Source organism: Sciurus vulgaris (assembly GCF_902686455.1).
Source record: "Sciurus vulgaris genome assembly, chromosome: 16".
Lineage (NCBI taxonomy): Eukaryota > Metazoa > Chordata > Mammalia > Rodentia > Sciuridae > Sciurus > Sciurus vulgaris.
In genome coordinates, this window is record NC_136477.1 from 75,064,587 (window position 1) to 75,136,675 (window position 72,089).

At 35.9% G+C, this 72,089-nt stretch overlaps 1 protein-coding gene across 1 annotated transcript; it reads right to left on the reverse strand.

The window, feature by feature from the left end:
- Nucleotides 1-10,526: 10,526 nt before the first annotated feature.
- On the reverse strand, nucleotides 10,527-49,061 carry LOC306646606 (uncharacterized protein). Its single transcript, XM_079115246.1, has 5 exons — nucleotides 49,043-49,061; nucleotides 25,718-25,844; nucleotides 22,466-22,576; nucleotides 12,675-12,740; nucleotides 10,527-12,284 (listed from the first exon to the last, which is right to left on the reverse strand). The coding sequence occupies exons 2-5, from the start codon at nucleotides 25,749-25,751 to the stop codon at nucleotides 11,398-11,400; spliced, it is 1,098 nt and encodes a 365-aa protein (XP_078971372.1). The 5' UTR covers nucleotides 25,752-25,844; nucleotides 49,043-49,061; the 3' UTR covers nucleotides 10,527-11,397.
- Between the last annotated feature and the right edge of the window lie 23,028 nt (nucleotides 49,062-72,089).

Sequence of the window (72,089 nt, forward strand, 5' to 3'; positions counted from 1 at the left end):
GAGATTAGGAATTATAAAATTTATAAAAATATTTCAGGTGAATTTATATACAAAGATTATCACTTATCAAAATTAAAGTTCTTTATAAGTGTAGTCTTGGAAAATACATTTTTCTTAAAAGAGACTTTTAGGAATACTTGTGCTATGTAAAAAATTCTCTAAAAATTAATTATGTACCTAAATGTAAAACCTAAAAGTATACAACTACTAAAAGAAAAGAGAGGAAACTATCTTTGTGGTCCTGTGTTATACAATGATTTTTTGACTATGATATAAAAAGCACTGTCTTCAAAATCAAAAAGATAAGTGGGGCTTCATCAACATTAATAATTCTTCCTTAATAAAACATGTCAAGCCACAGACTGAAAGATCATTTCTGCATAGAAAAAATGTGGATTTCTACCTAAATATTTAATAACTCTCAAAGTGCAACAAAACCATAATAAAATATGAAAATTATTTTAAAGGACATTATACTTAAAAAGATGTGGACACATTTATTGGAGAAAAGATATTGTCTTCAACAAATGGTGCTGGGAAAACTGGAAATCCATATGTAGCAAACTAAAATTAAATTTGTATATCTCAACCTGCACAGAAATAAACTCAAAGTGGATCAAAGATCTAGAAACTAAAACAGAGATCCTGTGCCTAATAGAAGAAAAAGTAAGCCCAAATCTTCATCATGTCAGCTTAGGACCTGAGTTCCTTAACAAGACTCCTAAAATGCAAAAAGTAAGATCAAGAATCAATAAATAGAATGAATTCAAACTAAAAAGCTTCTCAGCAAAGAAAACAATAAATGAGAAGAGGGAACCCATAGAGAGGAAGAAAATGTTTTTCCCCTGCATCTCATGTACAGAATTAAACTCCAGGATATATAAATAACTCAAAAAAATTAATACCAAAACAAACCAACAAACCAATAATCCAATCACAAATGGTCTAAGGAACTGACCAGACACTTCTCAGAAGAAGAAATATGATCAGTCAACATATTTATATATGTTTTATAAGTATATAAAAATTTTTTCAAAATCTCTAGCAATCAGAAAAATGCAAATCAAAACTACTCTAAGATTCCACCTAACTCCAGTCAGAATTCCAATTATGAATAATCTGACCATCAATAAATGTTGAAGATGTGGGCTAAGAGCTACACTCAGACATTCTTGGTGGAACTGCAGATTGCTGCAACCATTATGAAAAGCAGTATGGAGATTCCTGAGAAAACATGGAATGGAACCACCATTTGACCCATTTATCCTGCTCCTCATTTTATAACCCAAGGATATAAAATCAGCATACTATAGTGATGCAGCCACGTCAATATTTACAGCACCTCAATTCACAAAAGCCAAACTGTGTGGAACCAGATACCTTTTATCTGATGAATGGATAAAGAAAATGTGGTATATATACATAATGAAATGATTCAATCTCAAAGAAAAATTAAATTATGGCACTTGCCAGGAAATTGATGGAGCTGAAGAATATCATGCTAAGGAAAATAAGCCAATCCCCCCCAAATTAAAGGCTGAATATTTTCTCTGATATGTGAATGCTAATTCACAATAATGGAAGAGGGAATAGGGAAGAATAGAGCTCCTTTGGGTCTTTGGATTAGGCAGAAGGGAGTGAACAGTGGGGAGGTGGTATGGGGGAGGAAGGGTAGTAGAATGCACTGGATGTTATTACCCTATGCAGAAATATGATTACACATCTAGTGTGCTTCTATGCTGTGTACAGCCAGAATGAGATATGTATATGTATATTTATGATGTATATGTATAATGTGTCAAATGCTTTATACTGTCATGTATAACTAACTGAAACAAATTTTAAAAAGAAAGAATCTCTTTAAAATACAAAGATATGAGTGGAAAATAAGCACATGAAAAGATGGTCAACATCATTTGATATTAGGTAAATGCAAATAAAAATTACGAGATGCTCATTGATGGGTGAATTGATTAGCATATTTTTATATATGCATACAAGAAAATACTCGATCACTGGCTGGTCACAGTCACAGAGGTAGCAGGTGGGCACCCAACCCACCTGCCTTGTGGAGATAGGCAGTGGGTAGCCAACTTGTCCAACCACCAGGCCAAAGAGAGACACCATTACTGAGCAACCCCGCCTGACCACCATGCTGAGGTCTGTCACTATCATGGAGCAAGGCGGCAGACGAGCCAACCAACCTGCATTATGGAGCTACCCAGAGGATTCTTTATAGGCTGGTGCGGGAATTTCAAATTATTCCTGAGGGTGTGGCCATCATCATTGGAAGAGCAGCTCCCTTCCTGAGACACCTACTGGATGCTAGAGGACCTTTGACAAGACCCAGAAGTCAAGAAGTGGAGGGACTGAGGGACTCAGGACCAACTCAGAGACACCAGGTGAGTCTATCACACTGGTTGGGCTCCCTGATTGGGGTACTAGTCCCAAAATGCAGGGAACTTCATGGAGTAGAGTGGACCAGTGTGACTCCCCTGCTGGAGCAGAGAACCCTGCTGGAGCATTGCAGAGGAGGGTCTTTGATGTAGAGTGAGGGTCCAAGGCCCAGGCAGTAGCTCCAGTTCCCAGGGAACATAGCAGAGGAGGACCACTCAGTGAGGGAGTCCCTCACAGGGCCAGGCTTCCCACCCCAGGAGGGCAGGGACCCTGGGAACAATGCAGAGGAGGGCTTCCCAGTCCAGATGGTAGTTCTAGAGCGAAGGGAACTTCTCACAGAAGAGCTGACCAGTGAAACATACTCACCAAGGGAGTCTTCCCTGCTGAGCATGGCTTTCCCACCAGGGCAGTAGAACCAGAGACACAGGGCCAGATTAGACATGTCCCAGTCTGCAGTCTAGTCCCCCTTTGACTGACCATCAGTCAACAAGTGGAGGCACCTCTGCCCAATGGCAGGGAATATACCTCACCTGAAGGCCACCACACCTAGAGGGCCAGCTTCCTAGTGGAGCACTGCATTATCGCATTCCTCTAGACTTCAGGCTACTGAAAGCTAAGAGACGAGTTCTTGGAAATCTACAGAGAAAACAGTAGTCAAGAGAAGAAAATTCCAATATCTCAGAGTTTCACTACTAGAGAGGTAGATACCTGAGCAATATGAGAAAACAAGGGAAGAAAATGTCCCCAACAAACCTAGATGGTATAGCAATAAAATCCAATGAAAGCATGGCAGAAGAAATGTCAGAAAGGGGGTTCAGGATATATGTAATTAAAACGATCAGAGAAGCAAATGAGGCGATGAAAGGGCAAATGTAGGCATTGAATGATTGTACCAATCGACAGTTAAAAGAGCAAATACAGGAAGCAAAAGATCATTTCAATAAAGTTAGAGATACTGAAAAAAAAGAGAAATCCTTGAAATGAAGAAAACAATAAACCAAATTAAAAATTCCATAGAAAGCATAACCAATAGGATAGAACGCCTGAAAGACAGGACATCAGATATCGAAGAAAAAATATTTAATCTTGAAAACAAAGTTGACCAAACAGAGAAGATGGTAAAAAATCATAAACAGAATCTACAAGAACTATGGGATATCCTGAAAAGGCCGAATTTAAGAATTATTGGGATTGAGGAAGGATTAGAGAAACAAACCAAAGGAATGAACAATCGATTCAATGAAATAATATCAGAAAATTTTCCAAATCTGAAGAATGAAATGGAAAATCAAGTACAAGAGGCTTATATTACTCTGGAAAGTAGTATGGAGATTCCTTGGAAAGCTGGAAATGGAACCACCATTTAACCCAGCTATCCCACTCCTTGGCCTATACCCAAAGGACTTAAAAGCAGCATACTACAGAGATACAGCCACCTCCATGTTCATTGATGCTCAATTCACCATAGCCAGATTGTGGAACCAACCTAGATGTCCTTCAATTGATGAATGGATAAAGAAACTGTGGCATATATATATATATATATATATATATACAATAGAATATTACTCCACCATAAAGAATGATAAAATTATGGCATTTGCAGGCAAACGGATAAAATTGGAGAATATCATGCTAAGTGAGATAAGCCAATCTCAAAAAACCAAATGACAAATGATGTCGCTGATAAGCAGATGATGACATATAATGGAGAGTAGGAGGGGTTAGCATTAGTGTTAGGGTTAGGTTTAGGGTTAGGGTTAAGGAGGGTGGCAAGAATAGAGGAAGGAATGACTGTATAGAGGGAAAAGAGGGGTGAGAGGGGTGGGGGGAAGGAAAAAAATGACAGAATGAATCAAACAACATTACCCTATGTAAATTTATGATTACCCAAATGGTATGCCTTTACTCCATTTACAAACCGAGAAACAAATGTATCTCATTTATTTACAATAAAAAAGGGGCTTATAGGACTCCAAATACACGAAATTACAACAGACCCACAACAAAACACATTATAATAAAAATAACTAACATACAAAAGAGAGACGGAATTTTAAAGGCTGCGAGAGTAAAGAATCAAATTACATTCAGGGAGAAACCAATACGGATATTAGCAGATTTTTCAGTCCAGACCCTAAAAGCTAGAAGGCTCTGGAACAACATTTCACAAGCTGTGAAAGAAAATGGATGCCAACCAAGAATCTTATACCCAACAAAACTAACCTTCAGATATGATGATAAAATAAAATGCTTCCAAGATAAACAAAAGAGAAAAGAGTTTACAAAAAGAAAGTTGGCATTATAGAACATTCTCAGCAAAATATTTCATGAGGAAGAGATGAAAAACAATGATGTAAATCAGCAAAGAAAGGAAGTACCCTAGAGGAACAGCCAAATAAAGGAGAAACCAAGTCGGGTCAAAAAAAAAATGAGCCCAATGACCAGGAATACAAATCATATTTTAATAATAATAACCCTGAATGTTAATGGCCTGAACTTAACAATCAAAAGACATAGACTGGCAGATTGGATTAAAAAGAAAGATCCAACAATTTGCTGCCTGCAAGAGACTCATCTCATAGAAAGAGATACCCACAGACTAAAGCTGAAAGGATGGGAAAAACATACCATGCACATGAACACAGCAAAAAAAAAATCTGGTGTATCCATTCTCATATCAGATAATGTCAACTTCAAGCTAAAGTTAGAAAGGATAAAAAGGACATTTCATACTGCTTAAGAGCAGCATCAATCAGTAAGACATAACAATCATAAATATCTATGCCCCAAATGGCTCATCATATATGTAAAACAAATCCTTCTCAATGCCAGAAATCAAATAGACCAAAACACAATAATACTACATGATTTGAACACACCTCTCTCACCACTGGACACATCCTCCAAACAAAAATTGAAATGAGAAACAATAGATCTCAATAACACAATCAATAATTTAGACTTAATGGACATTTATAGATATACTATCCAACAAAGAGTGAATACAGTTTCTTCACAGCAGCACAGGGATCCTTCTCTAAAATGAACCATATTTTATGCCACAAAGCTAAAGTTAGCAAATACAAGAAGATAGAGATACTACCTTGTATTCTATCAGATCATAATGGTTTGAAGTTAGAAATAAATGACAGAGTAAACAACAGAAGCTACTCAAACACAGGGAGATTAAATAATATGCTATTGTATGATGAATGGATAACAGAAGTTATCAGAAAGGAAATCAAAAAATTCTTAGAGGTAAAAGAGAACAAAGAAACATCATATCAAAATTTCTGGTACACTATGAAAGCAGTACTTCAAGGAAAATTTGTTTCATGGCGTGCATTCAATAAAAGAAAAATCAACAAATAAATGACCTGACACTATGACTCAAAGCCCTAGAAACAGAAGAATAGACAACACCTGAAGTATTGGACAGAAAATAGTTAAAAATCAGAGCTGAAATCTACAAAATTGAAACAAAAGAAACAATGGAAAAATTGACAAAATAAATAGTTGGTTCTTTGAAAAAATAAAGAAATTGATAAAACCTTAGCCACACTAACGAAGAGAAGGAGAAAGTAAATCCAAATTACTAAAATTCAGAAGGAACAAGGAAATATCACAACAAACATGAGTGAAATACAAAACATAATTAGAAGCTATTTTGAAAATCTGTATTCTAACAAAATTGAAAATCTTGAAGACAACAACAGGTTTCTAGAGACATATGAATTACCTAATCTGAACCAGGAAGACATTCATAATTTAAATAGATCAATTTCAAGTAATGAAATAGAAGTCATCGAAAGCCTACCAAAAAAGAAAATTTCTGGACCAGATGTGTTCTCAGCTGATTTCTACAAAACATTTAAAGAACAGCTCATTCCAATACTTCTCAAAGTATTTCATGAAGTAGAAGAGGAAATCCTCCCAAAATCATTCTATGAAACCAATATCACCCTGATGCCTAACTCAGACAGAGACACATTGAAGAATGAAAACTTCAGACCAATATACTTAATGAACATTGGTTCAAAAATTCTCAACAAAATCTTAGCAAATCACATACAAAAATATATTAAAAAGATAGTGCACAATGAACAAGTGGGTTTTATCCCAGGGATGCAAAGTTGGTTCAACATTCGGAAATCAATAAAAGTAATTCACCATATCAACAGACTTAAAGTGAAGAATCACATGATTATTTTAAAAGATGCAGAAAAAGCATTTGATAAAATACAGCATCACTTCATGCTCAAAACACTAGAAAACATAGGGATAGTGGGAACATTCCTTAACATTGTAAAGGCCATCTATGCTAAGCCCATGGCTAATATCAATCTTAATGGTGAAAATTGAAAGCATTCCCCCTAAAAACTAGAACTAGGCAGGGATGCCCTCTTTCACCACTTCTATTCAATATTGTCCTTGAAATTCTAGCCAGAGCTACTAGACAGACCAAGGAAATTATAGGGATACAAATAGGAAAAGAAGAACTCAAACTATCCCTATTTGCTGATTACATGATTATATATTTAAAGCAACCAGGAAATTCCACCAGAAAACTTTTAGAACTCTTACGTGAATTCAGTAAAGTAGCAGGATATAAGATCAATGCTCAAAATCCAATGCATTTTTATACATAAGTGAAGAATCTTCAGAAAGAAGAGTTAGGAAAACTACCCCATTCACAATAACTTCAAAAAAATAAAATACTTGGGGATCAATCTCACAAAAGTGGTGAAAGAACTCTACAATGAGAACTACAGAACACTAAAGAAAGAAATAAAAGAAAACCTTAGAAGATGGAAAGATCTCCCATGTTCTTGGATAGGCAGAACTAATATTGTCTAAAAGGCCATACTACCAAAAGGGCTATATAGATTCAATGCAATTCCAATTAAAATACCAATGATGTACTTAACAGAAATAAAGCAAGCAATCATGAAATACATCTGGAAGAATCACAAACCCAGAATAACTAAAGCAATCCTTAGTGGGAAGGATGAAGCAGGGGGTATCACAATAACAGATCTCCAACTATACTACAAAGGAATAGTAACAAAAACCACATGTTATTGGCACCAAAATAGACAGGTAGAACAATAGTACAGAATAGAGGACATGGACACAAACCCAAATAAATACAATTTTCTCATACTAGACAAAAGGGCCAAAAATATGCAATGGAGAAATGATAGCCTCTTCAACAAATGGTGCTGGGAAAACTGGAAATCCATATGCAACTGAATGAAATTAAATGCCTATCTCTCACCCTGCACAAAAATCAACTCACATTGGATCAAGGACCTTGAAATCAGACCAGAGACCCTGCATCTTATAGAAGAAATAGTAGGTCCAAATCTTCAACATGTTTGCTTAGGATGAGACTTCCTTGACAGGACCCCCATAGCACAAGAAATAAAAGCAAGAATGAATAACTGGGATAGATTCAAACTAAAAAGCTTTCTCTCAGCAAATGAAACTATCAGGAAAGCAAAGGGAGAACCTACAGCGTGAGAGAAAATCTTTGCCACTCATACTTCAGCTAGAGCACTAATTTCCATATTATATTATGAATTCAAAAAACTCTACATGAATACAAATAACCCAATCAACAAGTAGGCTAAGGAAATGAACACACAATTCACAGAATATCTACAAGCAATCAACAGACATATGAAAAAATGTTCACCATCTTTAGTAATAAGAGAAATACAAATCAAAACTACCCTAAAATTCCATCTCACCCCAATTAGAATAGTGATCATCAAGAATCCTAGCAACAATAGGTGTTGGCGAGGATGTGGGGAGAAAGGTACACCCATAAATTGCTTGTGGGGCTGCAAATTAGTGCAGCCAATCTGGAAAGCAGTGTGAAGATTCCTCAGAAATCTTGGAATGGAACCACCATTTGACCCAGCTATACCACTTATTGGCCTACACCCAAGACTTAAAATCAGCCTACTAGAGAGACACAGCCACAACAATGTTCATAGCTGCGCAATTCACAATATCCAGATTGTGGAGCCAACATAGATAGATGCCCTTCAATTGTTGAATGGATAAAGAAACTCTGATATATATATATATATATATATATATATATATATATATATATACACACACACACACACACACACACACACACACACACACACACAATGGAATATTACTCTGCCATAAAGAATAATAAAATTATGGCACTCGCAGGCAAATGTATAAAATTGGAGAATATTATGCTAAGTGAGATAAGCCAATCTCAAAAACCCAAAGGACAAATTATCTCACTGATAAGCAGATAATGACACATATATGGGGAGGGAGGGGGCAAGAATGGAGGAAGGAGGGACTGTATAGAGGGACAAGAGAGGTGGGAGGAGTGGTGGGGAAGAAAAAAATAACAGAATGAATCAAAAACTATTACCCTAGGTAAATTTATGATTAAACAAATTGTATGTTTTTACTTTAGGTACAAACAGAGAAGCAAGATGTATCCCATTTGTTTACAATAAAAATGAATTTTTAAAAAAGAAAATACTCCACAATAAAAAGGAATAAGAAATTGATGCTTTCTAAAGCAAATTAATATGATACTGGCTAAAAATCATCAGAGTAATACATACTACATGATTTTGTATATATAAAATTATAAAAAGTAAGTGAATGCATAGTGATGAATAGAAGATGAATTGTTGCTATGTGGGCAGGAGGTGCAGGATTATATCAAGGTATGTACACTTTACATATGTATAGTTTATTTTTTTGCAAATTGTTCTTCAATGAAACTACTTTTAAATATTCATTCTAGATTTTCCTGTTTTTGAAGTCCTAATTTTTGGCTTACCCACCTCCACGAGTTCTCTTAGTTTCTCCTCATCTTGATGATCCTCTTCTCTTATCTTAACTACAGAATTCAAGAGTCATTTCATGATGAGCAATTCTGCTCTTGCCTGGAAGTCTCAGCTTGTGACATCAGCTCAAATTTGAACACCTGACACTTACCTCTCAGAACTTCAGAAGTTCAAGATCCAAAGCATATGAATTCAGAAACTCTATTTTCCCATTTATTAGCTGGGTGATTCATCAAGTTGCTCATTTTTTCCTACACTCACATTATCTCATTTAAAAAATGGTGAAATTGATAAAAACCCATGTTATACAACTTGATGTAAGGGTTAAATGAATTAAAAATGAAAATATGTACAATATATAGGGCATTTGGTAAGTATTTCATGTTATCTCTTATTACTTCTATGATTAAAAGCATTTTTCCATGCTGTAGCATGTATCAGTGTATTTCTTTTCGTGTAATCCTCTCTTCACTTTTATTCAGTTTTGTCAACTAGGTGTTGATACCTAAAGAATAATTTTCTTTTATCTAATTTAAAAATGGTATAATATACATAAGATCCATTTTCCACATAATAATTTTATTGTATAAATCAATGACATTAATTAAATTTACATTGTTTTGCAAACCATTATCACTATCCATCTCCAGAAGGTTATTACCGCAAACTAAAACCATGCAGGTTTCAGTTTCTAAACACTGACTTTCAATCTTTCTCTTTTTGATAACCAACAGTTATCAAACTGTTTTAATAATGCCCAATTTTCGATAACCAACATTCTATATTCTCTGTACATAAATTTGCCTATTTCCAATATCTCATTTAATTTGGACAGATAGTGTTTGTCCTTTGGTCTCTGATGTGTTTTGCTCAGTTTAATATTTTCAAGAATCAACCATGTTTTAGCTTGTATCAAAATTTTATTACTTATTAGGGTTAATAATATTAAATTTTATGACTGGACCATGAAATGACATGTTGCCACAAAGATAACTACCAAGGGGTACATAACTGTGAGTATAAGCAGTCAGGAGACAGTATCATCAGGGTCCCTGCAGTGACTAGACATGGAAAATCCACACAGAGGTACCACCATGTACACAATGAGAGAGCTCCATTGGAGGGACACACATAGATGTAAGAACATATCTATTCTAGACAAGTATCTAGAATGTAAACAAATGAAAAAGAGGTGAAATGAAGGTAGGGTTTAGTTGCTGATCACGATTTCTCCCTGTCTTTGAGGACGAATAGCATTCTCCCATTTGAATAAAATCTTGAAAACTTTAACTTTTTGGGATTTATGAGCACTATGAGTTCTCTAATGTTCAATAATGTTTGAGCAATGGCTAAGATCTTTGAACAACTTTTTCCACTTGTACTCCCTCTAACCAGGTTGTATTCCCAGGTGCTGAGTAAGGGATGATCAATTGTTGGAGATATTGTCACACTGACACAGTTTTTTCATTTGGATAATTCTCTTTGCTATGATTTTTCTGGCTTGGAATAAATTTTTACTCATACTTACAGGAATGGTACAATGTTCTCATTTGTAGAGCTTCTCTCCAGTATGAATTCTCTGATGTCTAATAAGGTATGATTTTTGATTAAAAGCTTTGTCACATTCTCCACATTTATATGGCTTCTCTCCAGTATGAATTCTACTGTGGTAGGTAAGACTAGTTTTTTGATTAAAAGCTTTGCCACATTCTTTACAATTGTAGGGCTTCTCTCCTGTATGGATTCTCTGGTGGCGAGTAAGACTTGATTTTTTATTAAAAGCTTTGTCACATTCAGTACATTTGCAGGGCTTCTTTCCAGTATGAATTCTGCTGTGGTAAATAAGGCTTGATTTTTCTTTAAAAACTTTGTCACAGTCTTCACATTTGTAGGGCTTCTCTCCAGTATGTGTTCTCTGGTGGCAAATAAGGCTTGATTTTTGATTAAAAGCTTTGCCACATTCTTTACATTTGTAAGATTTCTTCCTGGTATGGATTCTCTGGTGGCGAGTAACACTTAATTTTCTTTTAAAAGCTTTGTCACACTCTGTACATTTGTAGGGCTTCTGTCCTGTATGAATTCTGTTGTGGTGAATAAGGTTTTCTTTTTTATTAAAAGCTTTGTAACATTCTTCACATTTTTAGGGCTTCTCTCCAGTATGTGTTCTCTGGTGGCAAGTAAGGCTTGATTTTTTATTAAAAGCTTTGCCACATTCTTTACATTTGTAGGGCTTCTCCCCAGTATGAATTCTATGGTGGTCAATAAGGTGTTCCTTTTTATTAAAAGCTTTGTAACATTCTTCACATTTGTAGGGCTTCTCTTCAGTATGTGTTCTCTGGTGGCAAGTAAGGCTTGATTTTTGATTAAAAGCTTTGCCACATTCTTTACATTTGTAGGGCTTCTCCCCAGTATGATTTCTATGGTGGTCAATAAGGTGTGATTTTGCATTAAAAGTTTTGCTACATTCTTCACATTTGTAGGTCTTCTCTCCAGTATGAATTCTGCTGTAGAGGATAAGGAGTGCTCCTCTATTAAAAGTTTTATCACATTGTTTACATTTGTAGGGCTTCTCTCCAGTATGAATTTTGCTGTGGTGAATAAAGTTTGATTTTTGATTAAATGTTTTGTCACATTCTCCACATTTGAAGAACTTCTCACAAGTATGAATTATCTGCTGTTGAGTAAGAATTGATCTTCGATAAAAAGCTTTATCATATTTAAATTTGTAGGCCTTCTCTCCAGTATGAATTCTCTGGTGGTCAATAAGGTGTGATTTATCATTAAAAACTTTGTCACATTCTTTACATTTATAGGACTTCTCCCCAGTACAAATTCTGTGGTGGTGAGTAAGGGCTGACTTTTGATAATATGATTTCTGATGTTCATTCTCAGTTGCCATTTTCAATATTTTCCTTTTTTTTAAGTAGTCAAAGTCACAATTTCTGTATTTTCCATTTATCACTTTTTGAAATATATTTTTTATGCCCTGCTCTGGTGAAAATGCTTGGGTATGATGGGAAGTCATTGCTGAAATAATTCAAATTAAAATTATTTTACTTACTAGACTGGGATGAATTTGTTTTGTTCACATTGCATACATAAAATATGAAATCATAGCAGTGTCTGTACATCATCAGGCTAGCAGTTTAGTAAATCCAAGGTCATTATTACTCCAGAAATATATAATTAAATAAAAATGTACAGACAAATTAATATTATAAAAATTACCCAAACTATTATAGAGATCACAGTATCCAAGATGAGTATCTTACTAAAGAGAGTAACATGGTAGAGGGAAGGAAATATGTTACTTTTATCTACCACAGACTTTCCTCCTCTCTAACATTGCATTGTGCAAAAGGAAAACTCTACCAGCTATGTTCACTCTCAGTCAAATAAGGGAACTATGAAACATACACAAACATTTGTGGTTTTCTTGCAGAGCATCTGAAATCTGCTTTCTGTCTATCAAGACACAGGGACCTGAAAATAGCACATACATTTTAGATGATAATGCACAGATATTCAACAAAGTTAAAGAGCCTATGGATTCTTAAGAAGATACACACACAAAATTTTTAATTTAAAAAATGCACTTATATCTGGAAGATTCTCCATGAAAACAAGTTTGAGAGGCAATAAAAACATTGCACAGCCTATGTCCATATTACTTGGATGAAGCCAACACATGGCAATCAAGACTAATTTTTTTTTAATTTTTTGTGTATTATTTGCTGATTTGTTTCATTGAACTTTGTGCATTTACTAAGTTTATCATGATATATATATATATATGATGAAATGACTAAATGAAGTGAATTAACACATGCATATTTCATACAATTATCAGTTTGTGCTTATGAAATATTGCATTCAGTCTTTTAATATTTATCAATAACATAAATCACTATACTCATCATGTGGTACGACAAAACTCTTGACCTTCTTGTATCCATTGAAATAAAAATTTGTAGACTGTGAGTAACAAAATGCCAACAGTCAACAAAACACAGTACCTGGTGACCACAATTTTACTCACTGAATATGACTTCCACATGTGAGTCAAATATTCCTACAACTGATTTTCTGTGTCTGCCTTATTTCACTTAATGCAGTCCTGCATATTCAAATTATGTCAATTTGAATGACATATTACTTTTCTTAGTTAAATATTAAGTGTCTAAATATCACACTTTTACTCATTTGACTACTGATGAGCACACAGTTGAGTCTATATCTTGAATATTGAGAACAATGTTTACACTGAGCACAACAGTGAATTCCTCTCTTTCACATACTTATTACTCTCTTATGGATACATATTTAATAATGGCATTTCTGGATCACAAGGTCATTTTTCTGTGTGGTGCTTGGGATTAAGCCCAATGGTGCTATACCACTAATCTGCAACACAAGTCTTTTAAAAATTGTTTGAGACATGGTGTTTCAAAATTTCTGTGACTTGCCTCCAACTTGAAATCCTTTTTAATGGCCTCCAATTAGCTGGGATTACAAGCACGTAGCAGTGTTCTTGCCAATTTTTTATTTATTAAAAAACTTCCATACTGTTTTCCAGAATAACTATATAATCTACTGTTGACTGGATTTTTAATGGAAAAGTCAATTTAAAATACTACAGCACATAAAGAAAAGCATGGCTTAATCAAAGTAATACAATAAAATATTAAACTGAACATTAGCATAGGGAGTTATGAATTACCCAAAGAACACTAAATAACCATTTGAAGGAAGTTTCAAGAGCTAAAATTGTTAATATAAACAAGCAGAAATTATTTATGTGAAGAATTTCTTAAGAAAAATTTCTAAAAAAGGCATGCATGTTGTGCAAAACTGTCTAGCAACATGGGAGAGGCTGAGCAAAGAGGACTTTAAGTACCTATAGAATATATAAAGAGAAGTGGGAGAGGAATCAAAGATTGCCACTATGAAAAGCAATGAACCACAAGTTAAAACATTAAGCAAAGTAAGAAAAACAATTAAGAAATACAGAAAACAACTTACAAAGTTAGAATAGTGAGTTCACTTTCAAAACTAGTTTGATTATGAATATATTATTACAAAACACAGATCAAACAAAAAGCTTGACTAACAGAATTAAATGTAAAAAATGCAACTACCAAGTCAGTTCCAGCAGAGAGTATGGCCCTCTGGTGCCCTCCAGTCTGAAGCCAGCAGATGACCTGAGAGTCATAGAGAAAGACTTTGGTCTTTGCTGTGTGGACTGCTGGAGCTCCCACTGGGCCTGCCCACTTGTTTGCCCAGGGTGTGAAACATGAAGGACTGGCAAGCTCTCCCCCTGTGCTGATGATCTTATGGCAGCATTGACAAGTTGGACCCCAAACCCTGGACTTCTGGGCTGCCAAGTTTCCTGGCCCAGTCCTGTCCATCCTAACCAGAGTTGGTGCTGAGAAATGGCACCTTTGGATGGCAGGTAATGGCATGGTGAGAAGAATGGCACTGACCAAATACATGGAGGCCAGCTGGGGCTTTGAGGGCCCAAGAAGGCAAGTCAATGCTGTAAAATTTGGCCAATCAGTATAGGCTAGGGGCTTCTAGATTGCTCTGCGCAAGCTCCAGGAGACGTATTGTCCTGAGAAGACAAAGAACCATTCTGGAAAGTGAGTGAAACCCTGAGGCTGGATGGGTGGAAGGGTAAGCACCCTCAAGAAGTTGTTTGGTCTACCAAAGACAGAAACTGTAGGAAAATGACCACCACCTTCAGAAAGATTTACTGCCTGATTATAAAGGCCTGTGTATATAATATGAAAAAGCTGCTCTGGAAGTGACTTTGAAATGGAGTTGTTAAACCACCTCTAGTAGTGAAACTTGTCTATGTTCATTCAGAGGGTTATATTATAGCCATTGTTTTGAGTGTGCTTTTTTCTCCTCACTACTCTACATATAGTTGACAATGCTAAGTACTTTTTCTGAAATATCTGGACTTTCTAGATGTTTATAAAGTGCTTGATATATGTAAAAAGAATAAGTGGCAAATTACAACACATTTTGTAATTATTTCATTTAAATATCTTTAAAATATTTTTCAGGGGGGCAATGGCCAAGCCCCCTATGGAGTAATGTACGCTCTGTCCTGGTTTTCTGGATCACCATATCAGTGTGCATACAATGAGGCAAGAGTAACCATTGTATCTATATCTACGGGTTTATTTTATTTTGCTGTGTATTTAGTGTACATAAAAGACAAATGATTCCTAATCTATATTTAGTTTGTCTACATGTTGAGAGGCTTTCAAGAGGTTGCTGGTTTATGACTAAAATACAAGCTGGTAAACAAAGTTTGTGTTAAAATTCCTAGGAAGGACTGTCTTCTAAAAATTTGAGCATTAGAGCACACTGCATTGATGAAGGGTCAGAATGCTCATATTTTGAAGAAATTTTCAAATTATAACTATTGTTAAATGTGTGCAGTTTATTCAAGACTGTCAGGTATATAGTGGACAAATTGAGTCCTTTATTGAAACAAATAGTCTATCTAGATATTTAGAAATCCTCAGTGTATGCTAAATGTTGAGGTAGTAAAATAGTACTTCAAAAGGTTGAATGTTCTCTCTGATATGTAGATGCAAACACACAATAAGTTGGGGAAGGAAAGAATAGAAGTTCATTGGATTAGACAAAGGAGAATAAAGAAAAGGGAGGAAAAATGGAAATAAGATAGAATGAATCAGACACAAATTTCTTATGTTGATATATGAATACACAACCAGTGTAACTCTACATTGTGTACAACCACAGAATGGGAAATTATATTCCATGTATGTAAAATATGTCAAAATACATTCTGCTGTCACATATATGTAGAAAAGCACAAATAAAAATTTTAAAACAGAAAAATAACAAATCTGAAAGAAATGCAACTCTATGTAATCTACAGGGACCTCCAAATATAAGGAAACAAGTAGAATGAAAACAAAAGAATGTAAGCATATAACATACAAAAATAGCCAAAAGAAAGATAGCGTGGTCAAATTTTGAGATGGAAAACTATAAGGGTAAAGGTGAGCAGATTGAGAGTCAAGCACACAGGACAGCTTACAGCATAATATAGCTCCCATGTGGGAAAGCCAATTTTGTTTTATTAGCTACTGCAGGGTTATATCAGGTTACAGTAGTTCAGTTAGCTTTGCATATGTGTAGATCATATAACTTATTTGCTTCTTAGATCCACTAATACCAAATGTTTTTATAATGACTAGAGTGGGAAGTTGCAGAATGTTCCTAAGCCAGTAAAACAGAAGGTCTTTATTACCCGAGGAGTGTGCTCACTCAAATGTTTTTGCTCCTATGTACTTTTCTGTGGCCTGAAACTCTACAAAACCCATTTTTTGATTTTTATGGCCTTTTGAATAGACATGATTTGTCATTTGTTTAAGGAGAGTGGAGGGAGAAAGTAAGGCAGACAATAGCAAAAATAGGCACAGCAAAATGAGGCAAGTACCAGTAAACATCCTTCAATAAAAAGTTGCTCAATCCATGTAAAATTTGGTAGTAATGAGGATAAGCACTCTAATAAATCTCAGCCTCCATTATCTTGCTGCACCTTCTTTACAATGTCATTAAAATTATCTTATTTTTTCTGAATGGTGCTACCATTATGAGTTAAATTGAAACAGCACATATTATTAAATTCATGGCATTTCTTATGATATAACAATAGCAAATAATCAATAGCAACTCTATTATCAAGAATATCCATTCACAATAGTCTCAAAAAATAATTGGGAATCAATCTCACAAAAGAGGTGAAAGAACTCTACAATGAGAACTACAGAACACTAAAGAAAGAAATTAACGAAAACCTTAGAAGATGGAAAGATTTCCCATGTTTTTGGATAGGCAGAATTAATATTGTCAAAATGGCCATACTACCAAAAGTGCTATACAGATTCCATGCAATTCCAATTAAAATCCCAATGATGCACCTTACAGAAATAGAGCAAGCAATTATGAAATTCATCTGGAAGAATAAGAAACCCAGAATAGCTAAAGCAATCCTTAGCTTTAGAAAGAGCAAAGCAGGGGATATCGCAATACCAGATCTTCAACTCTACTACAAAGCAATAGTAACAAAAACCACATGTTATTGGCACCAAAATAGACAGGTAGATCAATGGTACAGAATAGAGGACATGGACACAAACCCAAATAAATACAATTTTCTCATACTAGACAAAGGAGCCAAAAATATGGAGAAAAAATAACCTCTTAAATGGTGCTGGGAAAACTGGAAATCCATATGCAACAGAATGAAATTAAACACCATCTCTCACCCTGCACAAAACTCAACTCAAAATGGATCAAGGACCTCAGAATCAGGCCAGAGACCCTGCATCTTATAGAAGAAAAAGTAGGTCCAGATCTTCAACTCGTGGGCTTAGGATCAGACTTCCTTAACAGGACTCCCATAGCACAAGAAATAAAAGCAAGAATCAACAACTGGGATAGATTCAAACTAAAAAGCTTTCTCTCAGCAAAGGAAACTATCAATAATGTGATGAGAGAGCCTACAGAGTGGGAGAAAATCTTTGCCAATCATACTTCAGATAGAGCACAATTTCCAGAATATATAAGGAACTCAAAAAACTCAACACGAAGAATACAAATAATCCAATCAGCAAATGGGCTAAGGAAATGAACACACAATTCACAGAAGATGTACAAGCAATCAACAGATATATGAAAAAATGTTCAACATCTCTAGTAATAAGATCAAAACTACACTAAGATTCCATCTCACACCAATTAGAATGGCAATTATCAAGAACACAAGCAACAATAGGTGTTGGCGAGGATGTGAGGAAAAAGGGACACTCATACATTGCTGGTGGGGTTGCAAATTAGTGCAGCCACTCTGGAAAGCAGTGTGGAGATTCCTCATAATGCTTGGAATGGAACCACCATTTGACCCAGCTATCCCACTCCTTGGCCTATACCCAAAGGACTTAAAATCAGCATACTACAGAGATACAGCCACATCAGTGTTCATAGCTGCTCAATTTACAATAGCCAGACTGTGGAACCAATCTAGATGCCCTTCAATAGACAAATGGATAAAGAAACTGTGGAATATATATATATATATATATATATATATATATATATATATATACATTGTATATATATATATATACAATGAAATATTACTCTGCCATAAAGAATGATAAAATTATGTCATTTGCAGGCAAATGGATGAAATTGGACAATATCATGCTAAGTGAGATAAGCCAATCTCAAAAAAACCAAAGGACAAATGATGTTGCTGATAAGCGGATGATGACATGTAATGGGGGTGGGAGGGGTTAGCGTTAAGGTTAGGGTTAGGGTTAAGGAGCGTGGCAAGAATGGAGGAAGGAAAGAATGTATAGAGGGATAAGAGGGTGCGAGGGGTGGGGGGTAAGGAAAAAATAACAGAATGAGTCAAACAATATTTCCCTATGTAAATTTATGATTACACAAATGGTATGCCTTTACTCCATGTACAAACAGAGAAACAACATGTATCCCATTTGTCTAAAATTAAAAATAAAAAAAAGAATAACTTCATGGATACAAATTTTGGAAGAATTAACAATTTACACTAAGCGGACCCAAATATTATAATGAGTACAAGAAGCCAAAGTTAAACAGTTTTCTGTACAGTGTCACCACCAACCAGGATACAACAGAGAAATAACACAATCATAGCCATGATAGTTGTGGAATTTTGGGTAAGTTTTGTAAACATAACTGTAACCAAATTTTCTGGTGTACATTCTAAAGACATATGGGCTAACAATTGTTGGGCAGATGTTTTAAAATTTTATAGTCCCTCAAGTCACAAGATGATTAGAGGTCTGGAGGCTCCTTGGATTTCTTGTTCTTATTGAAGTTTCCTTTTTTGAATCAGGGTCCTCTTCATACAGGATCAAATAAAAATTGAGAATCAGATTGTGAAGTCCTTGATGTCCACTCATGATGATTAACAGGACTCACACACCTGGTATGAATCCACAAAGAATGTGTAGGAATAAGAACAGCAGCATATCCTTTCCCCGATGTAATCAAGGGTACAAGGGGGCAGAACTCAATAGTTTACATATATCTTTGGTATTGATACCTTAGGGGGAAAAATGTCTGTCCAAGGCAGAGGACCAATGATGTGTATTATCTTCATATTGTACATTAAGATCATTCATTTTGAACCAGGTAATATTGAAATAATTTTTAATATGAGTGAGGCTAAACCCCTAATTTTGTTTGTTTTAAAAGACACATTTTAAGCATACAGTGTGTACATTCAACTAAGACCTGTCTGGTAGGATTATGGGGAATTCCATGGGTTGGAATTGTATTCCATTGATAACAAAATGCAGCAAAGGCACTAAAAGTATAATCAGGGGCATTGTCAGATTTTAAATGATGAGATGTACCCATGTTGCAATGCAGAGCAACAAATGAGAAAGACAGGCTGAGGTCTTCTCTGAATGATGTGCACTGGGCCCATATAAGGCCTGAGAAACATGTAAGAAAGAATGAGGTGGAAGGAAGGAAAATGAGTTACATTCATCTGCCAAAGGGCATTAGAATGTAAACCTCAAGTGCTTACAGTTTCCCAAGTTTCCCAAGTAGGTGAACAAAATGGTGTACAATGAGAGCAATTATTAATGATTAAATGGGCCTGTTGAGAGGGAACTGAACAGGTTTTTGTTAAAAAGTGAGCATTTTGATGAAAGAAATTTTGCAATTCCACAGCATGTAAAAAGAGAGAAATAGAAAAATACAGTCTTTTAGATCTGTTACACATAAGGAAAATCCTGAGGGATTAGATTAGAGTGAGGCAATGCACATTGAAATGAACCCCATAGGTTGTGTAATTTCTCTTCAATCTTGTAATAATTTTTATTTTCCTGATTTCTTTCTTTATGATAAAAATGGGCATATTCCATGGACTGGTAGAAGGTTCACTATGTCCCAACTGTACCTACTCTTGAATAAGGGCCTAGGCAGCTGCCACCTTTTCCTTAAACAATGGCCATTGTTTCACCCAAACAGGAGTGGTGACATTTCATTTTAATGGAAAGGTGGTCAGAACTACAGAGGCCCCTACAAAAAAGGAAATTCAACAAACATTTTTAACTTGTGTGAGATGTCTCTACCCCATACAGGACAGGGAACTGCCAAAATGTTCTGTTGTATGTGAGTAATAATGTGCTGTGGGTTGGAAAGGGCAGAACATCACAACCATAGACACCTTTTAGACACCTTTTCATTATTGTCTATTCCCCAACCTGGGGTGGCGCTTTGTAAGGGCCATGCACAAGGTCATACTGAGAGAAGTATAACTGCAACATAAGTACTGGTGTCCAGTAACCCTGTGAATAGTTGCTCATTTAAACACAAGTTTAACTTTTGTCCATTTTCATTAATAGGTAAACATGTTCCAATGATGGTAGAACCAAGTCCTGCATTTTCTCTTTTATTTTGGGGTTGTTGAGCAGTAATATAAGGAATCACAGTTAACTGAGTGATGGAGGATCTTTTGGAGAGATTTAAGGGCATATGAGACCAAACCTGAATGTATAGTATAACAGTATTATCAGAATAAATTAATCCAGTAATTATAAATATTCTTTCTTTAATACTGTGGGGGCAGGGCAAAATTAATCCAAAGGTATCTTTGGGTAGAGGTCCTCAAATTTGGGTAGCAATTTTACAAACTTCCCCAGGGAGACATATTTGAGCATCCTCAGTAGTAATCACATCTATCCCAAAAATCCCTCTAGTGGCATGAAAGGATTTTTGGATGGAGCTTCTGTTTGAATCAGAAACATTTGTGAAGGAGACATATGCATCTGCAGGTGAAAAGTGTTCCCTGTCCTTTCATCCTGGGTTGGGGGAGACCTATAATTAGGTTTCCTGACATATCTGTTTTAGATCTCTATTGATTAGCCCAATAATATCCTTTATGACAGATTAACATTTTTGATTGGACCACTTTTGTGTCCCTTTTTTTCCTTTTATGAATCTTTTGAAGATGACTGTTTTTTACAATTGTAGCAAAGTTTATCATTGGGGATTTTAAAGCAGTTGCCAGTAAAGTCACTTGATAAGCTTCAGTTCCAATATTCTGACATGCCTTTATTAAATCAGAAAGCATAGTAGCCACTTTATGACAGAGATTTCACCACTTCTTTTCAATCTTGGTTGACATTTCTGTAAGTTAATTGTGTAGTCAGAATATTGGCAGACTCCAAATTGTGTATTTGTCTTTTGACAGCTTTAATCAATCATTTAACAAAATTAACAAAAGGCTTCTCTGAGGCTTGCTGAATTACAACAAAGGACTTGGAAGGATCCTGAGTGTCTGGGATACTTTCTTCATGCTTTGCAACTAAGGTTCTAATTTGGGCAATGGTGGCTGCAAGCAATTGAGTTTGTTGTTACACTGTCCCTCTTTGACCCATGCCAAATGAGTCATCATAATAAATACTAACATTTTCCTGAGCATTATCCTAAGCTTGAACATGGGATAAATCAGAGTATTGTAAAAACACTGTATTTTGGGCAGGAGAAGTAATCATCTTCACCAATTTTTCCAATTACTGGGAACGAAGTCACAACCCATTCCCAGTCCCTGTATCATATTGAGCATAAAACTACTATTAATTCCACTCCCCAACACCATCCTCCTTAATTATTTAAACACAGCAAAAAGCAATTGTTCATATTCTGGCTATTTAGCATTATTTAATCTAATGGAACAGACAGTCAATATGAGTTTCTCCCTCAGCAACTGCCTGCCTGAGACATTCAGAAAAATGAGACCAGACTAGGGGAGGAGAAGGAGGAGCAAGAGGAGCAGGAGGGAAATCTTCAGTCATAGAGACTACAAGAGACATTGGCAGCACTGTCAAGGCTATTTTTGAGATAGCATCATGACACAAACACCAAGCTTGTAACACAGGTATAGGAGCCCACAGTGGTGCATGCAACTTTTTACCTACATTTTCCCAATTTTGGGTCTTAAGGATCCACTTTCCAAAAACCATGGACAAGAAGAATCTATTTCAGAGGGCAAAGTGGCAAAATCAGCATCACTTACAGTATGTTCAGCTTTACAAAGCAAATAAGGAAGTTCACTTCAATGATGACATTGAGAGTCAGACAAAGAATTTCCCATAGCTTACCAGTGGGATCTGTACCAGTTGATAAAAGATGCATGTCAAAGCCTATTCCAGGTGGCAAGCTACTCCTTCTCCCATCAACAAGTTCAGAAGGGTTCCTGTTTAGGGCATAAACTACAAGGGTAAAGGTAAGCAAATAAAGAGGCAAGCACGCAGGATGACATAGCATGAAATGGCTCCCACATGGAAGAGTCAGTTTTGTTTTATTAGCTACTCCAGAGTTCTATCAGGTTATATTAGTGCAGTTAGATTTACACATGTGTGGATCATATAACTTTTTTGCTTCTCACAGTCCACTAGTATCAAATATTTTTAAAAAGGCTAAAGGAGAGAGGGATTGCAGAATGTTTCTTAAATCAGAAAAACAGAGGGCATTAGTCACCCAAGGAGTGTGTTCACTTAAAGGCTTATACTCCTCCATACCTTTGCATGGCCTGAACCTCTATAGAAAATAGTTTAAAACATAAAGTTATATGAGTTAAGACATATTTTAAGTTAAAAAAATATTTCAAAAGAGGAAAAGTAGAATATTATAAAAAGATAGAAAGTACCTTGCCTTCAAATAATTCAATAAGAACATATATATATATTCAACTCACATCATACTTCACAGATATAAAAAGGTAAGTTTAAGAAAAGTAAATACATATATAGAAAGTAATGCTATAATAGTAGGAGACAGCAATTCCAACTTACTGTAAAGAAAATGTCAAACAAAATGGTTATCACAAAACAGAAGATTTCAAATTATTTAAGCCAATTTGACTTATATACTAGATGTCCTCAATAGCAAGTGGAATATTAAACTAAATAAACTAACTGGTAAGAAATAAAACAAAGGTTTTTAGGTATAAAATATTTAAATTATTTCATAAAAATTTATAGAATAGAGGTAGAAATCAAAGTAGAAGGGATGCTCAAAAACCCACAAATATTCTTGAACATGGTCTTGTTCCAGAATTCATTTTTTTTTTTTCCGGGGATTAAACTCAGGTCATTGATTCACACCCCAGCCCTATTTATATTTTATTTAGAGACAGGTTCTCACTGAGTTGCTTAGTGACTCACTTTTGATGAGGCTGGCTTTGAAGCCATGATTATCTTGCCTCAGCCTCCTGAGCTGTTGGGCTTACAGGCATGTGCCACCAAAAGATAAAATTAGAAGACCTTTGTACCTTCAAATTTATCAAGGGACTCCACGTAAATATCTATCAAACTCACAATGGTATTTTTTGCAAGAAAAAAGAAAAACATAGTCTAGCAATTTTATGGAATCTCAAAATTGTATGAAAATCTCAAAAATATTCAAATACAAAATTGGGAAAGTATACTTTCATCACTTAAAAACATTAAAAGTCACAATATTCAATAGGTAATACATCAAGATAGAAAGATAGGCATATTGAATTCTGAGTGTAATAAGCCCTTACATACACAGAAAATTAAGATATATTTGCACACCAATATTTGTTACAGTATTATTCAACAGAGCTGAAATGAGGAATCAAACAAACTATTTCTTGAAATGAGTGGATGAGGAAATTTGGAATATAGAATCTACAGAATATACTTCAAGTTTAAAAAGTTATACATTTTTGAAAAATCTATAATCAATATAAATGTACAGTACATTATATTAACTAAAATAAGTCAGTAACAAAAACAAAACCATGGCAGAATTCTCATATAAGATACCTAAACAAAACAAAAACAAATAAACAAAAACACACAGAAAGCTTTCTGAACAGAAATGAGAATGGCATAAGTGATGGGAGCAGAAATAAACCTTTATTTACTTGGGAATTGATTTACTGACTTTTAAGATGTAAACTTTCTACAGGTATGTTACATAACAATTTGAATTAACATTATTGAACACAATATTTGATATGCTAGAGAAAGCACATTTTGTGGTTTTGATCAGAATTAAAAATTTAAAACAACATAACAGAAAAAATAATTTAAAAAGTGTTTGAAAGCTACTTTAAAAGGCTATGGTTTTAATCCTATAAATAAGAACAAACTAATGAATATATAGATAAAGGACAGGCTTGTAATCCAGCTACTAAGATTTCTGAGGCAGAAAGATTGCAATTTCAAGGCCATCCTCAATAATTTAGTGAGAACCTCTCTCCAAACATAAATAGAAAGGGGCTGGGGATGTAGTTCATTATTAGAGTACCCTGGATTCTATCCCCATTACATTAACATATAGAAAATTTACAATACTATGTACATAGGTGGGATGAAAAAACAAACCAGATAAAATATTAAAATCATTTTAAAAGGTGTAATATTTACACAATAAAAACACATATAATTTTGACAATAGAAACAAGGATCATGCATATCTTAATTTCAACTTCATTGTTCTAATTTGTGAAGTAGTGAAAATTGTTATCTAATTATAAAATATGGATAAAAAAACAGAATTAAGTGATGTGAGAAAACTTACTCTACAACATGAAACCTATTCCAAATGAAAAAAAAATTTAATGAACAAAATTATATATAATGACAGATGTATTATTTTACTAACCCTTTAACATTACTACAATTTGCAACTGTGACTATAAAGCCCAAAGAGCATTCATTGTGAATCTTGACTTTTATTTCACAGAAAGTTCATTACAAGTTTTCACAAAGGCTTCTGATAAGGGAATTGTAATGAATAAATACATAAGTAATATTGTAGAAATTGTTTTATGATATTAATTTATTACAATAATTTGACCTAGATTTCTCCAAAAATGTGACCAGATTTCCTAGAGACCCACAAATAATGGAAGATCTTTTATATCATGCTGACATTCTCAAGCAAAGGGGTATTTTGCTGTTCAATTTGAATGAACTGGTACATCACTGGAGAAAAATAGGAGACTCTAAAGAATTAGAAAACATGATAAAAATAGGCCAGTACATGTTCAATGATAATGAGAAATAAACCTAAACTTCTGAAAAATCTTTTCTGCTACATAACTTCTCCACCAACATTTTGAAGTTTGGCTTCCTCCTTTACTTTTGGGCCTCTCAACTGTGTCCATATAGTGAAGGATATATAACACATCAAGAAAGGGAGAGGTTAAAGACTATTAGAATATCATTACATTTTATCTGTACCAAATATGCCCTTTTTCTCTTGAAAACACAAATATGAATCTCATTAGTAAAGAGAAATTCCCAGAAGATACTCTGAAGGGAAAGTAATTAAGTAATAATAATTTATTGAGATTTTGGAAGGAAAGTTATGCTTACCCAGGAAGACAAAGTTTCTGTAGTTCTCTAACATCACATCTCTATGTAAATTTTGCTGCGCAGGCTCCAGACATTTCCACTCCTTTTCAGTGAAATCAACAGTCACATCCCTGAATGCCAATAGTTCCTGAAATAGTAGTAGGTAAATAAATAGCACATTGACCACATGATCATTCACAGTGTTTGAAATGAGTTAGAAAGGCCCTCATGTGGGTAGGGTAAAGGGAAAATAACAGAATGAGACAAACTTCATTATCATATGTACGATTACACAAATGGTGTGACTCTACTTTGCGTACAACCAAAGAAAAAATAGTTGTACCCAATTTGTGTACAATGAATCAAAATAAATTTTAAAACAAGACCCTCATGTAGGTGATGACTTTATTAAGACATTTTTAAACACAGAGATACTATTATCTACCTAAACCATATATAGATCTCATATTAGAAAGTTATGGGGATAAGAATGGGAATTCTCCAATTTTAATTATATAACAATGAATCAGAGATTCATTAAAATGTAAAATCTGGAAGATGGTGGACTAGAGGTTGGCTGCATTTCATGTTGCTCTGTTGTGTCCAGCAGCTCGAGACCCCACAAAGACCACCAGAGACCATGATCAATGCAAGCAAAAAAGAGTCATTTATTACCAAGCTCAAGCCTGGTCCTCCGTGCACTCGGTAACCTGGTGACGCTAAGAGGCTCTGAGCCTTTGTTCAACAGGCCTTTTTATAATGAAAGGCAAAGAGTTTTACAGTGTTGTTTTTAATTGGCTAACATAAAATTGTACACAATGTTATTTTAAGTTCTGGGTCTCCGAGAGGAGGGTTATCATTATCTTTTAAGTTTGCCTTTGCACCGGCAAGGTCAGCCACCTGGCCTTTATGGATAAGAGGTGAAGATTCTTTGCAGCTTTTATGAGGAGTTGAGGGCAATTAGGGAAGAGTTTTGTATTTACACAGGCCGAGGCTTTTATGAGGGGCTGAGGGCAGTTAGGGAAGAGGCTTTTGTTTACACATGTGCAGGCTCTTTCTATCTTTACATTCCCCGCTTTCCAAGAACATTTAGAGAGCCAATCTTGGGTCTCTATAGTTTTTATCTCTTACTGCTTCCCGGGCTGATATTGGGCCCTCAGCACCATTAGTTGTACCGTATTTATTCTATCTTTAACAAAAGCAATTAACCTATTGATTATACAAGGTCCTATAGTTACAGCTAGTAGGAACAATATTAGGGGTCCCACTATAGTGGACACCATAGTACGTTAACCCAGGGGAAAAATTGAACCAGGATTCAAACCAGTTCTGATGAGTTTCTCGTTCTTTCTTTCTGTTTGTGAGTCCTTCTCTGACTTTTGCCATATTACCCTTGATTGTCCCAGAGTGATCTATATAAAAACCACAACATTCTTCTCCTAGGGCAACACATAAGCCTCCTTGTTGTAAAAATATTAAGTCTAAACCTCTTCTATTCTGTAAGACCACTTCGGCTAGGGAAGTTAAAGATTGTTCTAAATGAGAGATTGAATCTTCTAAATGCTCTATGTCCGCATCTATTGCTGCTCTTAGATTAGAATAGTGTTGGCTCTGAGTGACTAAGGAGGCTACTCCAGTTCCTAACCCTCCCAAGCTAGCCTGAAGCAGACTAAAAGGTAGAGAAGTAATAGGCTCCCATTTTTGTCGAATGGGGTTCGGTTTCATGCCCCATCCTTGTTCAATCATAGTCATAAAACTCTGGTGTTCATGGTAAATTAGCCACAGAACCAATGTGACTAGAACACAGTAATCCTTTGACCATTTTAACACACTCCAGTGGACACAAGGGGTGAGTCCAGAGGAGCAAGCCCACCAGGTATCATTGTGGGGTATTATAAAAGAGTTTTCTGCCTGAGGTTGAATTCCCCATGTCGAGTGACAGAGGGATCAGCTGACATGGGCACTTTTCCTAAACAGAGCCCTTGCCCGGACACTTGCTCTAGGGTTAGGGACTGTGTAAATCACCAATGGCAGTCCTGGAGCCTGGTGGAGATAGTAACATGCACTTGTACTGCTACTCCCTCATAATATGGGGGAACAGTATCACAGCAGAGCCAGCAGGACCAGGTCAAATTAGGGTGGGTGGCATTGAGCACCAGGAAGGACCAAGACAAAAGACTCAAAAGGGGATGAACTTCTGTTTGAATTGAATCTACAATCAACTGTTTATGGGGTTGTGTAGTCCTTAAGTAGGGGGCACTTAAGGAGTGGGTGGGTGGTTGTGGGGTAACTGACTTAATAATTTTTGGACCTCGGGTAGGGGATGACTGAAATTCTTTGGGCTGGAGGGCGTAAAATTGGGTTATGCCCTAATGACTGGGTGAACGGCTTTATAATCATCCGAACAGTGAACACAACCCCTAAATCAGGTCCCTCAGCATAGAGGTGTAACCCTCATGATTGGGTTCTTGTCCATTGTTTGTCCTGCCTCCCCTTATCAGTGAAGGTGACTAAGAGGGGGTTACAATTACTGTTACATGAAGCTTTTTCACCTTGCTTGACTTCAATTAAATCACGAGAGGCTTTTATCCAATAAGCCTGCCCTGTGTTTTCACATCCCCATTTAACACAGAAATAAGATTCTTCCCCTCCACATTCTTTCTGGTGAGAATAACCAGGACACATATAGAAGGGGAGATGCTGGAGTTCCTCCCTCCCACGAGTATAAACACAGTTAAATCTCCTTGTTCTCCCACTTACTGTATCTGAAAGGGCACGTTTACTTAGGTGTAATTCTTCATTAATGCTAATAGTGCCTGTTCCAACAGAAAAAGCCCCATTTGCTAAAGTGCAAAGGTCTACTTGTAGGTCAGGCCACCATGTCCATAAAGGGTGGTACTCAGTCACAGTCAGGCTGGGAACTCTTGCCGCCGGGGTTGGTTACTTCCCAGGTGATTTCATAAGGTTGATGTGGGCTGAGGTTGGTGGCTCCAAAAACTGGAGCCACAGCTGCAGTTGTGGCCAGGGCAAAATAACAAAGCAAAAGTAAGAACATAGTCACAGTCGGTGGCAGCAAAGCTTGATCTTTAGTGGGTTATTTTTAGACCTGTCCACTCTCCACATAGAGTCATCTAGGGTAGGAAGCACAATGTCGGCAAGGGGTTCAGTCGGCTTGACGTGGGTGTGATGAATCCAGGAGGCGATGCTGTGGACTTGAGAGTGGTGGGTGTAGTCAAAATGACCATGTAGGGGCCCTTTCACCGAAGTTCCAGGTTACTCTGTCGGTGTCGCTTCACTAGGACCCAGTCACCTGGGTGGAAGTTGTGAGGAACAGGAGGCAGGCCTGACTCATACAGGCCTCTGAGCTTTGGCCAAACTTCTCTGTGGGCCCTCTGCAGAGCCTGGAGGGAAAATAAAAGTTCAAAATCATCTACATTTTCTTCTTTTAGGAGCCACTCAGTCAAATCAGGGAGTATTGGAGGTGGGGTCCCAAGCATGATTTCATAAGAGGTGAGTCCCATCTTGTAGGGAGAATTATGCACCCAATATAGGGCATAGGTATGGAGAGCTACCCAGTTACCACCAGTCTCCATGGTTAATTTAGTTAAGGTTCCTTTTAAAGTTCTGTTCATTCTCTCTACCTGTCCTGAGCTTTGGGGTTGATAAGCACAATGTAGTTTCCAATTTGCCCCAAGTACTGTACTGACTTACCTGGGAAGTAAACGCTGGCCGGTTGTCTGACCCTATCATTACAGGAAATCCATACTTTGGCAGGAGGTGTTCTAAAATCTTTTTAGCCACTATTTGTGCCATTTCTCACTTGATGGGAAAGGCTTTGACCCATCCTGAAAAAGTATGTACAAAGACTAATAGATATTTATACCCATATTTTCCAGGTTTTACTTCAGTGAAATCAACTTTCCAATATGCCCCTGGTCTATCTCCCCTTAATCTATTTCCTGATTCTCACTTACTATATCCTGCACTTGTTAACTTACAAACCCTGCAACTTTTGACAATCTGTTCTATCTTATTCTGCACACCTTTAATTCTAATTCCTGCTTGCTGCATCAAGTCCTGTAATTTTCTTGTCCCCATGTGGGTGGTCTGGTGGAGCCTGCACAACACTTTCTGTCCCAACAGTTCTGGAAGTATTATCTGGAAGTATTCAGAGTCTTTCCACCATCTGTCTAAAAATTGGGCTTGTGTCTGCTGGCGAATCCATGATAAGTCCTCTTCCGTGTAGGTTGGGTCTTTTGGAAGGGTTCGTGGGCCAGAGTCTGGGAGTTGAGCAACCATAATCAAGTCTCTCTGGAGGGTTATCTCTCGTGCCATCTTATCCACTAAACAATTGTCCCCAGATACTGGATCAGTTGGTTTTTGATGCCCAGGGCAGTGTATGATAGCCAATTTCTTGAGTAACCAAAGGGCACCTATCAGGGACACAATTTCTTCCTTGTTTTTAATAGATTTCCCTTCTGCTGTTAGCATTCCCCTTTCTCTGTAAATAGCCCCATGAATATGGGCAGTTACAAAAGCATAACTGCTGTCCGTGTATACAATTTTTTGCCTTCTCCCATCATTAGAGCCTTAGTCATGGCTATTAATTCTGCCTTCTGGGCAGAGGTGCCTATTGGTAGGGGCTCAGCCCAAATCACCTCTGTCTCAGTTACTACTGCTGTTCCCACATAACTTTGACCCTGATGTAAAAAGCTGCTCCTATCCGTGAACCACACTACATCTGCATCAAGCAGCAGATGATCTTACAGGTTTTCTCTAAGCCCATGAACCTGGGCTAGGACTTCTGAGCAATCATGTACAGGTACGTCCAAGTCAGGGTCAGGCAGCAGCATAGCAGGATTGAGAGCTGAGGGTGCCTGAAAAATAATCCTGAGAGTGTTAAGCAATAGGCTCTGATAATGTGTGAGCCGAGCATTACTGAACCATCGATCTGGAGGTTGTCTCAGGATTCCCTCAATAGCATGAGGAGTGATCACATGTAATTCTTGTCCCGTAGTCAATTTATCAGCATCTTTTACCATTAGGGCTGTGGCAGCAATCATATGTAGGCATGGGGGCTAGCCTGCAGCCACCGGGTCCAGTTTTTTTGACAGGTATGCTACTGGTCTCCTCCAGGGGTCTAGGTATTGAATTAAGACTCCTTTTGCTATCCCTTTACTTTCATCTATATAGAGAAAGAAAGGCTTAATGACATCGGGGAGTCCCAGGGCCGGGGCTGACAAGAGGGCATCCTTGACTTGTTGAAATGCTTTATCTGCTTCTATTGTCCAATTAAAGGGCTGCTTGTCTTTTGTGGCCTCATATAGTCATTTGGCTAATTCTGCAAAACCTGGAATCCATAGTCAACAGAAGCCAGCCAACCCAAGGAATTCCCTTACTTGGCATGGGGACTGAGGCTTTGGGATTCTTAGAAGAGTTTCTTTTTGGGCTTGAGTTAACCATCATTTCCCTCCCTTTAAGAGATAGCCCAAGTATATTACCTCCAGTCTGCAGATTTGGGCCTTCTTTGCTGACGCCCGATATCCCAAGTTGCCCAGTGTCTGGTGTATACATGTTCCTGGGATACATTCATCCCAGTTTTCAGTGGCTACAAGGAGATCATCTACATATTGTAACAAGGTTAGGTTGGGATGATTTTTCCTACACTCATCCAAGTCCTCATGTAGAGCTTCATCAAACATGGTGGGAGAATTTTTGAATTCCTGCGGCAATCTTGTCCAGGTAAGTTGTCCATTGATACCCATATCAATGTCCGTCCATTCAAAGGCAAATAGCTCTTGGCTTTTTGGAGCTAGAGACAAGCTGAAAAAGGCATCTTTTAAATCCAGCACCATATACCATTGTCTGTAGGAGGAAGTACACTCAGAAGTGTATACGGATTAGGACAGTAGGGTGTATGTCCGCCACCCTTTTGTTTACCTCTCTTAGGTCCTATACTGGGCAGTACTCGTTTGAGTTGGGCTTCCATATTGGAAGCAGGGGGGTGTTCCATGCTGACCGGCAAGGTTGTAGTATCCCTTGATTCAGCAGTGCCCTGACGTGGGGGTTATTCCTGTTTAAGCCTCCCTGGTCATGGGTATTGTTTAACCCTAACGGGGTTAGCTCCTGCTTTTGTCTCTATATAGAGGGTGGGCTGAAGTTTAGCTAGCCCAATTCCTCCAGTCTCTGCCCAAGCATCTGGGAACCACTGTACCATCTTTAATGTTTTTATCAGGGGATTGCAGCTGCTGGTGTAGCCGATACTCATCCTCCAAAGTAAGAGTTAGCATAGGTAACAACTTTCCTTGATCATCTGTTTCCTGGGTGCCTTTGGGATGAAAATGAATTTGGGCCCTGATTTTGGTTAATAAATGTCTTCCCAGCAAGGGATAGGGGCTGTCGGGTATGACTAAGAATGAGTGGGACACTTTTCCCATTCCCAAGTCTACTGTTCTTTTGGTCATCCAGGGGCACTTTTTAATTCCCGTAGCCCCTTGCACCCATGAAGTGCTTGTTGAAATCTTTCCTTGAGGGTCAGTCAAAGCTGAATATTGAGTTCCTGTATCCACCAAAAATTGCACTGGAGTCCCCTCCACTTTCAGAGTTACCCTAGCTTCGGGGAGGGGTTCTGTACCCTGTTGCCCCTAATCGTGCATTTCATCTCTGGTGACCAGGACCAATGATCTCCTAGTCGTTCCTCTACCATCACTAGATCTATGGTTTCTTTTTTTAGGGCATTCTCTAGCCCAATGACCTTCCTCCTTATAGTAGGTGCACAATTCTGACCCACCTCATGTGCCCTGGAGTCCCCAGGTGGTGGTCGATTGCTTGGGTGTCTGTTTCTTTCTTTCTCTGTCCTTCCACCCTGCACTGCTACTGCTAATGCTTTAGTCATTTTCCTAGTAGCCCTAAGTTGTATTTCTTCTGGTGCATCTCTGTTGTTGAATACCTGCTGGGCTATTGTCATTAAGTCTTGAATACTTCTCCCTTCTAAGTCCTCTATTCTCTGTAACTTACGCCTTATATCCGGTGCTGCCTGGTTAACAAAGCTCATTACTACTGCTGCCTCATTCTCGGGTGACTCTGGATCCATAGGAGTGTACTGTCTAAATGCCTCCATTAATCTTTCTAAATAAGCTGAGGGTGATTCCTGCCTTTCTTGCATTACTGAGTATACTTTGGCCAAATTGGTGGGCTTAGAGCTGCAGCCTGGAGACCCCCCATTAGAGTCTGGCAATAAACCTGGAGCCTCTACCTACCTTCAGCAGTATTGTAGTCCCATTAATCTTGTGGCAGCCTGGACAAGGGGAAAGAAGCATTAATTAAGTCAGGGTTTACAGTGGGCTGTCCGTCATCCCCTGGGGCCAACTTTCTGGCTTCCATTTGAATTCTTTCATGCTCCTGGGTTGTAAACAGGATCCGGAGTAACTGCTGACAGTCATCCCATGTAGGCTGGTGAGTAAACATGACGCTATCTAAAAGGGAAATCAAGTCTTTAGGATTGTCAGAAAATTTGGCATTTTGATTCTTCCAATTATATAAATCGCTTGTAGAGAAAGGCCAATATTGAAGCTGGGGATTGCCAGTGTTGTCTGGCAGCTCAGTTTCTTGGAGCGGCAGAGTGATCGTAGAATCTGGAGCTTCTGGTGGGGAGGGGCAGGCTGCCCGTTGAACTCGGCTATGCATTCTCCTTGCTGGCCCTCCCGAACCAGTTCTTTCTTCTTCATTTCCGGCTGCGGCATCTTCTCTTTCTTCTGCAGCCTCCTGTCCTGGGTCCTGAGGAGGAATAGGGGCTTGCATATATGGAGGGGGGTTAAAGAAAAGGTGGTCTGAATCTTCCTCCAGGAGAATAGGGTGAGGAGCTCTGTGCTTTTTTGATGAGCCTAGCTTCTTTAGGGCAAGCGTTTTAGTTGTGGGGGGGGCGGTGGTGGTAGGAAGGGAGAAAGCCAGGTTGGAGGGTCACTGTCTACTAAGCTTTCCCACGTTAGAATATATGAAATTTGATCTGGGTGGCCAATTTTCCCTGATTGGAAGATTTTCTCTTTGACCTTTCGGATGGTTGGAAGGTTGAAGGTTCCCTCTGGGGGCCATCCCACTTGGAAGGTGGGCCAATCCGATCTGCAAAAGGCTACAAATATTTTTATGAATTTCAACTGACAAATTACATGCTCTGGCTTGAACCTCCCCAAAGTGACTGACTACTATGGCCAAAGGGGTACTCTGAGTTTGGCCCATTACTACAGCAACTAGATATCCCACTATCGAGAGGAAGAGAAATGTAAAGGTTACATAAAAAAGAATTTGGACCAGAGGACGCCAACGTGGGTTGCAGATGTCATTACAACAGAGAGCCTCCACTGGTTGTCTATCCAGTTGAAATCCTGTTTCCTTTATAATTCCAAAAGGATGAAATGTATTTGACCATTGGTTAGTATTTCTCCTCTCCGTCAGGAGATTTATAGACCCATCGTCCTCCAGATTGGAGATGAGAAGTTTAAGAATGAGAAACAGAATAGTAGTGGACTAACACACCAAAGAATTTAATAGGAGGCAAGAGTAAACACCATACAGGACAATACACAAATACACAAACAGACCGATATATAGCATGCTAGATCACAATTGGCTAGTTGGTATTTTGTCAACAAAAACAAAAGCCCAGATGCGACAGAATCACTCAGATGCAACACAAAGTTTGCCTAGATGCAGCACAAAGGCCACCCAGATGGAACAGAGTCACCCAGATGCAGCACACAGTCTGTCCAGATGGAGTCCTATAGCACATCCGCCAGGACTTTGCCAGCCTAGAACCAGAACCTGCAGGCAATCAAGACAGAAATACGGCAATGCCTCACTCACCAGCCAATGATGTCACTTATGACTGTATGATCACGTGTCTGGGTGGGCTTGGGGTATCCTGGGTGATCCCCCATATGTTGTGCCCAGCGGATGGAGACCCCACAAATATCACCAGAGACCACGATCAATGCAAGCAACAAAGAGTCATTTATTACCAAGCTCAAGCCTGGTCTTTTGTGCACTCAGTAACCCGGTGACGCTAAGAGGCTCTGAGCCTTTGTTCAACAGGCCTTTTCATAATGAAATGCAGTTTTACAGTGTTCTTTTAAATTGGCTAACATAAAATTGTATACAATGTTATTTTAAGTTCTGCATCTTCGAGAGGAGGGTTGTCATTATCTTTTAAGTTTGCTTTTGTACAGGCAAGGTCAGCCACCTGGCCTTTATGGATAAGAGGTGAAGATTCTTTGCAGCTTTTATGAGGGGCTGAGGGCAGTTAGGGAAGAGGCTTTTGTTTACACAGGTGCAGGCTCTTTCTATCTTTACAGCTCCAGGACTCAGGGTTCAAGAAGAGGAGATATTGAGAGACTTGGGAACAACTCAAAGCCACCGGGTAAGTCTCTACATTTTGGGAGGCGTCCCAGATGGGGCAGTAGTCCCAGAACACAGGAAACTTTGTGAAGTAGAGTTGCTCAAGGAGACCCCCCTCCCCCCACTGTAGCAGTGAACTCAGACAACTGGGAGTATTACAGAGGAGGCCGCTCAGCACAGTGCTTGGACTCGGAGCAACCCACTGGGGCTCTGGGGGGCTTCCCAGAGGAGTAGGTGCATGGGCAGATGTTTGGACTCAGAGTGACCATTCCTGAACACCAGCAGGCTGCCTGGAGGAGGAGGAGGAGCACAGCAGGTAGCTTGTTCTCTGAGTGGCCTCACCAGAGCTCCAGGTGGCTGCCCGGAGGAGGAGGTGTGTGGTGGGTTGCTTGGACTCAGAGCGACCACTCCTGAACACCCGGGGGGCTGCCTGGAGGAGGAGGAGAAGGGCGGCGGGTCACTTGGACACGGAATAAATGCACCAGGGCTACAGGTGGTTGTCTGGAGGAGGAGGTGCTCAGTGACTTGCTTGGACTCCTAGTGACTTCTCCCGAACACTGAGTGGCTGCACAGAGGAAGAGGAGAGTGGTGGTTTGCTGGGATTCAGAGTGACTGTATGGGGCTCCAGGTGGCTGCTCAGAGGAAGGGCCACATAGCCAGGCAATTAGGTGCAGAGCAGGGTCCCAGGACCTAGGAGGCTCTTGGTGGAATAGCCACACAGAGACAAGATGAGGGCAGAGCGAATGTTCCAGGATTGAAGGCAGGTTCTCCGAGGAGAGGCAGCCTAAGGAGACCCATCTGCACAGGGTGAGGTTCCCAGGCCCAGGACATAGGTCCGGGCCTCTGGGAACATTGCAGAGGAAGGCAGCTCAGCCCAGGTGGTAGTTGTGGATTGAGGGGAACATCTAAGATGGGAATGGAGCAGCGAGACATTCCCACTGGGTGAGACTTCCCTGCTAGGTGAGGATTTCCAATAAGGATGGTAAAACCAGAGAAACAGGCCCAAACAAGCTTTGCCTCAGAGCTCAATCCAAAACTCCTCAAAGTATTCCATGAAATAGAAGAGGAGGGAACCCTCCCAAACTCATTCTATGAAGCCAATATCACACTGATACCTAAACCAGACAGAGACACATCGAAGAAAGAAAATTTCAGACCAATATCCTTAATGAACATTGACACAAAAATTCTCAACAAAATTTTAGCAAATCACATACAAAAACATATTAAGAAGATAGTGCACTACAAACAAGTGGGTTCATGCCAGGGATGCAAAGTTGGTTCCACATCAGGAAATCAATAAATGTAAATCACCATATGAATAGACTTAAAGTCAAGAATCACATGATTATTTCAATAGATGCAGAAAAAGCATTTGATAAAGTACAGCACCTCTTCATGCTCAAAACACTAGAAAAACTAGGGATAGTGGGAACATTCCTTAACATTGTAATGGCCATCTATGCTAAGCCCATGGCTAATATCATTCTGAATGGTGAAAAACTGAAAGAATTCCCCCTAAAAACTGGAACAAGGCATGGATGTCCTCTTTCAACACTTCTATTCAATATCGTCCTTGAAACTCTAGCCAGAGCAATTAGACAAACCAAAGAAATTAAAGGGATATGAATAGGAAAAGAAGAACTCAAACTATCATATTTGCTGATGATATGATTATATACTTAGAGGAACCAGGAAATTCCACCTGAAAACTTTAGATCTTAAGTGAATTCAGTAAAGCAGCAGGATATAAGATCAATGCACATAAATCTAATGCATTTTTATACATAAGTGATGAATCTTCAGAGAGAGAAATTAGGAAAACTATCCCATTCACAATAGCCTTGAAAAAAAATAAAATACTTGGGAATCAATCTCAAAAAAAGGGTGAAAGACCTCTACAATGAGAACTACAGAACACTAAAGAAAGAAATTAAAGAAAACCATAGAAGATGAAAAGATCTCTCATGTCCTTGGATAGGCAGAATTAATATTGTCAAACTGGCCATACTACCAAAAGTGGTATGCAGATTCTATGCAATTTCAAATAAAATCCCAATGATGTACCTTACAGAAATAGAGCAAGCAATTATGAAATTCATCTGGAAGAATAAGAAACCCAGAATAGCAAAAGCAATAATTAGCAGAAAAAGCGAAGCAGGGGGTATCACAATACTAGATCTTGAACTCTACTATAAAGCAATAGTAACAAAAACGGCATGGTATTGGTACCAAAGTAGACAGGTAGATCAATGGTACAGAATAGAGGACACAGACCCAAACCCAAATAAGTAAAATTTTCTCATACTAGACAAAGGGGCCAAAAATATGCAATGAAGAAAAGATAGCCTCTTCAACAAATGGTGCTGGGAGAATTGGAAATATATATGCAACAGAATGAAACTAAACCCATATCTCTCACTGTGCACGAAACTAAACTCAAAATGGATTAAGGACCTCGGAATCAGACCAGAGACCCTGCATCTTATGGAAGAAAAAGTAGGTCCAGATCTTCAACATGTCATCTTAGGATCAGACTTCCTCAACAGGAAACCCATAGCACAAGAAATAAAAGTAAGAATCAACAACTGAGATAGATTCAAACTAAAAAGCTTTCTCTCAGCAAAGGAAACTATCAGCAATGCAAAGAAAGAGCCTACAGAGTGGGAGAAAAATCTTTGCCAATCATACTTCAGATAGAGCAGTGAACTCCAGAATCTATAAAAAGCTCAAAGGACTGTACACCAAGAATGCAAATAACACAATCAACAAATGGGCTAAGGAAATGAACAGACACTTCACAGAAGATCTACAAGCAATCAATAAACATATGGAAAAACGTTCAACATCTCTAGTAATAAGAGAAATGTAAATCAAAACCACCCTAAGATTCCATTTCACCCCAATTAGAATAGTGATTATCAAGAACAAAAGCAACAATAGGTGTTGGAGAGGATGTGGGGAGAAAGTTACACTCATACTTTGCTGGTGGGGCTGCAAATTAGTGCAGCCATGCTGGAAAACAGTGTGGAGATTCTTTAGAAAACTTGGAATGGAACCACCATTTGACCCAGCTATCCCACTCCTTGGCCTATACCCAAAGGACTTAAAATCAGTATACTACAGAGATACAGCCACATCAGTGTTCATAGCTGCTCAATTTACAATAGCCAGACTGTGGAAACAATCTAGATGCCCTTCAATAGACGAATGGATAAAGAAACTGTGATTATATATATATATATATATATATATATATATATACAATGAAATATTACTCTGCCATAAAGAATATTAAAATCATGCCATTTGCAGGCAAATGGATGAAACTGGAGAATATCATGCTAAGTGAGATAAGCCAATCTCAAAAAGCCAAAAAACGAATGATGTCGCTGATGAGCGTAGGAGGACATATAATGGCGGGTGAGAGGGGTTAGTGTTAGGGTTAGAGTTAGGGTTAGGGAGGGGGGCAAGAATGGAGGAAGGACTGTATAGAGGGGAAAGAGGGGTGGGAGTGGTGGGGGTAAGGGAAAAAATAACAGAATGAATCAAACAATATTACCCTATGTAAATTTATGATTACACAAATGGCACACCTTTACTCTATGAACATACAGAGAAACAGCATGTATCCCATTTGTTTACAATAATAGTATTTCTGGGATGGAGCTGGGTTTTCTGAATATGTTAGAAGGTCTCTAGTGATTTCTATTCCAGTGGCATAAGATAAAATTTTGATATACAACAAGATAGACCACCAAAGGAAACATTTACCAGTGAAATTGAGTTCAAATATTTTGTGGTATTTCATGTATGCTATTAAAATATCAAATAGTAGCAACAATCCTGTTTGGTTTTTTTTTTTATTTTTGTTCTTTTTCATTCAAACTTAATTTTGAAATATAAAATAAAAATTATAGGGCTGGGGATATAGCTCAGTTGGTAGAGTGCTTGCCTCACAAGAACAAGGCCCTGGGTTCAATCCCCAGCACCACCAAAGGAAACAAATTATACGTACTCATGCAATTAAGTTTTGATATATGTATATATTATATTATATGATATTTATAAGAGGATAAATATACCTAGATTTTTCAAAGAACTGTTATTTTAAAAAAATATTGGTTCTAAGTTCTACATGGCATTAGAATTCATTTTGATAAAATTATACAAGAAAGGGTTATGTCTTGTTCTAATTAGGATTCTATTCTTGTGGGTGGGCACGATAATGGAATTCACTAAGATATTTTTATATGTGTACATAGAAAAATTATGCCTGATTTATTATCTTTTCTAATTCTACCCCACTTCCTCCTTTTGTTCAGTATTGTCAACTTTACTAAACTTCTATTCTTATCCTCCCCCACTTTACGTGGTTTAGTTCTCACATAATCAGCAAAAACACTCCACCTTTGATTTTTGGGGATTGCCTTATTTCACTTAGCATATTATTCTCCAGATCCATCCTTTCCCTGCAAAAGTCATAAAGTCATTCTTCTTTATGGTGGATTAATATTCCATTGTGTATATGTACCACAATTTCTTTATCAATAGATCTGTTGAAGTGCACCTAGGTTGGTTTCATAATTTAGCTACTGGGAATTGTGCTCCTATAAACATTAATGTGACTGTGTCAATGTAGTATGCTGATTTTAAATCCTGTGGATATATGCTGAGGAGCAGGATAATTCAGTTAAATGGTGGTTCCATTCCTTGAGGAATCTCCGTACTGCTTTCCAGAGGAGTTGAAACAATCTGCAATCCCACCCACAATATATGAGCATTCCTTTTTTCCTGCATCCTCATGGATATTTTTATTAGTATTCTTGATATTTGCCATTCTGTCTGGAGTGTGATGGAATGTCAGTGTAGTTTTAATTTTTTTCTCTAATATCTAGAGATGTTGAACATTTTATCACATATTTGTTAATCATATTTATTGTTTTGGTAATGGTCTCTTCAGTTTCTTTTGCCCCTTTGTTAATTTTTTTTTTTCTGTTTTTAGATGTTAAGCTTTTTGAATTCTTTGCTTGTCCTAGATATTAACAACATATGCAGGTGGGAAAGATTTTCTCCTATTCTGTAGTTTCTCTCTTCATGCTATTGATTGTTTCTTTTGCTGTGAAGAAAGCAGTTCCTGTGCCAATGTGTTGGAATTCTGGGTCTACCTTTTCTTCTAACAGGTAAAGGGCTTCTGGTAAAGTTTCTAGGTCTTTGATCTACTGAGAGTTGATTTTTGTGCAGGGTGAGAAATATGAATTAATTTTTATTCTATTATATGTGAACTTCCATTTTTCCCCGCAACATTTGTTGAAGAGGCTATGTTTTCTCCAGTGTGTATTTTAGCACCTTTGTTTAACATGAGATAACTATATTTATGTGGGTTTTTCTGTGTCTTCTATTCTGTTTCATTGGCCTTTTGGCCTACTTTGTTGCCAATACTACGCTTTTTTTTTTTTTTTTTTGTTACTGTAGCTCTGCAGTATAATCTAAGGTCTGGTATTGTGATGTTTCAGGCTTTCTACTCCTTGCCAAGAATATCTTCAGCTATTCTGGGCCTCTTATTTTTACTAATAAATTTCATGACTTCCTCTTTTCTATGAAGACATCATAGAATTTTTTTTTTTCTTTCTTTGCAGTGCTGGGGATTGAACTCAGGGCCTTATGTTTAAAAGGCAAGCATTCTACCAACTGAGCTATATCTCCAGCCCCCATCACAGAAATTTTGATGAGGATTTCCTTGAATCTGTAAAGCACTGTTGATAGTGTGTTCATTGTAATTAGGTTGGGTTCTAAATTTTTCATCTTTTGGAGGTTATTGTGAATTATATAGTTTTTCTATTTTCTCTTAAAGCTGGTTAACCATTGGCATATAGAAATGCAATCAACTTATAGATATTAATTTTGTATCCTGCTACATTTCTAAATTTATTCATGAATTCTAGTAGTTTGTTGGTGGAGGTTTTTGGGACTTCTACATATAGAATTTTGTTATTGGCAAAAAGAGATAGTTTGAGCTTTTATTTTCCTATTTGTATTCCTTTATTTCTTTCTCTTCCTCTGGCTAAAATTTGAAGGAGTATATTGAACAGAAGTGATAAATAGAAGTGATCCTTCTCTTGTTCCTGTTTTTAAAGGGAATGATTTCAGTTTCTCTGTTTAGAATAAAGATGACCTTGGGTTTGTCATACATAGATTTTACAATGGTGAGGTAAATTCATTCTATCTCTAGTTTTTTCAGTGCTCTAAACATGAGCAGATGTTGTAAATTGGCAAATGTCTTTTCTGCATCTATAATTATGTGGTTCTTCTCTTTTATTATGATGTGTTAGATTTATTGACTTCTGTATGTTGAACCAACCCTTCATTTCTGTGATAAAACCCAGTTGACCATAGTGAAATATCTATTTAATCTGTTATTATAATTGTATTTTTCTTTCTGGGTACCAGAGATTGAACCCAGGGGCACTTAACCACTGAGACACATACCCAACCACATTTTGTATTTTACTGAAATAGGATTAACTCAGTTTCTTAGCACCTCACTTTTGCTGAGACTGGCTTTGAACTCACAATCCTCCTGCCTCAGTCCCCCAAGCCACTGGATTGTAGGCATGTGTCAATGCACCCAAATTTCTGCCCATATTTTATTAAGAATTTTTTGCATGTATGTCCATCAAGGATAGTGGTGTGGAAAAATTAATGATAAAATAACAAACAAAAACTACTCATATACCTGGAGAATAAATAATATGCTATTGAATGATGCAATAATAACAGAAGACATCAGAGAAGAAATTTAAAAATTTTAGAGGTAAATGAGAACAATGAGACAACATATCAAAATCTCTGGTACATTCTGAAAGCAATACTAAGAGGAACATTTATTGCACTGAGCTCAAACATTAAAAATGTAAAAAGTCAACAGCTAAAGGACCTAACATTACATCTCAAAGCCCTAGAAAAAGAACAGATCAACACCAAAATTAGTAGAAGACAGGAAATAATTAAAATCAGAGCTGAAATTAATGAAATGGGAACAAGAGAAACAATTCAATAATTGATAAAACAAAAAGTTGGTTTCTTGAAAAAGTAAAAAAAAAAAAAATTGATAAGCCACAAGCCACACTAGCAAGAGGCGAAAACTCAAATTACTAGAATTCATGATGAAAAAGGAAAAATCACGAGACACCATTGAAATACATAACATAATTAGAAGGTACTTTGAAAATATAAACTTCAAGAAAAGAGAAAATATCAAAGACATTGGCCAATTTTTAGAGACATATGATCCTCCCAAACTGAATCAGGAAGATGTGCACAATTTAAACACATCAATTTCAAGCACCAAAATAGAAGAAGGTATCAAAAGACTGCCAACAAAGAAAAGCCCAAGACCAGATAAATTTGTAGCCAAATTCTACAAGACATTTAAAGAAGAGCTAATACCAATACTCCTCAAGTATACCAGGAAATAGAAAAGGAGGGAACCCTTCCAAATTCACTCTATGAGGCTAGTATCACTCTAATACCAAAACCTAACAAAGACTCATCAAGGAAAGAAAACTAGACCAATATCCCTGATGAATATAGATGCAAAAATTCTTAACAAATTACTGGCAAATCACAAACAAAAATATATTAAAAAGATAATGCACCATGATCAAGTGGGGTTTATCCCAGGGATGCAAGGTTGGTTCAACATTCAGAAATCAATAAATATAATTCATCACACCAATAGACTTAAAGTTGAGAATCACATGATTATTTCAATAGATGCTGAGAAATTGTTTGATAAAATACAGCACCCCTTCATGTTTAAAATACTAGAAAAAAAAAAACAGAAATAGTAGGAACATACCTCATCATTGTAAAGCATATCTATGCTAAACCCATGGTCAACCTCACTCTTTTTTTTTTTTTTTTTTTTTTTTTTTTTGGTGCTGGGGATCGAACCCAGGCCTTTGTGCTTCCAAGGCAACCACTCTACCAACTGAGCTATCTCCCCAGCCCGATCAACATCATTCTTAATAGAGAAAAACTGAAAACATTCCCTCTAAAAGCTGGAACAAGACAGGGATGCCCTCTTTCACCATTTCTATTCAACATTGTCCTTGAAACACTAGCCACAGCAATTAGATAGACCAAAGAAATTATAGGGATACAAATCAAAAAAGACAAACTTAAGCTGTCACTGTTTGTGGATGACATGATTCTATACTTAGAGGATCCAAAAAACTCCACTAGAAAATTTCCAGAACTAATATTTAAATTTAGCATAGTAGCAGGATATAAAATCAATATGCATACATCTAATGCATTTCTATTCATAAGTAATAAAACCTCTGAAAGAGAAATTAGGAAAACCACTCCATTCACAATAGCCTCAAAAAAACAGAATACTTGGGAATTAATCTAATAAAAGAGGTGAAAGATCTCTACAATGACAACTACATAACACTAAAGAAAGAAATTGAAGAAAACCTTAGAAGATGGAAAGATCTTTGATGTTCTTGGATAGGGAGAATTAACATTGTCAAAATGGCCATTCTACCAAAGGCTCTATACAGATTCAATGCAATACCAATTAAAGTCCCAAAGATATTCCTCATAGAAATAGAGAAAGAAATCATGAATTTCATCTGGAAGAACAAGAGACTTGAATAGCCAAAACAATCCTGAGCAGAAATAGTGAAGCAGGAGGTATCACAATACCAGACTTTAAACTATATTACAGAGCAATAGTAACAACAACTGCATGGTATGGGCACCAAAATAAACAACCAGACCAATGGTACAGAAGAGAAGACACAGAGATGAATGCACATAGAGTGACCTCATACTAGAAAAAGGAGCCAAAAATATACAATGGAGAAAAGATAGCCTCTTCAACAAATGGTGCTGGAAAAACTGGAAATCCATGTGCAGTAAAATGAAATTAAATTTCTATCTCTCACCCTGCACAAAACTCAACTCAAAATGGACGGAGGACCTAGGAATTAGATAGAAAACCCTGCACCTAATAGAAGACAAAGAAGGTCCAAATCTTCATCATGTTGGCTTAGGATCAGATTTCCTCAAGAAGACTCCCACAGCACAAGAAATCAAAGCAAGAATCAATAAATGTGATGGACTCAAACTAAAGAACTTTCTCTCAGCAAAGGATATAATCAATAATGTGACAAGAGAGCTACAGAATGGGAGAAAATTTTTTCCACATGCACTGCAAATAGAACATTTATCTCCAAAATTGACAAAAACTTACAATACTTTACACCAAATATACAAAGAACCCAATCAATAAATGGGTGAAGGAAGTGGACAGACACTTTACAGAAGAAGACACACAGGCAATTAATAAATATATAAAAAAGTGTTCAACATCTCTATTAATTAGAGAAATGCAAATTAAAGCAACTCTATGATTTCATCTTACCACAATTAGAATGGCTATTATCAAGAACACCTACAATGATAGATTTTGGCGTGGATGTGGGGAAAAAGGCACACTTTTACATAGCTGGTAGAGTTGCAATTTGGTACAGCAACTCTAGAAAGCAGTGTGGAGAATCCTCAGAAAACTTGGAATGGATTCACCTTTTGACCCAGTAATCCCACTCCTCGGTTTATACCCAAAGGACTTAAAATTAGCATACTACAGTAACAAAGTCACGTCAATGCTTATAGCAGCTCAATTCACAATAGCTAGATTGTGGAACCAATCTAGATGCCCCTCAACAGATGAATGGATAAAGAAACTGTGATATATATACACAATGGAATATTATTCAGCCATAAAAATAATAATATGGCATTTACAATAAATGGATGGAATTGGAGAATATCATGCTAAGTGAAATAAACCAATCCCCAAAAAACCAAAGGCTGAATGTTTCCCCTGATAAGTGGAGAATGATATATAATGGGGGTTGGAGGGTGGGGAGTGAGAGAAGAATGGAGGAACTTTGGATTGTGTAGAAGGAAATGAGAAGAGGGTATGAAAGATGGTGAAATGAGACAGACATCATTGCCCTATGTACATATATGATTGCTTGAACGGTATGATTCTACATTGTTTACAACCATGGAGACAAAATGATGTACCCCATTTGTTTATGGTGAATCAAGGTGCAGTCTGTAAAACATTAAAAAATAAATAATCTTAAAAAATAACAACCTTCAACAAGAAGGCTATATAAATGAGGAGAAAAAGTGTGTGTGTGTGTGTTCATGTTCGTGAATTAATCAGTACACATTCAAATAAAACAAAACACCAAAACAACAAACATTTTTTGAGGTAAAAACTGAGCCTGGGAATATGGGATGTGGGCTGTCATGGCCTTCCTTTTTATTGTGTTGCTCACCCAGTTGCCAATTGGTGTTTAAGACTTCTAAACTTCCCTTCTTGGGTGATTGGTAAGGGGTGGAATAGGAGGAGCTCTCCATTCCACTCCCAGGTTATGCTCCCCATTGGGTTCTGTGATTAAAGTTTCCATGCTTGGAGTTCCTGGTTGCAAGGGCTTAAGTTTTAGTGGGATTCCCAGTAGCTTTATTGTGTAGTGAGTTGCTGGAAGTGTTCAATAAATATACTTCTAAATCCTGGTAGATGTCAATCTGTGATGGGTTGGGCAGGTCAGATGGTGAAATGGAGGGTTGAGTGGATCAGACTGTGGGTCAGATGGCAAAGAAGGTGGCTTGGTCAGGCAGGCCTGGCAGGGAACTGGCAGCCTGTCAGACCAGGCTATGAGCCAGACTGTCAAGCTGCAAAATTATTAGGTCAAATGGGAACATGATGTGAGGTCAGGTGTAGGGGGTCAGGAGACTGGGGGCAGAGGGACAGAGGCCCCAGGCAGGTTGGGATCATAGGCACCAATCAGACAGGGTTATATCAGGTACCCAGTAGGTACTGGGAACAGGAAGAGCACCAGAATGGGTGGGTGCTGGGGACTGGACTGATGCCAGACCAGGTGTTTGCCAAGAATAGGCAGTGCCAAGGTTCAGTCAGGCAGGTGAGTAGAGAGTCAAGTGTCCTGACACACACCATATCAACTTCCTGATTTTTGTAGATGGTATTGTGAGCTTCTGTGAACCACAGGAGTCAAAGTGTTTGAAACAGTTGTGTTCTCTAGCCACTTCAACTTGAGTCCACCAGGGCAAAATGCTCTCAGTTTCTGATTTTTACTGGGTTTTTAGGTTAGTTAAGTCTTTACTTGACTCAGGTAGGTTTACAAAGACCTAACCATAAACTCCCAGATATGGGTTTCCACTTTCCAGTGGCACAGCTGTAATGTATATTCAAAATGGCTCCTGGTTTGACTGTCCACTGATAATTGATAAACTCAGGGTGACTATTTTTAGACCCATTTAGTGAGTTGAACAGTTTCCAGTTCAGCTAAGGCAGAGTCTTAAATACTGCTTAAAGTAAAAAGACTCCAGTCTTTTTACTTTAAGCAGTATTTTCACTGCTTGGGGTCTGGTTAATTGAGTAAAAAGAAATGCTGCCTCACTATAATACACTATCTTCCCTGGCTCAACATCAATCCTTCATGACCATATTAAATGTATCCATATCACCCTAAGAGTTTTCATATCTTAACTCATAAAACCAAAAATAAGATGATAGTAATAATAGTATTCATCTTTTATGATGTTTTATGAAGCACACAGTAAATAATAGATTTCAAGTTTTACCCAAGTTTATTTGATTTGGAATTCAGAGAAAAAAAAAAAAAACATTAAAGTCAAAAGAAACTGTAAATGTTAAAAGGTTTATCAGAAGAGGGCAATTATTCTAAATTTGAAGAGTAATGAAAACATGTTAAGAACACAACAAAATTATATTTGTCAAATGATATCTATATATCATGTGTACATATGAAAAAATGTCAACTTTTTATTCATTAAAACAAAAAATTTTCATGTAAGGAAAGATAAAATTATTCAATATTTTAAAACTTATAAATCAATTTGGAATTGAGCTTTAAAAAAAATACTACTGAGCCAGGTACAGTGGTACATACCTGTAATCCCAGCTGTTTGGGAGGTTGATGCAGGAGGATTGTAAATTTAATCCCACCCTCAGCATCATAGCAAGGCCCTAAGCCACTTAGTGAGACCCTGTCTCAAAATAAAAATCAAAAATAAAAAGTGCTGGGGATGTGGTTAAGTGGTTAAACTCCCCTAGATACAATCCCTGGCTAAAAAAAAAAAAAAAAAAAAAAAGAGTAAATAAGGCTATATGGGTCAAAGTGATCCTGAAAAAGATGATCAATATTATTTCAAACAAGATTTTGTTTAACATGGCAGTAACCTCATTCCCAACCCCCTGAAGAAACAGTATCCCTGAAGAGAGAAGTACTAATAGAGATGAAGTTTTTGTGGACAATTTCTTAAAAGATGGATTTAGTTGGCTTTGACAAATACCCTACAATACCCAAATCCTGTCTGTTTAAAAAAAAGAAATAAAAAAATCTACTGATAAATACTAATTTGGGCAAGATCTGAGAGTTAAAAAGAAAATTGTGTCAGATATTCATTCCATGGTACCTAATATATATACCTTACTAATGACAATAGTAGGCAACTATGGCTGGTCCAACTTGCTAAATTTAAGAAATGAGTTTTTTGCATCCCTCTGATAAGTAATTCCTAATCACCACTTTTGAGTGACAGGACTTCAATACAAAAGTAACCTTCCAGTGTTGCTATGTTGTTCTCCATCAGGGATTTAAAAATCTTTTGTAATTTGTTTAATCAAAGTCTATCAAAAATGTTATGTATGAAGATTATGGATGGTTAAAGAAATCTTTTTACAGTGTGAGGATGATCTGCTTATAATCAACCCCTACTATGAACTCAGATTTTCAAATTCTATATTGCTGCATTAAACGACCACACCTCATGTGGAAGTGTCCACTAAAATTACTACATTTTGTAACAAGTCACCTATCTGTGATTCCAGATTAGACAATAAACCTGAATTTTGATATCAGATGTAAAGCAGGCTATCTTTAGCCTTACAGAAGTCAGGAACCTGAAACAGGTACATGGGTTCCTGGAAATGTCAGTGTTATGGTTTAGATGTTAGTTGTTCCCCAAAAGTTCACGCATGAGACAATGCAAGAAGGTTTAGATGTGAAATGATTAGGTCATAAGAGTTTTACCTATTCAGTGCATTAATCCTCTGGTAGGGACTGAGTGGTAACTAGGCAAGCAGGGTATGGCAGGAGGAGATATGTCCCCTGGGGGTATGCCTTTGGGGTTTATATTTTTCCTTGATGAATACAGCACTCCCTGTTTCCTGAACCATGTTCCCAGGTGCTTTCATCCACCACACTCTCCTGCCATGATGTTCTAACTATTCCCAGGTCCTGAGGAATGGAGTCAGCCATCTCTGCACTGAGATATCTAAAACTGTGAACCCAAAATAAACTTTTCATCCCCTAAAATTGCTCTTGTACAGAATTTTAGTCATAGCAATAAAAAATCTGACTAAAAATGTCAGATACTGTCATATTAAGGCCCCTAATTTTGCACTAATAGGTAAAATTCTACATGAGTCCTTAAAAGGAACAAATAAAATATCAGTCTTGTACACCAGAATTCTGAACCACCTTTTTTTTTTTTTTTTTTTTTTTTTGTGGTGCTGGGGATCGAACCCAGTGCTTTGTGCTTGGAAGGCAAGCACTCTACCGACTGAGCTATCTCCCCAGCCCCTTCTGAACCACCTTTGAGAAGTTAAAACAAAGCCTCATGACAGCCCCTGCCCTAAACCTGCCTGACACATAAAAGGTGTTAAGAATCTATATAAATGAGATACAAGGTACAGTCCTTGAAGTTCTCTTACACACATTGAGGACAAACTGTGATCAGTAATTTATGTGTCAGGACAGATTTAACACACAGTAAAATGTGGGTCCTCTTTCCTTTGGGTTGTGATTGTCACTTGTGATTTACCACAAGAAGTTGAGAAACCCACTGTCAATTCAGGAGTGCATTTGTACATCATCAAGTCCTGTCCTGCTGAAACATAAGGGTGGATATTAGCTGACTATTGGGAGTGTAAGGAGATTCCAAACCATCCCATTTGATATTCCAAATGTCAACTTTAAAACAAATCATTTCTACCTTAAATCAAGGAATCCTGTTTCCATCAGATGATAATAGACCAGTACAACATGATGACTCAGAGATCTTGAAGACTCTTCAGCAAGTTGGATAGGCTTGATTAGTCTATCGCTGAGATAAATTGGGACCTCTTTATTGATAGAAGCACCTCATGGGCAATGACCAATGGATAGCTGGATACTCTGTAGTCATGGCACAACAGATATTATCAGGGCCTTAATACCTCAGCATGCATCAAACCAATTACAAACATTTTCATACTTAGGTGGATGAGAAAAGAGATGAAGAATGGAGTTTTGACTTCTGGGAGAATACTGCTAAGTGCAAACAGAAATCCCATGAGCTTATATCTTCTGCCTGAGGCATTGGACTGCTATGCATAAAACACTTTCAGGATAGTGTTCACTATGAGAAATTATCTTGGTAAAATTCATCAAGCCCCACTTTAGAGGGCCATGCTTCCAATGGACTATTAATCAAGTGATTTAAAACTGTGATTGATTTTTTCACTTAAAACAATTCAAAGACTAATAGGCAGGCTATCATTTAAAAAAGACTCAGTATGTAAAAATATAGTCTTTTGATGACTGACAAGTAGATTTTACCCAAATGCTCTGTCATAAGAATCTTTAAATATTTACCTGTACTAGTAAACACTTTCTGTGTGAGTCAGGCTTATTCTACCAGGATATAAGAATTCAGAAATAATTGGAGTCCTCTAAAAGGAGCTGTTCCTAAGATATGGACTCTCCCTCCAAGCAAAGTAGCCTTGGACTATCTTTCATTGCAGAAGTGATCCAATGATTTAGCAAAACATTGCAAATCCAGTGAAAGTGATATGTAATCTGGAGACCTCCAAAAAACACTATCGTTTTCTAGGCTCAAAAGTTGACCTTAGTTTATGACTCTTTTTGACAAAATCCACCTGTATTTTGCTCTTAGGAAACATTTTCATATCTTTCAAATACTACTGATAAAATATATAGATTTGGAAAACACAGTATGAAATAGGGTACATCTGGGTAGAAAAGAGTGACCAGAAATGCTGCAAAAAATATTAACTCCAAATATAAATTCCTTTCATGATTCAGGATTCTCTTATGATGACCTTCCCTGTCTTCATGACCCATTCTGGGTCAGTGTAAAATACAGGAAATGTGCTACACAAAGAGGACACCAAATCACTCAATGATAACTATTCAGGCACAGGATAATACAAGCAGGGTGCTGGTTACTAGTATACTTTCAAAATGTGGGCCAGAAAATATAAAATATTAAGGTGTATCTGTGTTGAAATGAAATTTAGTTCAGTACCTGACCTTAGAAAAGCCCAGGTACTTACAGTCAGTTCTGGCTGCTTCCAACCAACCTTTATTCCTTTTCACACAAAACTTAACCCTACAGACTTACCATTTTCTGACTTCTGCTACATTCAGGCAACCTCTCTACAAATTCTCCATCACGTGAACATCAGAGTGACAGAGCCTATGACAAAACTACCCAGACATCAGGGAACCTAAATATAGATTCAGAGCTTTGCTGGAGCCGAAGACAAAAATCTTCCAGATTAAGAAATCCACCCCCTATTATCTGTCTGTGGATCTTATCAGATAATTCTCATCTCTTCAACCTGAGTGACCAAAGTTCCAGGCTCAGATTCCTTTAGCCCATAGTGGCAGGTGAAGGAATTCAAAATCTGGTTGCAATACACAAGATTGACTGGTTCTTGGATACAACTCTTTTCAGAAAGAGAATGTACAGTCATATCAATTTGCCAATAACATTATCAATAATGTCTATTTACAAACAAATAATAGTGAGAATTACTTTCAATTTTCAGGTTTTATAACTCTCATGTTCTGGTTCTGTGTATCTGTGTGTGTGTGTGTGTGTGTGTGTGTGTGTGCATATTTAAACTCAGGGTCACTTCTAAACTGAGCTATATCCCCAGTCCTTATTAAAATTTATTTTGAGACATGATCTCACTAAGTTGCTGAGGCTGACCTCAAGTATGATTCCCCTGCCTCAAGAACCCAAATGACAGAGATTAAAGGTGTAAACCACCACAACCAGCTCATCCTCTTGTAATTTGAAGAAGCAGCCTGATCTCTACAAAGGATAATGACCACAACAGCAGAACTGTCCATGAAAATCAAGTATGAGCCATATGTGAAACCTTGAAATTTTAGTGGTCACATAAGTAAAATCAATTGTAATAATTTATTTAACCCAACGTACTGAAACACTTTCATTTTAATTCATGACCAATATAAAATTATTTATTAATTGTACATATTTCTAGCACTAAACATTCACAACTCCCTCTGTGTGTTAATTTTCCAGAACATATCAATACAGATGACACATTCAGGGGTGTGGCACACTCAGTGGCAAGATACTGCCAAAATTCAAATGCAGATTTGAGGGTTTGATATCCATGAATTCAGGGAAGTGAATGACCTAGAACCTTTTTTGAAAAATCACAGTTGAAGAAACATGACTTCCCTCCCCAAATCTCTTTTGTCCCAAGTGGGGACGAGATGGTACCCTGAGAGAAGTAAGTCTCCAAAGGTAGAACGCTGTTTCCCAACTGCTGTTTGGCAGTGGCACATCCCCTTGCAGATATGATATGGCAAATAATAGATGATGTTGTCCAAGAAGAAATGAATCCCATGTGAACTTCTGATCTGTTCTTACATTGAACACCAAATTTGATGTGAAGGGAATAGACTAAAGACAAACTTCTTATTTTGCATTTTAGCCTTGATCCTAATCTTAGGCTATGGTTGTTTCATCCTTTGCTGTGGAGTCCTGTGAGAATTTAAGCACTGTCAACATGTTTTCTTGTCTCCATGCATTTTCATGTAACGCAAAATGATCTAATAAAAGAGTACATATTAACCCAGAGGAACAGGTACTTAGTACCTATTACATGTCTACTGTTGTCAGTTTATTTGAAATCAGAATGCCATTTTTCCTGGCATGCTGTTTATAATGTGTGTGTTGTTGGACATCTATTAAGCATAACTAGCTACCCCCAAGCATAGTAGTTTATGATTTAAATTGTTAGATCATGATAAAGACAAATTTAGGCTAGGTTTACCTAGGCTCGTCTCCTTGTGTTTGCTAGGCTCCATCAGGCATATATTCTGTTACTTGACTTTGTGTCTCTACTTTTGGGAGAGAGTTGGTTATCCCTTGGGGCATGTTTATTCTCCTTCACATGGCATCTTATTTTTCATAAGTTTTTATAGAGTTGGTAGAGTTTGGAAAGGAAAAGAAAAAACTTTCAAAATATTTCAGACTTAGGCATAAACCTGGTACACGGTCATGTTCACTGTTTTCTACTGACCAAGTATATAAGCCGTTCTAGATCCAAAGCTTGAGGAGAAGATTCTGTGTGTAAATGGGAACTGTAAAAGAACATAATGTCAAGGGCTGGGAAGCATGAAGAACTGGAGATTGTTTTGCAATATTTCATTCTGCTTTTTTTTTTTAGATAGTTTTCATTGTTTTTCAAATTTGGAAAAATTTACAACACTGTTTCTACTAAAAGCCTAGTCTAGGATGAAATTCAGAATCACTACTGCCTGGTTGCAAAACTCAAATAACTTTCCTAGACCACATTAGTTGTACATATGCTCTAGAACAAGAAAATGAAGGAAATCTTCTGTAATAAATGCAGGATTCTTTTAGATTTATACCCCCTGAGTACTTATTATCAGGAATATTCACAAGAGAACACCTCAAGTGTTTAGAAATCCTGGAATAATATGAATAAATAGCTTAGGACTATATTTAAGAAATGAAATCTCAATGATTTTTCAAAAATAGTTTTATCATAGGTTAATTTGGAAAATGTTTTTACTGCACTCTACAATGTTTGCATTCCTCTTTAGTATTTGTAACTACTTACCACTTTTAACCCAGACTAACTGAAAGCACTGTGCCTAAAAAAACCTTTTAATGTGAAAGCATATGCCCAAGACAGATATGCTGAGAGGACATTTCCTCCAGCTAAAATTTGATCTAACACCTGAGTAATATGGAAGTCATCTTTTGATTTTAATAGTGTAAAACACCCTTGGAACCAAGTTTTTAATGTATCAACCTTGGGGGAAGATCTATCCACACTGTAGCACCTACATTACCTAATCTCTATCCTTTTCACAAAGTCATCATTGTTTCTCAATGAACTCATATTTACTGAGATTACTCTATTTAATCTATTCACACTATTTACACTATTTAATTATACTATTTACAGGGCACTCTTGTTAGTACTCTGCTCATGATGACATCATTGAGGTAAAAGATTTTACTGGGAAACATTTAAATCCAAAGGAAAGTCAAACTGGGTATAGTGGTGAATGCTGTAATCCCAGAAACTCAGAAGACTGAGGTGGGAGGATTACAAGTTAGACACTAGTGTCATCAACTTAGTGAAATTCTGTCTCAATTAAAACAAAAACTAATAGAGCTGGAGATGCAACTCAGTGGTAAAGAACTCTTGACGCTCATACCTGTACTGAGAAATAAAAACAATTCCACTTACCAGAGGCCAAAATGAAATACAAACATAAAGATGTCACCCCCAGGGTTAAGACAAAAATAAATGCCTTAGAATATTAAAATCCATAAGATGAGTAAACATGCCCTATTTAAAACAAAAACTAAATTGTTACTGTCATTCTAAGATACTCAATTTTGGGAAATTGATCATATTTAATATTTGCGTTCATATATGCTTTTCATGCAAAACACACAAAGCATTCATGCTAAGTTTCATAAATTTTCCCAAGGTAATGAAAGAGTGAAATCAGTCTTGCTCATAATACATGAATAATCAATTGCTTCTGTCATAATCCAAGAAGGAACTAAAATCTTAAGAACTAATGTAGATCAGATATTTATATTTATACAAATGGCTAATTACAAAAATTTTTAAATACATAAAAGAGTGAATAGTACAATATACCTCTCACCTAGATTTGACATCTGCTAATTATGTTATTTTAATTTTTTTCTATGTTCCTACCCACTTCCCAGCCAACCTCCAGTATATTTACTTTTGGGTGAGTTCATAAGGAAACATATTGAATATAACAAATATTAACTGTCCAGTTTTGACAAATATACCTATAAAATGTTATTGCTTTTAAGCATAGAATATTTACAATATCCCAAGAAAAATTCTATGGATATTTCCAGTCAACTTTCCTGCTTCAGATGAAAGTTATGATTATGATTTTTTGAACCCTGGGTTCATTTTGCCTATAATCACACAATACACATGAGTTTAGGTCCAGCTGTTTCAGAACACAATGCTTATGAGATTCCACTAGAGTATGTGTTTCAGTAATATGCTCCTTTGTATTGCTGAGCAATACTGTGTAGAAGCATGACAATTTGTTCATCCACTTCAGTAATAAAAAACATCTGGGATATTTCCTGTTTTGCACTATTAGGACTACATGGTCTGTGCACATTTTTGAACAAATACCTATGGTGTTCAGTTTAATTTTTTACCAATATTTAAATGTGGTAGATTTTGATTTTTACTAGTTGCTCTAAAGATTATAATATGCCTCTTAAAATATTGCAGTTTGCATAGATACTATAGCATAAATTTTATAACAAATATATAAAAATATTAGGCTGTTTTTCTCCTATCTTCTTGTTCAAGAATTGGTTTGTATTTGTGCATTATAAGATCTGCAATACACTGTTATAATTTTTGCTTATAATAATTATAGATTTTTTCAAAAAAATTGAAAGAAATTGTATTAATGAATGTTTAAATGGACTCACATTTAAACTATACAATGTAACATTTACATCTGTTCCACCTATAAGTTTTGTATTCTTCAGTGAATACTGCCTACAATAGTTGTTAGTATAATTATGTGTAATATGATTATATATACTGTGTGTATTAATATAGAAAATTCTGTAGCATTTTTACCTACAGGCAAGTTTAAACAACAACTCATATGGGGCTATGATTGTAATTAAATGATGCAGTACTTGTTTGGCATGTGCAAAACCCTGTGTTTTATTATTAGAAGCATAAAATCAAATGCAATAGTTTCCAGTAAAGTCATGACAATGTACAGACATTCCTACAGATATATGGTGAATTTACTCTAAATTATCTTCGTGGAAAACTACAAAATTCAATGGGTTGCTCTTTCTGTCATATGTAATAGAAACTTTGTTCTTTAAAATGTGAAATATTCTATAGGAATTACTCTTACTAAATATTCTTGTTAATTTCTAATATCATTAAGTAAATGCAATCAATCAGGTCCTACCACATATCTTAGTGACCCAGTGAATCTTATAACCTCAGGCATAATATTTATTTGAAGCTTCATTAAGAGTTTAAAATAATACAATTTAAAAATAGATCAAAGGAAGAAAATTTAAAGTCTAGAAATAAATGACATGCCTGAGTACAATTTATTTTTGACAGAGTTGTCAAGATAAATTAATAGAGAAAGGACAGTCTCTTCCACAAATAAGGTTAAGGTGAATGGTTACTTACATGCAAAGGATTGAGATTTATATACAATAATCTCAAAATAAAACATTTTAAAAAATTTTAGTTGTCAATGGATCTTTTATTTCATCCATTTATATATGGTGTCATTTTAATAGCTAAAACTAAATTTAAAGAAAGCCAAATTAAATATTCATGAATTCATATTTGTTAATGGAGCCTTAGGCTGCAAGAATAAATGCAAGACAAGTGTTTAATCTTTACTAAAATAAAAACTCTGTGCAAAATAGAACATTGCCATGGAAGTAAATAGATAATTTTTACAGTTTTACTGTGTTTGAAGTGTTGTCTCAACAAATTTTTAGCCTGAGCTGAAGACCAGTCATTTTTCCTTTTTGAGAAGATGATTAGAGGTAGACACACAACACTTCTGTTCTAGGCTTTCACACTACAGTACCTCTGTGCATCCTCTATATTCACCCAAGCACCAGAGACCTTACCATTAAGGACAACTTGCAAGTTCCAGAGCACCCAATTTTTTTTTTTACCTATTCAATCAATGTGGCTCCATGAACTTTTGTTGACCTGATACAAACTGAAAGATATAAAGTGCCTCCCAGGGATCTAGAGTGTGATAACTATGGCCTGAATAAGCCCTGTGGGCTCCTGTGTGTCAGCACATTTTTCTCTTCAGAGCTATAAGTAACAAATTTGTTAGACCTCCTATCTACCTAAATGTTGTATTGTGTGCTGTAAACAAAGAAGTGTTAAAATATACAAAAATAAAATCTAAAACTGTGAATAAAACAAGAAACAAAATCAAGCTATGAAAAGCTGAACATTCCATACATTTTTGGGACAATGTAAAATGGTGCAATGGTGCTGTGGAAAGCATCTCTTTGTATTCTAAGTAATAAATACACAAATGACAGCAAAATAACATTGAATCACATAGTTAACCAGAATTTAACCCAGACATATACAAAAATAGCTGAAATCATAGTTAGAAAACAATTTGTATATGAATATTTATAATTAAATTATTCAAAATAACCAAAGGTGAAAACAACCCATATATCTAACAGCAGATTAACTGATAACTGCCAGACTTGGTGGTGCAACCTAGAATCCTAGAAGTTCTAGAGGGTAGGCAAGGGAATTTCAAGTTTGAGCAAGTTTATGGAGTCCCTACTTCAAACAAATAAGCATGAAGATCTGGAGATGTTGCTCAGTGGCAGAGTATATGTGGATTCATCCACAGTACTGCAAAGTCATAATAATAACCATGACAGATAACTACAATGTGATATGTCCACACAATAGAATTGTATTTATCAAAAGATTAATTAGAATACTAAAATACATAACATAAATGGCCTTGAAAGCATTAAGTTCAAGGAAAGAAATTAGAGGAACTTGCTACAGAGTGCATAGGTCAAATTATTTTAAATTTTAAGGCAAGGAAAATATATTGAAAAAACTGCATCTTAATTATTCCAGGACCTGAGGAAAGGAGAAATAGGGAACGACTGTTGAAAACACTGATTGTTTTACATATAAAAGAGTTGGGTTCAATTTTATAACTACATACTTGTAATTGTTACAACATAGTAAATACACTAAATGATAAATTGTAACCTGAAATGGTTATAATGGTCAATTTAATTTTTTATTAATTTTTAAATTATTTTTACAGACTGCATTTTGATTCATTGTACACACACATGGTACAACCTTTAATTTCTATGGTTGTACACAATGTAGATTTAAACCATTTATGTAATCATAAACATACATAAGGTAATACTGTCTGTTTCATTCTATTATCTTTCCATCCCCCACTCCCTCCAACCCCACTTTCCTCTGCACCAACCAAAGTTCCTTCATTCTTCTCTTCCCCTGCCATCCCCCCTCATTATATATCATCATCCACTTATCAGAGAAAATATTCAGTCTTTGGTTTTTTGAGTTTGGCCTATTTCACTTAGCATGATATTTTCCAACTTCATTCATTTACCAGCAAATGCCATAATTTTATTTTTCTTTATGGCCAAGTAATATTCCATTACATATATATATATATATATATATATATATATATATATATATATAAATATAGGGGAGAAAGGTACACTCATACACTGCTGGTGGGGCTGCAAATTAGTGCAGCCACTATGGAAAGCAGTGTGGAGATTCCTTAGAAAACTTGGAATGGAACCACCATTTGACCCAGCTATCCCACTCCTTGGCCTATACCCAAAGGACTTAAAATCTGCATACTACAGAAATACAGCCACATCAATGTTCATAGCTGCTCAATTCACAATAGCCAGACTGTGGAACCAACCTAGATGCCCTTCAATTGATGAGTGGATAAAGAAACTGTGGTATATATATATACTATGGAATATTACTCAGCCATAAAGAATGATAAAATTATGACATTTGCAGGCAAATGGATGAAATTGGAGAATATCATGCTAAGTGAGATAAGCCAATCTCAAAAAGCCAAAGGACGAATGATATCGCTAATAAGTGGAGGATGACACATAATGGGGGGAGGGAATGGTTAGAGTTAGGGTTAGGGAGGGGGGCAAGTATGGAGGAAGGAACTACTGTATAGAGGGTAAAGAGGGGTGGGAGGGGTGGGGGGAAGGGAAAAATAAGAGAATGAATCAAACAACATTGCTCTATGTAAATTTATGATTACACAAATGGTATGCCTTTATGCCATGTACAAACAGAGAAACAACATGTATCCCATTTGTTTACAATAAAAAAAAAGTAAGAAAAAAAATAAAAATATATATCACAGTTTCTTTAAGAATTTATCAACTGAAGGGCATCTTTGTTGGTTCCACAATCTAGCTATTGTTAATTGAACTGCTATGAACATTTGTGTGGCTGCATCATGATAGTACGCTGATTTTAAGTAATTTGGGAATAAACTAAGGACTGGGAAAGATGGGTCAAATGGTGGGTCCATTCCAAATTTTCTGAGGAATCTCCATACTGCTTTCCAGAGTGGCTGCACCAATTTGCAACTCCACCACCAATATATATTGGAGTTTGCATTTCCCCCCACATTCATGCTGACACTTATTGCTTCTATTCTTGATAATACCCATTCTAATTGGAGTTAGATGAAATCTTAGGGTGGTTTTAATTTGCATTTCTCTAATTACTAGGAATGATGAGCACTTTTTCATATATTTATTGATCATCTTTATATCTTCTGTGAAGTATGTGCCCATTTTCTTAGCCCATTTATTGATTGGGTTCTTTGTATTTTAGGTGTAAAGTTTTTTTAAGTTTTTTATAAGCTTTGGAGATTAGTGCTCTGCCTAAAGCGTGTGTGGAAAAGATTCTCTCCCACTTCTGTAGGCTATCTTTTCACATTATTGATTGTTTCCTTTGCTGGGATAAAGATTTATAGTTTGAATCTATCCCATTTATTGATTCTTGTTTTTATTTCTTACGCTATGGGGGTCTTGTTAAGGAAGTCTGGTTCTAAGTCAAGGTGATGGAGATTTGGCCTACTTTTTCTTCTATTTGGTAAAGGGTCTTGGGCCTGATTCCTCAATTTAATTTTATGCATATTTTAACACAATGAAAAAGACATGTTTGTACACTAGGCACAGATGAGTCAAATTCACTGCCAATAAAAAAAGGGCAAACAAAAATGCAAATGATATGTTTTATAATAAATAATTTTCTTTTTTCATAACTGGAATTGTTTGCATTTATATGCCATGGTTATATATATTTGATCATCAGTGAAGTGTTATTCTTTTCTTTTTATGACTGATTTATATTTGTATCAGAGAAAAATTTTGAATGAATGCTGGATATCTGTCAAGTGCTCCTTATACTTACATAACTAAATATAATTCAAACTATATTTTGATACATCACATTGATACTTATATTAGCATAATGCACAGTAGCCAAATTATGGAAGCAGTTCAGATTTTCAACAATAGATGAATAGATGAATGAATTAAGAAAATGTCACACATACACACACAGAAACACACACAGAGGAGATTTATTCTGCCTTAAAGATTTAATTTATGACATTTTCTAGTAAATGGTTGGAAATGGAGAACACATACAAAGTGAAATAAATCAGACTCAGAAAATCAAGGGTCAAATGTTTTCACTCATGTGTGGCAGGTAGAGCAAAACAAGGGGGAAGTGGGGAATTGGATTTCACAAAGATATAGGAAAGGTTAGAAGGAGGTTGAGAAAGAGGGAGAAGGGACAGAAAAAGAGATGAAATTTGGAATGCATTTAGCAAAATAATGTGTGCATATAAAAACATAACAAAATAGATTACACCTTAGGTATATGTAGAAAGCACCAATTAAAAATAAATAAATGAGTGAAAGGAAGATTAGTAGAGGAAAGAGAATATTGGGAGGGAGGATGGAAGGGGAAAAGAAGGCAATGAGAATTAAGAGAGAGAAATCAAATTGAACCATCTATGATTCTGTCAAAATAAACCCAATTACTTTGTATAACTATACTGCTCTAATTTTAAAAGTCTATTCATTTTTATTTATTTTTTTTTTTTGGTGAGAATTAACCCTGGGTTTTTGCACATAAGGCAACTTCTCTACCACTGAGTCACATCCCCAGCACAAATGTATGTTCCTAATCTTGATTATTTCTTCTTTGAAGATCATCTAATGTCACTCTTTCTCATATTTACTATTTTATTGTTTTATACCATGTATTATTGTTAAATAATCTTTTCTCAAGTAATATTCTATCATCATCTTTCTATTGTTTTATTATTTCCAATACACATGCTAAGAATTCCAAGTGATCTACCAAAACCTTGTACTGTTTTACACATCTTGTATAATTGCCTGTGTATCTAACCCAAAATCAAACTATTCAGTTCTCTGGATTATATAGTCTACTCACTTTTGCATTGGCAGCAGCTCAGGGTACACAATATCTCTAATCTACACTGGTATATTAGCCTTGCATTTGTATCTACCACATGAAGACACAGATTGTGCTGGAAAAAACAAAAACACAGAAAACAAATTCATGTGACATTCCTATATTCATACAGAAGCAACTGTACAAAGTGAACATCACTTACATGAGATACGAGCCACACTGACAATCAGTAATAGGAAAACAAAACCTAACAAATAAGTGCAACATAAAGAAGATATCTGATATGTTATTTTTAGATTGTCCTTATGAATATTATTGCCATATGCTCATTAGAAAATCCAAGTTAGGCAGTCATCTGATCACTTTATTACCAACTCCATTATTTCTAAATCCAACTCCCAGTTTTCCAGTTTTTATTTCAAGTTCATTATGGTCATATTAAAATGATTCAGCATTATCAGATTTACACTTCTGACAGATTTACAAAATCTGCCCTAATTTTAGAGGAAAAAAATGACTTTCAGTTAAATCATACTGTAGATAAAAGGGACACAAGAATCTATAAGACAGTTTGAGTAATAATAGCTGACCACATTTTATTTTCACCTGCTCATGGAACTCTTTCCAAAATATATCATATTTATGGCCACAAAGTCCTCAGAAGGCATGTGGAACCAATGCCTTGTATCTTTTCTGATCATTATACCCTGAAATTAACAGCAAGAAAAATTAAAGATACTACACAATCACATGGAAATTAAATAATACACTTTTAAGTGTATGATATAAAATAAATCAGGAGAGAAACTTATAAACTCTTACAATCAAACAATAGAAATACAATGTGCCTGGGCTGGGGAGATAGCTCAGATGGTAGAGTGCTTGCATCATAAGCACAAGGCCCTGAGTTCGATCCCCAGTACCACAAAAGAAAAGAAAAAAGAAAAAAAGAAATACAATGTGCCAGAATTTGGGGGACACTGTGAAGGCAGTTCTAAAAGGAAAATGGCATTATGTGTTCCTACATAAAGCACCAGAAAAATCCAAATCAAGTAACCTAGTAATCCAACTCACAGTCTTATAAAAGCAAAACCAAATTATTCCACAAATTATCACAATGAAAGAATAAAGATCAGAGATAAAATTAATAAGAGAGAATAAAAGAATACATAGGATTGATTTAAAAAAACTAGTTGGTTCTTTGAAGTAATAAAAAAATGAATAAACACTTAGACAAACAAATCAAAGGAAAGAGAAAACTCAAATTTATAAAATTAGAGATAAAAAGGTGGCATTACCATAGATACCAATGCAATTTAGAGGATTATCAGGGAACTATTTTGAGAACTCTTATTCTAATACATTGGAAAATCTAGAAGAAATGGTTAAATTTTTAAGTAACTATGACCTACTAAAATTGAAAAGAGTGGATATTGAATACCTAAAATAACAATAAAAAACAATGTGATTGAAGCAGTAATACCAAGCCTTCCAACATGAAAACTCCTGGACAAGATGTATTTAATACAGAATTCTACCAGATCATGTGGAGGAATTAACATAATGTTTCTCAAGTTTTCCTTGAAATAAATAGAAAAACAAGAAACACTCCCAAATTTATTTCATGAAGCTTGTATCACCATGATACTCAAAATCAGACATAAACCCAGCTGTGCTGCACACCTATAATACCCAAAATTTGAACCTGAGCCAGAAGGATCACAAGTTCAGATCAACTTCAGTAACTTAGCAAGACCTTGTATTTTAGTCAAGTATTTCACCACTGTGATTAAAAGACCCAACTAGTACAATTGTAGAGGAGAAAAAATTTAGTGGAGGGCTCACAGTTTCAGAGGTCTTATTCCATAGTAAGCCAGCTTCATTCCTAAGGGCTCAAGATGAGGCAGAACATCATGGTAGAGCAGTGTGGCAGAGGAAAAAAATTCACATGGTGATCAGGATGTAGAGAAAAAAATTCCACTTAGCAGATACAAATATATAACCCAAAGCCATGCCCCCAATATCCCACCCCCTCTAGTTACCACTCAGTTAATCCCATCAAGGAATTAATTCAATGATTGGGTTAAGGATCTCACAACCCCATAGGTTCTTCTCTGAAACTTCTTGCATTGTCTCACACATGAGCATTTGGGGGACACCTCACACTCAAATCATAACACCTTTTCTCAAAATAAAATTAAAAGAACTGAGATTGTATCTTAGAGTAGGAATGGTCTTGGATTCAATCCCCAGCACTACCAAACAACAAAAACCAAAGCCAGATAAGAACACGTCTCTGAGGAAAGAAAATGACACACCAATAAAATTGATGAACTTACATGAAAACCTGCTCAGTATAATATCATATCAAATCAAATTCAATAGCACATTAAAAAGATCATACAATATGATAAAGTTGTTTTCATTACAGGAATGTAACAAACACAAATCAGCAGTAACTAGTAGAAGAAAGAACTTAGCTCAAGTCACATATTCAAAGGCTATATGGGACAAACCTAAAGTCAATATTATATTAAATAGGGAAGAGATGAATTCATGAATGCATTTCCTCTAAAATGAAGAACAATAGGAGGATGTTCACTCCCACCACTTGGATTGTATACTCAAAATGTGAGTATACAATGAATACTCAAATTTTATTTGGAGCATTTGGTAAGAGGCAGAAAGGATAACAAGTAGGAAAGGAAGATCAAATTATCTCTGTTTACAGATAATATAAGGTCAAACTTAGAAAATCCTAAGGTTTCCACCAAAAGTTCCTCATGAAATAAACAAATTCAGTAAAATTTCAGAATAGATAAAGCAAAATAAGAAAATCAACATATTTTGTCCACAATAATGAATCTGTTGATAAAGAAATCAGGAAATTCATTTCGTTCCAAATAACTTGAAAATTCTTAGTAATAAATCTAAACAAATAAAGGAAAGATCTTATAAGAAAAATTGCAAAACTTTGAAAAACTTAGTCATCAACAGTTAAATGAAAGTCATCTACATTAACTAAACTTAAACTAAAGACATCTATTGATTAAATAAGGCCACCTACACATTCAATACAATCTTCAACAAAATACCCATATCACTCTATAACAAGGAAAAACAATCCTAAAAATCATATGGAATAATAAAAGACTCAGAAAAGCAAGTAATTCTGTAAACTATAAACATGAAGATCTCACAATACCTCACTTAAATGTATGCTACAGAACCATAATAACAAAAGCGATGTGGTTCTGGGACAAAAATGGCCTCTGTTAACTCCTATTCTGTTTCATTTGTCACTGGGCCCGTTTTTGTCCCAAGGCTATCACTAAGTCATGGAATCTGTCTGGGTTTGATTAACAGATGAAAAGATAAAGAAAACATGATATAAACATACAATAAAGTTTTATTCAGCAAAAGTCAGCTGTTCACAGGAAAATGAATGCAATTGGAGAGCGGTATATTGAGACAAATAAGAGACTCAGAACAGTAAATGTTGTACATTTTATCTCATATACAGAAGAAACAGAAAAAAAGAAAAAGGTATCTCATGAAAATAAAAGATAAAGAATTAAGATAATTAAGATAAAGGAAAGGAATTGAAAGAGGACATGGGAAGAGCCTGTGTCATGACATTGATCTAAATACATCATGCAGATCTAGAAATATGCCAGAACAAAACTCACTATTTTGTATAATGCATAGGCATTAATTAAACAATGTTTTAAAATTCCACTGATTCCTACTATTTTGCCTCAATCATGATTTCTATTTCAAGGTGGTAACCCAAAGTTGAAAAATCACCGAAACCAGAAAAATGGCATAAAGAACCAAGGGACTATACTTTTATGGGGCTAGATAATGTGATTTTTATTATTTTCCTCTCCAGTTCTACAAAGTGCAAATATGATGTGGTATTATGATTAAGATATGATATTTTCCTTAAAGGCTTATGTGTGAGATAATGTAAGACTAGTCAGTGGTAAAATAATTAGACTGTGAGTACTGAAAACCAATTATTGGGTCAATCCATTGATCTGGATCAAGGGTGTGGTAACTTTAAGAAGGTACATAGTGAGTAGAGGAAGTAGTTCCTTGGGGCCTGCTTTCAGGTATATACATTATGCCTGGTGAATAGTGCCATTTCTTTGCTTCATGGCTGTCATGTCCTTACCTTATTTCCTCTGTCACACCCTTCCCTCCTGATGTTTTGCTTTACCTTAGATCCAGAGCTATGGAGTCAGTGACTAGAATGAACCTGTAAAACCATGAGCCCAAATAAACATTTTATCTTCTAAGTTGTTCTTGTCAGTTCCTTTGGTCACAGTAATGCAAAGCTGACTAAAACACAGGGAATCCTGAACAAGTGACTATTTATTTATTAGTGATATAAATTTGAATGGTGTATCTGGCTTGCTGTGTTCAGAAGTAGTAGATTAGATTAATAGGGAAATATATCTGATTTTTTAAATAAATAGCTTACAAACACAGAAAATAATACAAACTATCAAAGGGAGAGCACACTAACAACATCCTAAAATAAATTCCAAAGTATAATGCAGAAAAATCATATATAAAAATGGTGAACAATTTCTGAGTTAATTTTGTAGGTGTAGAGAATTGCCAAAAAGAGTTGTACATAAACATGAAACAAGAAAAATAATTTAAAAAAATGGAGATAAATGAGATTTATTTTCTGAGCCCTATCAAAGCACAGATACCACAAGACAACTGAGGATACAAGAGTCTGTGCAAAACACAAGCCAGAAGTATTTGATGTATCACTGAAAAATATATAAACTAATCTTTTCAGCTAGTCCTGAAGTACACATGTGGTTGGCTGAGTGAGAATGTGAAATCCATGAGTCTGCGATTGTATGTTCCTCATGATCATGCATGCTTTTTCTCAGGAATCCCACAGAATATATCAAGGAAAATGGGGTAGTACCTTGAGTATTCTTCACACATTGTGCTGATGTGGAGACTACTGTTTCACTCTGGCAGTGAAAGAGTCATCTTTTACATATTTTCTACAGAGCAAAAAATTCTTAACATTAAGAGAAAAAACATCAAAACCTAGGCCAAAGAGTACTTGGAGAAAACTCTCTACAGCTGAGTGTGGAAATAAGGCTATCGCCTGAATCCCCGCAAACTTCCACCTCTCAGCAATAAACAAAAGCTATAATGTACAAAACACTGTTTAAAATACACTCCAGGTTGTGTAACAAACAAGCCTAAATCTTTTTAACCACTTACAGAGGGGCTGGGAATGCACTCTTACCCCAGTACTGTATCTGCCAGAGGGGCAGGAATACATCTGAAGTTCAATTGCTGACACCCACTGAGATATACTTGAATACAGTGCAAGAGAAAGAAAGAACATCTATGGTAGAAAAGCTGCAACAAATCTGGGAAATAGAAGAAAGTTATCATGAAAAGAATTCAAAATCTGTCATGCTCAGCAGATATTATTTGTGGTGACAAATGTCAATCCCAGCCTAATTCTTCTCTAGGTTGACCCAGACACCTCACTTTGGGCATGGGGATTACTGCTTATCAGTAACCTTAAAAATATTTAAATTCAATATCCTACACGATGCATTCTGCTTGCAATTTACATTTTTTCATAAAAATAACAAATTTTTACTTCAATATTAATGTTATTATTTGATTTCCTTTGCATTTTCTTATGATTATTAGTGTCAGTTGACTATTTTCTATAAAATGGATTTAGGATTGTCATCTACTCATATTTAATCTGCAGCTCCACTATGAAATATTGTGATTTTTACCAAAATTAAACTGTTGATCATTGAATATTAGCTACTTTCCCATTTGTTTCCAGATTTTTTGCATTTGATTTTCACCTTTTCTTTTTACTTTGCAGTGGACAGGTTTTAAATTTACTTTATTGCTTTTATTTCCAGATATTTTTCCTGCATTTGTAAATGGATTTGTGTCTCAATTTTGACATTGCTCATTGCTAGGGTAATTTGCATAATTTTACACTGACCTTTTAATCTATGCACTGGATAAACTAATGTAATTCTAATGTTTTGTTATTGCGTGAAAATTCTTTAGAAACATTTTATAAAGGATAATAACTGCATAGGCTATTTATTCTTTGAGCTATAACATTCATGTTCAATATTCTCAGAATCATATTTAGAAGTCAGAAAATCATACTATTTTTTCCTTTTTTCAAAATTAAGTTATGAAGCGCTTAGATATTTACCATTAAATATGATAATTTAAGATAGCTGTTGGATACCTTTTAGGAGACTGAAAAAGAGTTTTCCTCTGGTCCTTATTTGCCATAGGTTTTACCATAAATTTGCATGTGATTTTTCACAACTTTTCTCTATCAAAATGATTTTTGGAAACATACTATATTATGACATATTGATAAATTTGAGATGCCCCTCTTAATCATGAGGTCCAATTTTCCTTTTAACATTGTTACCTTCAGTGTGCTAGTTTTTTGAATACCTTAGTCAATATCCATAATGGAAGATGGTCTGTAATCTTCTTTCCTGTGATATTGTATCTGGGAAACCTGGTCTTATAGAAAGAATTCGTAAGTTTTCAGTGTTCTATTTTTAGAGGTGGTCATAAACTATTGTTAGTGATTTTTTTATTGAAAGTTTGGTTTATCTTACCACTGCCAATGAAGGCAACTTTTTTTTTTCCATTGTGTTTTTTAATTACTTTTTGTTAGTTGCTTGAATTTTGGACCTAGGTTCTTACTCTTTTGCTCAGGTTGATCAAATTCCTGGGTTTAAATCACTCTGCTTTATCCAAACAAGCTGAGACTTCTGGTATCAACTCTCATGGTCAATTTTTCATGTTATTATGAGAATATTTGTAATCAAATTAAATTTTATTTTATAGTTCTTTTATGATATATTTCTTCATGTCTAGATCTACTAGAGTATTCTATATATTCTTGAAGTTATTTTCAAAATTCATGACTAACTAGTAATTTATCTTTCAGTTCTTATTTTCCAGTTTCTAGACTTTCTTGGCAATTAAGATGGAATAATGAGAAAGAATAATGTGGGGAAATGAAGGCTTTGTAAATTATGAACGTCTCAGGATGCCCTGTGCAGGAAAGAGAATATACACTATTCAGCACTCATACTTCTGTGAGATAAATGAGAAGCTAAAGTAAATTATAAATTTGATTAGCATTTTTCTGATAATTGAAGATTCTGAGCACCTTCTATATAAATTTATACATTTGTTTGATTTTTTAGGAAAATGTCTACTTAGGCATTTTACTATTATTTAAATTGAGTTTTCTTTCTTTTTTATGAGTTGTATGCTTTTTTTATATTTTGGATATGAAACTCAGATATGTGACTAGTAAATAATTTCTTCAATCCATGGTGCCCCTTACATTTAATTGATTGATTCCTTAGATACATAAGCACATTTTAGTTTTATATAGTCTCACTTGCTTATTTTTGCTTTTCTTGTATATTCTTTGTCCTATCTAAAACTACTACCAACACCAATGTCAAAGAATTTTTCCTATTTTCTTCTGGAAGATTTAGGGTTTCAGGTTATATCACAATGAGATATAAACACATACTCTTAGGATGGCTTGTTATGAAAATCAAAGTAGAAAACATGTAATGCAGAAGATGTACAGAACAGAAGAATCTTGGACTCATTTGTAAGAAATATAAACTTATACAGACATCATGGAATACATTATGGGAGTTTTTCAAAAAATGGAAAAATAGATGTGCCACATGACTCAGATATTTTGCTGAGCATGTGCCTGTATTAATCAGGGCCCTTCAGAAAAACAAAATAAAATATATAAATGTATAAATGTACACATAAGTGGATGTTTTAGATTGATTCACATGATTATGAGATAAATAGTACCAAAACTCCTACCTGAAGTTGGAAACCGGTAACAGCTCAATTCAAGCAACTGGAAGTCTCACAATCTAAGGAGGTTAATGAAACAGCTATGGTACCAGACACAGGACTGGAAAACCCCTGTAGAGCCTATGCTTGAAGTCCACTATCAAAAACTAAAAAATATGAAGTCAGATGTTCACAGGTGACACATCATAAAAAAAACACCCTTTCAAGAAGATTAGATTACAAGCCAGTGGCATGTTCCCTTTCTGCCTTTTTAAAACTAAACCTGTTGTTTAGTACTTACACATTCATTGCAGGTCTTCCCCACTGCTTTTTTGACTCAATCTTCTGGAAACACTCTAACAGACACACTTACATGTGTCCTATACCAATTTTCTCAATATATCTCAATCTGCTCAAGGTGTAATTAACCATTACAATAATTAAAGGAGATAAAACACATCGTTAGAAATATATAAACTACCGAGGTCATTGCAACACTATCCTCAATAGTCATTTCATTGAAAACAACCTAAATGTCCATCAAAGAATACACACAAATACACACACATTTAATTGTGTATATACAAAAATATATAAACATACATATATAATCTTTTTCAGTTTTTTTAAATTATTTTGAGACATGATCTTTCAAAATATAAAGTGTCTCAGTAAGATACTGAGGCTGACATCAAACTAGTGGCTCTCTTTCCTCAACCTCCTAAGTCCCTGGGATTACAAAAGGCATGTGCCACCACACCTGGCTTATCACTCAGTTTTTAAAAGAAGGATGGTTTTGAAGGCAAAAGTTCAAGGAAAACCTTAGTAATTTAGCAAGATGCTGTCTTAAAGTGAAAAATAAAAATAGGTGGGGATATATTTCAGTAATAAAGCAACTCAATTCAAATCCTAGTAACAAAAGAATATCCTGCCATCTGCAATACATGGATGAAACTAAGTTAAATTGTCCAGACATGGAAACATGCATTGTATACTCTATGTATGGAATCTGAAAAAAAATATAAAAGATGAATGCATAGAAAGAGAATGGTGGTTATCTATAGAGGACTGTAGATACAAATATTTTATCATATACTGAAAATTTCCATAGTAGGATTTTAGATGTTTTAGAGAATGTTGTAATTACTTGAGATAATGAGTTTTATTAGCACATATCAATTGTATACACTAATGTGATTCAGTGTGATATTGTTCCATGTACCTAGTTGTATTCTTCAACCCTTAATCCTCCAGCACCATTCCCATCAATAGTAATCAATTTTCCAATTTCACATAAATTTCATTTTAGTTATCATGTAAGAGACAATGTGATAATTTTCTTTGTGTGTTTTTATTCACTTAGCATTACATCATCAATATAAATCTATTTTGCTTAATATTACAGGATTTTAGTTTTAATTATTGCTGAGTAGTTCACCATAGTAAATATATAACATCTCATGGATATGTCAAATTGCTTACCTATATTACTGGATTTGTCTTTATATGTATTGCTAAACACTGATATACAATTAAATTCACACAACAAAAGAAACAATAAAAAAGAATAAAGAATACTAGGAAACTATTTTCTTTGACCTGATTTTATCAAATAAAAAGAAGCAATCAAATTCTTAAAAAAATAAAATCATTTCACTATTTTACTTAAAATTTTATAAACAAAATAATAATATGCTAATTATCTTTAAATATGCTACACTAAACTAATCTGGGAGTTTTCTGTAGATTATATTTCACACAAAATCTGTTTTTGTGAAAATAATAAAATAAAACATTAAGGTGATAGGAGATATGTGATTCATAATCTTTGTGCATTTATACTTCTAATTTTCCAATTATTTGGCCCAAAACTTCCAAGCTCTCCTCATCCATAAATCTAAGACCAAATCTTTAGTTCTTTACGTGTGAGAGAAAAAGGGAAATTGAAACAGAGATGGCCCTGAACTTTGTCATTCCTTTGATGGTTTCTGCCACAAGCTAGGCAAGTTCTTCCCATTTTGATCCCCAGTGCACCACTGAAACACATTTCTCTTAAAGGACAGTGCATCCTGAGAAGAGTTGTTGTGGGCATAAATAGTAGAATGAGGGTAAGGTGAAAGAAAAGTGATGTTTGTTGGTATGTGGATGGAGTGTGATAGTTATAATTTCTGACCAAGTCCTATTCATAATCATTTTTAAAAAATGCATCCACAACATTGTTTACATTCTTATATATCTTTTATTAGTCTACAATTATACTTCAGGGACTCTATTCTTTATAGCCGGGTAGATCAGAATTTATTTTCTCAGACTACACTTCCTGACACTTTGAAATACCTACTTTCCTAGACTTAAGGAATAATTCTAGATCTTCCACAAACAAGACATGTATCCTAGTTTTCAATATTCAAGATTTTACATCTTTCTAAAAATTGTTCCTAAGTATTTGTCTTTGATATTATTTTCACTAGAGTTTTCTTCTTTTTTATCTTTATTTTATTTTGATGTGGTGCTCAGGATCGAACCCAGGGCTTCACACATGCTAGGCAAGTGCTCTACCACTGAGCCACAACCTCAGTCCCTAGAATTGTTTTAATTTCACATTTCAATATTTACTTTATTATGCACATAGAAAACTGATTTATCTTTTATCTTCTTTTCTGAGTTTACTTGTAGCTTATGATAGTTTTTAGTAAATTCCTATCTTGAAAATCAACTTTGAAAATACTTCTATCTCATAGCTCATTTGGAAAAAAAAAAAAAACTGAGATAGTAAGAGACACAGAAAGTTGCAAATCTTTTAATTTGACAAAGTCAAAGTATTGGTGAGAATCCAGTTGCTATAAGCCATAAATCTAGAGAATAAAACCCTAGGCTGCCACAAGCATGTTACCAGACACAAGAGACAAAAGAAACACTTGCCAGCAAACTCTCCCTTTCTACATCTAGTAAAAGATAGAATTAGAAAAGGAATCCACCAATCTCCTAAATAAAAAACAAATGTTATCTGGAAATTCATGTCAGAATCAGACCTCCACTTATGTAGATCATTGCATATAAAAAAGTTACATTTATGAGACATAATCTAATCCAAACAGAAAAAAGTTCCTCATAGAAAAACACATAAATAACATTCTAAAGAAGCTGCAATGAAAGAAAGAAACAGCATATTAATTCTTCATATTAAAGAACTTATCTACCAAGGTGTTGCTGTTTTTGACAATAAGATAGTAATCTTCAATCATATTTTGGTAAAGATTTGCACAGCTTTGAAAAATATTACTTAGCTTCAACATTTGTCACATTAGCCTTTGGTCAGATGACTAATTTAAATGGCAGAAAGGAAAATTTCCTATTGCAGCTGAAAGAAATTATGACAAACATAATTGCTTAAAAATAGAAATTTATTATTTTACTGTTACAAATGTGTTAGATATCTTGACAATGGGCGAATGTCACAGTGTCAGCCACACTCCTCCCAGAGACTGTACAAAAACATTATTCTACCTTCTAGTGACTGCTGGCATTGTTGAGCAATAGAAGCTTCTCCTTAATTTGTTTTGATGTAGCCCTCAA

Excerpts from the sequence above, each read along its gene's own strand:
- LOC306646606 (XM_079115246.1), bottom strand. The coding sequence starts at position 25,751 with ATGTTAGAGAACTACAGAAACTTTGTCTTCCTGG. Across the intron at positions 22,577-25,717 it reads CAGAAACTTTGTCTTCCTGG|TTTATGCCCTAAACAGGAAC; the intron begins GTAAGCATAACT and ends TTACCCTTGTAG. Across the intron at positions 12,741-22,465 it reads AACTGGTACAGATCCCACTG|GTCCCTGTGTCTTGATAGAC; the intron begins GTAAGCTATGGG and ends TGCTATTTTCAG.